The sequence below is a fragment of the Astatotilapia calliptera genome, chromosome 22, assembly GCF_900246225.1.
Source record: "Astatotilapia calliptera chromosome 22, fAstCal1.2, whole genome shotgun sequence".
Lineage (NCBI taxonomy): Eukaryota > Metazoa > Chordata > Actinopteri > Cichliformes > Cichlidae > Astatotilapia > Astatotilapia calliptera.
Genome location: NC_039322.1, coordinates 6015255 through 6075665, shown reverse-complemented (window position 1 = coordinate 6075665; position 60411 = coordinate 6015255). Strand labels below are relative to the sequence as shown.

Below are 60411 nucleotides of genomic sequence, written 5' to 3'. Positions count from 1 at the left end.
ATCAAAGATCTGCATATACATGAAAAAAAACTGAAAGATCTGGACAGGGCCATTTACCAAGAGCTACGTCAGAAAACATTCTGTAAAGAAAAACATTTACTGATGTTACTGAACGACGAGGACCCAGTGTTGAGAAAACTGACGGTCGATATCATTAAAAATCACCTGATCGACACTATGCAGAATCCAGCCCTGTGTGATGCTGAAGAGGCTGAAAATTACAGGTTATCTGTAGAAGCCTGCATCAAGAAGGTGGTGACACGTGTCAATAAAAATGCCAGTTCACCTTCCTCTACTGAAAAAGTTGATGCCATCACCCAACGGCTGTTCATAAAACTCTGGCCTAGACTTAAAAAAATCAAAGTTGATAATGTGATGTTCATCAGTGATATGGTTTACAGCTCTTTAATACACAAATGGAAAGAGCCAGATGTCATACTGACATTCATGGAATTAGACCATGAATATGCAGATGATATAATTGTAAAGCTTTTCAAGGAGCATGCCATCACTGTATTGGAAAGTGAACATTTCATGACAAGCTTCTTTCTCTGTGCGGGTCATGCTGTATGGATCGCAGGCAGAAAATACTTGGTTACTGTTATGTAAGACCCTAAAAGTAGATTCTGTTCATCTGGACGTAGCATTTTCAGTTTCAATTTATTTAACATCTAATCGAGTCATTTTAAAAACCCTTGACCGGTCGAGGCAGATGGCCGTTCCTCACTGAGCCTGGTTCTGCCGGAGTTTTCTCCCTGTTAAAAGGAAGTTTTTACTCCCCACCGTCGCCTAGTGCTTGCTCAGAGGGAATTGTCAAATTATTGGGGTTTTGTGCCATCTAATACACAACTTATCGTATTGGGCACTCTAAATGTATTTTTAATCAATAAAAAGATCCAAAAAAGATTATATTGTGAATTCTGCGTGTTTTCATTGTCACACAAATGTATACATTTTCAGCTTAGACTGAACACGTGTGCTTGTCATTCTTTTCAAGATCAAAGATTTTAGTAGCAACTATTGTATTAAAACATTGCACAGGCGTTTTACTCTGATTACACAAACCTTATGTAGGAGTAGGTCACAGATAAGAGGTATTAATTTGTAAATTTGACCTCTGACCTCTATTTGTACTCTAATTTTCAGACCATAAGGCGCACTCAAAATCCTTTAATTTTCTCAAAAACTGACAGTGCGCCTTATAATCCGGTGCGCCTTATGTATGAATTCTGGTTGTGCTTATTGACCTGGAACCGATTTTATGTGCTACACGGTGCTCAAAAATCTGTCAAAAATTGTGTTAATACGACTTTGGATCTCGTGATCATTGCGCTAGCCGTAGGTCAGCCGTACCTAGAGATGATCATTTCCATATTTGAAGATCACCTCTTCCCTAAAAAAAAGAAATCTACTGCCAAGGTTCTTCTCGTGGTGCGTTAGAGCCGAGGATGATGAAGACGCAGAAGCTAAAGCGGTTTCTGAAACACGTTTAGACGAATTTAAAAGTAATATATTTCCAATACTGGAGAAAAAAATCATCATCTGGCATTAGTGTCAGCACACTCATTGATGCTGTGCTCACACGGGCTGAAAAGAAATCGCACTACAAACCTTCTAAAAAAACTCCACAGGTATCTTTTAAAACACGTGTTGTCTGACGACACAATCAAAGATCTGCACATCCATGAAAAAACCCCTGAAAGATCTCGAAAGGGCCATTTACCAAGAGCTACGTCAGAAAACATTCTGTAAAGAAAAACATTTACTGATGTTACTGAACGACGAGGACCGAGTGTTGAGAAAACTGACGGTCGATATCATTAAAAATCACCTGATCGAGAATATGCAGAATCCAGCCCTGTGTGATGCTGAAAAAACAGGGTTTTTGTGGAAAGCAGTATCAAGAAGGTGGTGACCGAAAATGCCAGTCCACTTTCCTGTTTTGAAAAAGTTGATGCCATGATTTTTATAGATTTTCAAAATGTTTTTTAAAAAACTTCATTATTTGAAAAACAGTTGTTTGTTTTTTTTGAAGGGTCAGTGTGAGGCATGAAAATGTGGTTTGTTGCCTCAGGGACACGCTATTCCGTAGAGGATTATTAAACTAATTTTCAAAATGCTTTTTAAAAATTATTAGTTCAAGGATTAACATTTGGATTAGCAGCTGGATTAACAACTTCATTTTAAAAATCCTGCTTTCAAAATAACCAGTCATCACATTACTCTAGCAGTACAATGCATTTTGCTAACAATACTATATACGTTACTTTCTTCAACCAAACTTTAATGGCAAGAGTTTAAATACACACACGTGTGTGTATGTGTATATATATATATATATATATATATATATATATATATATATATATATATATATATATATATATACACACACACACACACACATATATAATTTCTGCTTGTTTAAAGAGCTAATAAATGCTGTTATTGCACGTGCCTCAAAAGAGGCAAAGGTGTCGCCATCTGACATGATTCAGCAGCGCCTCTTCACAGCTCTGTGGGCACAGGTTGAACAGAAAATTCTAAAAGTTACACAAACAGGGTTAATAAAACTTGAAAAGGTGATTTTTAAAGACATCACAAAGCGGCTGGACATCAACTCTGATCTTGTGATCATTGCGCTAGCCGTAGGTCAGCCATACGTAGAAGTGATCATTTCCATATTTGAAGATCACCTCTTCCGTAAAAAAAGCCTACTGGCAAGGTTCTTTTCATGGTGCGTTAGAGCCGAGGATGATGAAGACGCAGAAGCTAAAGCAATTTCTGAAACACGTTTAGAAGAATTTAAAAGTAATATATTTCCAATACTGGAGAAAAAATCATCATCTGGCATTAGTGTCAGCGCACTCATTCAGTGTGAAAAATCAAACTTGCTTACAGTCATTTCTTTCACAATTCAACAATAAAAGCTGAGTTGCCCCATAAACTCAAATACATTAAGGGTTTCAACTAATCCTTTAACGTTTTGGAGCAAAAGTTGGTCTCAGATGAACTTTATTGCTGGCAAAATGAATGAATTCAAGTTTTACATGAGTTGAAGCTGTTGGCGCCTTTCTGTGCCTGAGCACGCATGCGCATGTCATATTTTTGGATACTACGGGGTCTACAATGCACTTTTGCAAGGACTGAAAGCCACCTGGCCGTCTGCCTTAATGCGAACACGAGGCTTTTTACGCCAGGAGCTGGATGCAGCTAAGGTGTTCATCTCAACTTTCTGAAGGCAAGTACTGTTTCTTTTAATGTGGATTTATATGTGTTTACTACCTCATTTAAGATCCCCCCTAGACTGTTTTACTCAATCGTGCTGCTTGAATGCCCTCGTGAGCAACTTTAATGTTTTCCATCATGAAATAGTGCTTTAAAGTTTTCGTATAAAAATCGCCATGTCACAAAATAATGTAAATCCGACAAGCATCCCTTCCAAACAGGCGCGCTCATGTCTGACAAGCCTCCGCGACACCCCCTACGTGTATTTCATGTAGGGGGTGTTCGCCATACCACCGAACGAAAGAAACCCGACAAAATAAGCTAGCTCGCTCATGGCTGACGACCAACAGCGGCAACCCCCCCCCCCCCCTTTTATTTTTTATTCTTAAATAAATAAATGATTTCGGGGGCGCCCGCTGCCATGTTGTTTAATTTGTTCAAATCATATTTAGCCAAAAAAAATGTGGTTTAGTTTCTGTGTGAACGGGGTGGTGGAGTCCTCCACCGAGAACACTCACGTTAACTTTATCGAGTGGGAAAAAAAGTTAGCTTGTTTATATTATGTTAACATAGCTGTGTCGCTAGCGGTCACGTAGCACATCATTATATACCAGCTAGCCCAACTTCAGTAACCCTACAAACGTCACTGCTTTTTAGTTTCCTGTCTTCATTTATGCTGGAAGTGATAACAGAGCTGTACGTTTTAATTTGTTTCCAAAACCCCGCAGTCAGGACATGCTATATTGTATTTAGATAGAAGTTAGCAGGGAGTTAGCTCGCTAGCTTCTAACTCCGTTAAATGTCATAAATTCCGTTTTCATGGGTGCCTGGATGCTAAACTCAATTGTTACACCTGGTAGAACAGAACGCTGATCATTTTATTAAAGATGAAAGACTTTAGACAGTTTTTCAACTCTCAGTAATGCCATAGTGATCGTTTGATATGTGAACCTGCAGCGGAGTTTAGGTCCAGACACGGCTAGTGACGTCAGACTGAACAACCGGATTGGTGTTAGAATTTACCATGTCAGCCAATCAAAAAAATGATATGGCAACATGCGGCACTTGGTTGTTTAGGGAGAAGGTGCAGTTTTAGGAGTGACACCCGCGACGGAAAGCGGTGAGCAAAAGAAAGAGAGCGCAAGTTTTCATATGTGAGACATTAGTGATGTTTAGCGTTTTTGGAGGCTAGAGTTGGTGTGTAGTGTAGTTATTGTTTTGTATTGTGTCAGTTATACTGCTGAATGTCACATTTGCTCCAAAAAAGCCATCAAAAGCAGATTCTAGTGTAAACGCTGTTCCCACAGGGAAAACAGGACTGATACACCACCTGTTGTCAGACCTGCAGGGTTTAGGCCTGTGCTGTTCTCTTCTGTCTTATACTGAACACAAACTTTTTTTTCTTTTTCTTTTTTGGACCGGCACAAATAATTTGTGTGCCTTCTTGTTTGCTGCAGAACACCTGATTGTTCTGTAAATAGATTTAGATGGTTATATAAAAAATGCCTGAGGCCTTGGCTGCATTTTTAGGTAAATAGTACCATATAACTTTGTTTGCAAAACTTGTGCATGAACCTGAAGTTCCCAAATTGATATAAAAAATTTTTTTTAGCAACACTAAATGCGTTTTTAAAACAAAATGTTAGGTTTCAAGTTTAGGAGAAAAGTTGCTTCAACTAAGTTATCCATCAGAACCTAAAAATCTAAATGCAGTGGGTTGCCTTGAGTTTAAGTTTTCGCAACAATTTTTTATTTTTGTATTTATTAATTTTACAGTGTTGATGCTGTGCTCACACGGGCTACAAAGAAATCGCACTACAAACCTTCTAAAAAAAGCTCCACAGGTATCTTTGAAGAAACACCTGTTGTCTGACGACACAATCAAAGATCTGCACATCAATGAAAAAAAATCTCGAAAGGGCCACCTAAACATAATATATAATGTTCTGACTGAGAGACGTTTTGAAAAAATTTAAACGTACAGCTCTGCTATCACTTCCAACATAAATGAAGACAGAAAACTAAACAGCAGTGACTTTTTTTTTTCTTTTTTTTTTTCTTTTTTATTTTTTTAGGGTTACTGAGGTTGGACTAGCTGGTACATAATGATGTACTACGAGATCACTAGCGATACAGCTATGTTAGCATAACATAAACACAGTGAAGCTGGAGGATGAAAGCTAACCTTTTTCCATTCGATAAAATTTATGTGAGGGTTCCCAAAGGTTAGGGACGAATTCAATCGCATGGCAGGATGCTGTTGCAGATTAAACGGCGCCTCTTCACAGCTCTGTGGGCACACAATAGAAGTACTACAAGGACATAGGGAAAAGGGACAAAGAGGGGAGGGATATAAAATATTCCAAATGTTTCTTGAATTGTTAGCACAGTGTATATGTGTATGTATCTATCCATCGATTCACTTACGCCAGGGGTGGGCAAATCCAGTCCCAGAGGGCCGGTGTCCTGCAGGTTTTAGATCTCACCTTGGGTCAACACACCTGAATCGCATGATTAGTTCGTTACCAGGCCTCTGGAGAACTTCAGGACATTTTCAGGAGCTAATTTAGCCATTTATATCAGCTGTGTTGGTTCAAGGACACATCTAAAACCTGCAGGGACACCGGCCCTCGAGGCCTGGAGTTGCCCACCCCTAACTTCCGCTTTTCCTTTTCAGGGTCGCAGGGGGCGCTGGAGCCTATGGCAGCTATCTCAGGGCGAGAGGCAGGGTACGCCCTGGACAGGTCGCTAGTCTGTCACAGGGCTAAACATTCGTACTCACATTCACTCATACCTATGGGCAATTTAGATTTTTCCAAAAACAATGGGCAATTTAGATTTTTCACGTGCCTCCAAAGACGCAAAGGTGTCGCCATCGGAAATGATTCAGCAGCGCCTCTTCACAGCTCTGTGGGCACAAGTTGAGCAAAAACCTCTCAAAATCACACACAGGGGATTAAAAAAACTTGAAAAGGTGATTTTTTTTTTTTTTTTTTTTTTTTTTAAAGACATCAAAGTGGCTGGACATTAGCCCTGATCTCGTGATCATTGCGCTAGCCGTAGGTCAGCCGTACCTAGAGGTGATCATTTCCATATTTGAAGATCACCTCGTCCGTAAAAACCTGCCTGCAAGGTTCTTCTCGTGGTGCGTTAGAGCCGAGGATGACGAGGACGAACAAACTAAAGCCATTTCTCAAACACGTTTAGAAGAATTTAAAAGTAATATATTTCCAATAGTGGAGAAAAAATCATCATCTGGCATTACTGTCAGCAATTATGATGAAGAAGAACATGTGAGCGCACTCATTGATGCTGTGCTCACACGAGTTGAAAATAATTCGCACTACAGACCTTCTAAAAAACTCCACAGGTACCTGTTAAAACACGTGTTGTAATTATAATAAAGGTCAATCAAATGGACCAATATGGCAAGGCCATGATGATCCACTTGGTAAAATAAATCCGCTTGGCATCTTTCTTGGCCTTAAGACAACAATTCTTATGGCTAAAGATCCAAACGGGACACACAAAAAAACACATGTTGTCTGACAACAGGATCAAAGATCTGCATATACATGTATATAAACTGAAAGATCTCGACCGGGCCATTTACCAAGAGCTACGTCAGAAAACATTCTGTTAAGAAAAAACATTTACTGATGTTACTGAACGACGAGGACCCAGTGTTGAGAAAACTGACGGTAGATATCATTAAAAATCACCTGATCGACACTATGCAGAATCCAGCCCTGTGTGATGCTGAAGAGGCTGAAAATTACAGGTTATCTGTGGAAGCCTGCATCAAGAAGGTGGTGACACGTGTCAATAAAAATGCCAGTTCACCTTCCTCTACTGAAAAAGTTGATGCCATCACCCAACGGCTGTTCATAAAACTCTGGCCTAGACTTAAAAAAATCAAAGTTGATAATTCATCAGTGATTGTCAGGGTCCCTGAGCAGTTATGAATTTATATTATTATTATTATTATTGTATGTATATTTGGTGTTGCTGTCCTTCTCCCTGTGTGTGCGTGTGTGTGTGTGTGTGTGTGTGTGTTTCAGTGGGCGCCTTCAGGCCTGGTGGGTGTGGCCCTGCTGACGGTCTGGCCACACCCGAAGCCACACACCTGCTGCTGGTCAGGCCTCGTCGGGGGTGCTACTTAGGAGAGTCTTGGAGCTCCCACCGATGCGGGATCATTGCGTGAGTCTCCACGTTAGTCATCCATTTGAACTGAGTTAGTGTATGTATGCCCGCGGTTATGTGTCCTGACGGCTGCGTCTATTGTGTCCCCAGGAGAAGTGTGGAGCGCCAGACAGCAGCCAGCACGAGGAGTGCTGAGACACGGGAGCGGAGAGCACTGAGACACGGACTGGTCACGGAGAGACACGACACGGGAGTCAGGGGAAACCACGGGGATTTATTGTTGTTATTTCCACACACTGTAAATAAACGTACTGCTTGTACATAGAGCACCGCGCCTGGGTCCTCCTTCCCCACACCCCCCAAACTGTGACAGTGATATGGTTTACAGCTCTTTAATACAGAAATGGAACAGAAATTATTCACTGTCTACTTTAGCAGAAGGTTTTTAGCTGAAGATAGTTTAACCAGCTGTTTTGCCAACACCTTCATTTTTATCATTTAGCATCATTTTAGAATATAATACATTACTGTAGATCAGGGGTCCCCAATCCCAGTCCGCGAGGGCCGGTGTCCCTGCAGGTTTCAGATCTCACCCTGGGTCAACACACCTGAATCACATGATTAGTTTGTTACCAGGCCTCTGGAGAACTTCAAGACGTGTTGAGAAGGTAATTTATCCATTTAAATCAGCTGTGGTGGATCAAGGACACATCTAAAACCTGCAGGAAACCAGCCCTCGCGGACTGGGATTGGGGACCCCTGCTGTAGCTCAAACAGCATATGAAGCATTTAAATTCAGACCAACCTTATAACCGTATAACACCGATGGGGAACAATGTGTTCTGCAGAATACTCTTGATACTTTAAGAGCAATTTGCCAATAATACAGATTCATGTGTAGTAAGGTGGTTTCATTGCTACTTTTATTAAAGGAGTGCTTCTAAAAATTGAGGTTGGCTGGTCGCCTCTGTTTCTGTAAAAGTCACAGCATGCCACCTTGGGTAAGAATATGTATTCTTAACATAAACATATACAAGCATGAATCTAAATGAAGCTTATGCGCAAGTTCAATAAGGAAGAGCTGTAATCAGTCATCCGCCTGCTTTCCTGGGTGTTCGAGATGCTTGTTTTCATTGCTTCCACTTTCCCACGCTTGCAAACTCAATCATTATCTACTCCAGTCTTTTTCTTGCCCACCGTCTGTGAGCCAATCAGCCGCTATTCTGTCTACTGTAAATCTCACTGCTTTTCTATCATTCCCCCCTTCATCTTCATTACCACCATCTAGACTCTGGGGTTCCTAATTCCTATCATTGTTGGTCTCCAGCCTGCTATGATGGGTCAACTGAGTTTAATCATCAAACAGCATAATAATAGTCAAATTGTTTATCTCAATACATCATGTTCATTACTTCCAAATGGAACCCTGTGAAAAGCTGTTTTCTTATCTGCTGTTTCTGAGTTCAGATACTAAGTTTAACTCTCGTGGATACCTTGTGATAAATGTTTTCACCGAGCAGGCTTAGTTTGTTTCTGAATTTGCTGTCACAGTTTAGTTGTTTTCATTTCCACTGAAACATCGGCTCCTAAGATCATAATACTACTACCAAAGTACTACAAGGATCCGGAAAAAAGGACAGAGGGGGGATATAAAATATACCAAATGTTTCTTGAATTGTTAGCACAAGTGTATATGTTTATGTATCTAGTCGAGTTTATATGCAGTAGTGCTCACTTGTTTTCTTTCATTTTATTACTTAACTGTATTTCATGTAAGTCATTGATATTAAATATTGATTTTACAGAGGGGTGGTAAGAGTTTGGTTTGAGATTTTCCTGTTAATATTTGGATATTTTTCTTGCATTAACAACTTTTTTTGATGAGAAAAGCAGAATAAAATGTGCAAATTAGCTTCATTTATAGTTTGGTATACTCCTTTCCTCTAATACAAAGATTTAATTTCTAACTCTGAGTGTAAGTGCATAATTTAATAACAAGTGTTTCTGCTCACATGCGTCTCACCCTGTTTTAAATGCAGGAGGTCCAGAAGCTTCACTGTGGCCTGCTGGTGAAAGCGAATGCCGTCCCAGCAGGAGGCCAGCTACAATGCATGATAATTAGCCTTCTGTTGTGATCTGGTTTCTGTCTTGGACTCCCTGGACTGTGACCTCTGACCTCAGACTACAATCGCTCTCAGCTGGAGGCCAAACAGCCTGTCAGTCTGCCTCCTTCCAGTACTGCCCGTCCCCCCGACGGGAGCAGCAGCCGAAGAGCACTGCAGGGGAGACGGACTGAAACAAATGATGGAATGATTAACAGAAACAAGAAGAAAGAAAACTGATTCTGATATAAAGTAAGACGTGATGCGAGTGCCTGCTGACAGAGCTGTGGTGCTGCAGTAACTGATGGGTGACACAGCTGCTGCTTAAATTACAGAAAGTCAGTGAGAAATATAACTGAGGGTCCTTTTTATGGAAATAGTGGTGAAATTTCATAGTTAGCACAGAGGCTCAGACTCCTCTGTTCACAATACCCACAGCACTGTAGCAGAGGAGCATCACAACTGTGACTGTGGGGTTTTCTCTCAAAGCTGCAAACATGTTTGAGAAAAAAAACTTTATGTTCATATTGCCATTGTTTCCTTTAAATTTTAATATTTTACTGTCTAAAAAATAATTTTTAATATTATTCAGTGTTTACTTTAGTCAAAGCCAGTCTAGATGTTGTTTCCGGTCTTTATCTTAACTAAGCAAAGCCAACAGGCTGTTGTCCACCTAAAGGCAAATCTCACTGTGCTAACCCACCGACCAACATCTGGGAAGCAGATGATAAACAAAAGAAAAAAACCATCTGAATTGCTGTAAATTACACAGTTCAGGGAAACACAAAATTACAAAGCCTGTAAACTAAAGACATTTTTTTATTCCAGTTCCTTCCACAGTGGGACTTTCCCTGAGTGCCAGTTTCCAAAATGATCAGCCCAGCCTTAAATGCATGTTTATGTTTGTATGTAAACAATCTTCAGGGAAACATTTAATTATAAAGTCATTCAGGTTTCACCTTCATCCCGTCCAGTTCTGCTGGGAACTCAGCAAACCAGGAGGGTTTTCTGGAAAATCAAAGCTGCAGTTCTGACTTCAGACAGCAGGGGGAGCCAAAGTTTTACTAAAGAAACCAGGAGTGAAACACTGGGAGAGGCAGTTTTTAATGGTTGGAAAGTGGTAGCTACACAAACAGGTGAGAGAAAACAGCTCTTTAGGCTATATGTTTCTTTTAGTGACTGTATACTTAAACATAATGATGCTTTATTTGAGTCAAAATGTGAGTCATGGTGGAAAACCTTTGGGTTAAAGCCCAGAAAAGTGGAAACTAAACATTTCACGTCACTTTAATATACCTGGTTTTTAGATCTACTTCATATTTATATTTTGTCTTACAATCAATTAAAAAAAAAAAGCAATAAAACTACATTTTTTTTCTTACTGGATGCTTTTTCATACACCGTTCCTCTTTATCAAATTGGAAACTGTCAAACTAGGGTTGATCATCTTTTAGTAATTTAAGTCTCTTTTTTCAAAAGTCAGGAAGTACTAGTCTTTGACTCTTTAGTGTCAGGTCTGAGTTTTTTAGCCTCAATTACGGTAAATCCAATATTTATGGTTTTATAGGTAAAAAGTTTTTTTAAGGGACTCGAATAATATCATTTTCTAACTTTGCACTGGACAAAGAAATGTTCAGCCTTAGCTTTGGCATTGTATTCAAAAACTGCGCTGTTATCAACATCTTTCTGTTTGAATCTCAAGAACTAAAGCCTGAAAGTGATCTGAAAGTAAGAAAGTGAATTCTGACCTTTTACTTGAACCCACACTGCTGCTGCAGAGCAAAGTGCACCCAAAATTTGTGAGGTGGCACAAACGTTACTGATTCAAATCATGAGAAGGCACAGCAGAAAGATAAGCCCACACCGGGCTATGAGAGAGATTTGCCAGTCGGGTGAGTAATTAGAACTTCCATGTCGGCAGGAGTGAAAACATGAGGTGGGCGGATCACCGAGGTGTCATTTGGGACACGATTAGCATCATAATTATTAAAACTCTCAGGGCAGTCATGACTAATGCTGGCCATGTGCACTGCTGCTGCACTCATACTGAAATTTAATGGAAAAAAACATAAATGAAAAGCAATAAACAGGATGTTTGACTCATTCCTGTCATTGCACTAACGCCCTGGTTTCACCAGAATCCTAATTTAACATCTTGTCTTTGTTTTAAAGACCTTTCTGCACCTGAACTCACAAAAACACTGGTTTTAATCAGTGTTGCAGGCCTACAGCGAACAGAAGCGGGAATGTTTATCCATGGATGGCTTTCTTTCATAAAATGTGCAGAGACTTAGACGAGTACAAAGCACTTAACTTGCTGTTGACATCGGTTGAGTCACGAAGCATTCAGAGGCTGCAGGTTGCTGAAAACAAAACGATCTGACTCAGTAATAGTTTGGCACACGTCAGCGAGTGAGTAAAAGCTGGCAAGCAGCTTCAAATTCTCCTCTTTTAACAGCCAATCAGGATGTCGCTAATGATTATATTCGTTATCTGTTCATTAATTATCTAGAAAATGTTAAAAGACCTGACTGTGAAGACGAATCAGACATTTTCTGTTATTCCAGCCGCTACATGTTCAAGTTTAACATCTGTTCAGAACAGCAGAGAAACATTTGCAGACCAGCTTTGAGCCCAGCAGAAACCTCCAGGGATGAAAAACAAAGCCCACGTGAAGCGCCTGACTGCAGTTCCTTTAATGGCCACCTGAGGCTCGTTACAAAAGTGAGTCAATCCAGGTAAACAGCAGAAGTAAACATGCTTACAGCTGACACAAGGGGAGAACTTGTTCTCTTTGAATAGTTTCTACCTCTGTAACATTTGCGCAGTTAGATTTTTTTAACTAGACCATTAGCAGCGAAATAACTAAGTGAAGCCTCTACTAAATTGGGATGCTGAAGCCTTTCGGACCATTTTAAATGGATTATTAGGGCCGGTGTCCTGCAGGTTTTAGACGTGTTCTTGATCCAACAGAGCTATTTAAAAGGCTAAATTACTTCCTCAGCATGTCTTAAAATTCCTGGTAATGAACTAATCATTTGATTCAGGTGTGTTGACCCAGGGTGAGATCTAAAATCTGCAGGACTCCAGCCCTTGAGTTCCCCACCCCGGGCCTAAATGATTCCGATAACGCTTGGGAGAAAGTGCTGAGTATGACCCAAAGAACACCACCCCCACAGTCAAGCACAGAGGTGGAAGCATTACAGTTTGGCTTTATGTTTTTGTTAAGAGCACAAAACGACTTCACTGCATTTAGGGGCCATGTACTGTAAAATCTTCAACGAGAACCTCCTTCCCTCAGTACTGAAGATGGGCTGTGTTTGGATCTTCCAGCATGACTGTGACCCAAAGCATACCACCAAGGCAACAAAGGAGTGGCTGAAGAAGCACATTAAGGTCATGGAGTGTCCTAGCCAGTCTCCAGATCTCAATAGCATAGATGATCTTTATAAGGAACTGAATCATAGACATGTGCCCCTGAGAGGTGTTATAAGTTCTGTATCTGCACAATGTAAACTTTATCATCAGATAGTGAGCACGAGGCTTACCATCTAATGATGAAATTGTGGATGACTGGGTGCTAGCCATCTTCGTAGCGACTGTACGCTACAAAGCACAACACCAGACGAATTTATGTGCCACTGCAGCATGTCGGTTTTCTCAACCCTCCCTGAGCCTGGCTGTGCTGAAGGTTCCTTCCTGTTAAAAGGGCGTTCTTCCTTCCCACTGTTGCAAAGTGCTTGCGCAGTTTTTTGTTTTTTTTAACAATATAGTATAAAATGCCTTAGAATCACTGCTTTATCCCAACCTTAAAAAAAGGGGGCGGCAATCATAAAAATTTACACTCTACTACAGTAGCTTTGCATGATTCACAGTTTAAAATGATGCTTATTTGGACAACAGTGCAGCACCTCTGACAAAAGGAAGCACCGTCGGGCCACCTACTTCCTAAGCCTACTCCATGGATTGCCTGCCCCTTACCAAAATAGGGTTTTGGATATACTTTACATGAGCATCTACCACTCTAAATGTGTATTTTTACTGAAAATATTAGATAATGGTACAACAAACCAGGTATCTGGGTATATTTTACTCATCTACAGTCAAAATATCTACAAAAAATGTCAGTAAATTTAAAATTTTCCTGAATTCTAACTCCAGCTAACATCAAAGTCCGTAAACAAACTCCCCATTGTGTTTTCAAGTGGCAGAAACATGAAATAAAGACAGAAACTGACCTTTTTTTAATGAACCCTGATTATTATTTAATTACAAATGAAGATGAACAGATAGCAGTGAAACAGAAGTACATGTGGATCCTCCATGACATAAAAAAAAAAAAAACAAGTCTCCGTCTGTCCTCTGGAGTGAGCGCTCACCGCTGAGGTGGACATGAGAGGAGAGACAGAGACCCGAGTGAAAACACAGGGGGAAACGTTGCAAATAATAAAATGGTTAAACAGTACAATGCTCTTTTTCTTACAGAGTCCTCCAAAAAAAAAAAAAGGGAAAATATATATACATATCATCATAAAATGAAAATGACTGTGTCTGACCCCCTCGCTGTAGAGCACGTGGGGGGTTAATGTGACCCCGCTCCTGTCCACGGTAACACGGTTATAAAATCAGCGTAATTAAAAGAAAAATAATAAAAAATAAAGACTGCACTGAAGCCGACTAGTTACGGAAAGAGCGCAAACTCACAGAAAACCAGGAATTAATGGAGAAGAGGCTGGGTCGTGGCGAGAGGATACAATGCAATTTAAAAAAAATTATTAATGTTAATAAGATAATAATTACAAGAGTAACAGTAATACGTCTGAAATAATACAGAAGAAAAATGGTAAGAACAGCACTGATGAGGCTGAGGAGTGAAAATGTGAAGCTGGTGGGAAACTGTTATTCTGTTGTCAGGTAAGGCAGCACAGGTGTAACAGTTCGGGTGTTTTTATTTTCCTCTACCAGACTCGTGTTAACTGCTACATCTGTCCTTGAAGTTCCCTCAGAGTTTACGGTGTAGGTTTTTCCCCATCACTGTGACCTCTCTCTCTGACCAATCAAATTTAAGGAGGAGTGGGATTTAAGAGAGCAACACTGCTCGAGAGAAGAGCCCTGAAAATGAGGCCACAGGTGTTTCTGGTGCCAAAGGTGGTGTCATTTCCAAATGACACCAGGATGAGGCTGCTTTAAACAAATCAGGGGTGTCCTGGTGCACTGTGACACCTGTGAGAGCAAATCAAGCTCCAGGCAATCCCGCTAGGCTGTACGCAATGAATGGAGAAAGCCGGAGGTGCTCTGTCTTTAGGTAAATGTATGCATGTGAGCAGATATGCAGACTCTACACTGTCAGGGTCCTTCATCAGAGCTGGTGGGATTTTTGCTCATCAACTTCAAAAGTGTGTCCAAAACACCCCTGTGGACACGTACCACGTGCCTGATGGAGACAGCTGATGATTGGTTTAGGACATGGATTTGAGACTGGAGCTGGTTGGACAAACAGGACTAAAACCTGCACCAAGACTCTCTGCAGACTGGGCTAAAAAGCTGTGTGTGTGTGTGTGTGTGTGTGTGTGTGTGTGTGTGTGTAAACGGCTTAACCATAGAAACCACACACACACAGACAAGAATGAGCGAGTCAGATTATGGGAAGTCCCTCTCTCTCTCTCCACTCTGCCCTGAGGTTTACTGATGCAGTTTCCTCGCTGCGTGTGATTGGCTGCAGTTTCTATGGCAGTGCCAAAAGACTGCGGAGGCGTCTGATGTCAGGTGTGATGTCATGTTTCCCTTTATTGTAGCCACAGTAAAGCCTCGCTAACCATCGTACTGTGTGTGTGTGTAGGCTTCAGATCAGCACAGACACACAAAGCTTCGAATCCTCAGTCAAAGTCCAGTCCTATCACAGCTGTGGCCCTGCTGACCTCATGTGGCGACATGAAGCTGAATACCTGTGCCGTCCAATCAGAAAGCGCCCTGAACACACGAGTCCATTCCCCGCTCCCTGTTTTGCGACCTTCACCTCTTTTAAGCTGATTTTTAAGTTTGAGGCGGGTGGAGAGCGAGCAAACGGGAGGACAACCCCTCCTAAATTTGCCTTTCTTGCGACAGACTCCGTGTTGTGGTGGTTAAACTCCACCCAGCTGCCACTCCACGGGCATTAAAACAAACACACCAGATAACAGAGTCATAATGAGTTAACCCGGGTCAGGTTAAATCAGCAGGTCTCAAACTGTGGAACATGAAGTGGAACTAAAACGAACAAATTTGATGCCTGAAAGTTTGATAAGGGAAAAAACAACAACAAAAAAACGTGTGAGGTGTGAACTTTTAAGTTCGAGAACCACCGGGTTAAAAGTTCACTCCTTTCTCCAAGTCACACCCTCCGTCCCCTGAATACACAATAACTGCTTCCCCCCCGTTTTTTTGAACAATATAAATATAAAACTCTGATACCAGTGGCCTTTTGTCGCTGCAGCTCAACGGTCAAAGAGAAGGCAAGGGTGAGAAGGCAAAGGCTGAATTATACTGGTAATAATATGCCCATTAGAGTATATACACACACATCTTTACCATTAAAAATAGTAGGATTCTCCTGATTTGTATCAAATGACCATATTGAAATATAATATTTGAATTCAATATATATTTGAATAAAATATATATGTGTAGATTTACTTATTCTGTATCTTTTACAAAAGCAGAAGGCATGGTGGTACTCTGTGTGTGAGATAAAACATTAAGCCGGGGGTAGGTCAATAAAACTCGAGAAAAAAAAAAAAAGGCACAATCTACCTGTTGTTCTTTAAAACGGGCACATTTCTGTTTAAAACTCTGAATAAAACGACATAAAAATGAGCTGTTATAGCAACATCTCAGTGAAGGTTTGCCTGAGTTAACCTTGATGCTCGACATTCATTTCATGGTTCCCGTTCTTGTTCGCCCACCCACCCCGCCGTTAGACGAATCGCTGCTTCTCAAATACAAAAACAAAACATCACGTGAACAGATTATATCCAAAACACAGAAAGCCCTCAGATCACTGCAAAAATGCCCTAAAATACTGTCCACGTCCTCAAGAGGCACAAACGTCCTTTGACAGAAGTCCTAAAAACAAATCAGGGGAATGCAGACGAGAGTTTTTAAATCAGACGCCATCAAACCTCCAAAAACCCCTCGGTGATTGTGCGAAGTCACGCAGGGACATAAAAAGCAGAGAAACCCTCTGTATCCTCGAGGTTAGTGCACCAGCTTTGGGTCCACAAACACACACACACACTTGTTTCTGTGGGAGTGTGTGTAATTACAGCCTTGCTAGTGGATGCTTCCTCATTTCCGCAACAACCGAAGAGAAAATTGGAGAGAAATATCCGCCGCTCTCTTCCCAGACCCGGATGCTTTTTGCTGTACAACGTCGAATTCATTTGCAAACAATCTTGTGCGACGGGTCAGGAAAACAGTCCTCTCCTTTTCAGCTTCGTTCATCTCGTCTGTACAGCGAACGAGCCGAGGACGAGGAGGCCCCTCAGTCCCGTGGTGTCCCCGCTGATTGCTGAGCTCTTTCTAATCACCTCAAGTCCGTAAGATCCTTCGGAGCGAGGTCGGCTCTTTTTTAGCTCGCAGCTCTCCGTCCTGTAAGGAACTGCAAGGTGACGGGTGCAGACAGAGAGGCACTTCTATAATCTCCATCAGGGCGGTTAAAAGTCTCTTTTTTCTTCCTTTTTTAAAATCAGGAACTGTCTGTTATGGTGAGTACAAAGGAGAGAGGGGAATTCTACTTTCTTACAACCTGGATCTTTGCACCCTTGTATTTTGTCTCAGAGTTCCAGAAGAAGGACCCATTAATCCCATCAAAGACGTAATCTGGGCACAGATGCGATGTGGGGGGAACCATGGCAGACCTTACTGGCACTGTGAGGGTGTGGAGGGATGGATGAGGCAGTGTGCAAATGGATATTAAAGAGCAGACGCCCTCTCTGCAGAACTCTAATGTTAAAAGAAATAGAAGTGGGCAAAAATCCATGTACAATCTAAGTTTGGTTATCTCTTAGTGTTCGAGTCACAGGAGAGACGGCGTCCACCGCATCTGGTGAGATGCGAGGCGTCTCGCCTTACTGTACATTAGAGGCAACCCAAGCTTTTACATACATCATAATGCCGAGCAGCTACCTGCTGACAGTACTGATCGCCAAAAGACGTGACGATGCGAAAACGGAAACAAAGCCGCCAAATTTTTCTCTCTATTTGAACATGTTGGTGTTTCATATGAAGGAAAATATTTTGTTCTGCAATTTAAGAAGTGTACGAGGAAAAAGAGACCAACGACTCCTCGAATTATTGCACAAAAACACACATTCCTGCATATGATACACACGCATGTTCACATAGAAGCTGAAGAGCTAAATCAAAGCGCATTAAACCTTTAAGCGTTTGTCTCCATTTTAGCATCAAACGAACTCTTGCGTCAAATCAAATCCTGCTACGTTTACTACTGCTGGCGAGGACCGACGAGACTATCCGAGGTCTTGTCTCCAAGTCAGATCCTGTGCACGCGTGGAGCTCAGCAGCCGGAGTTCTCCAGAGACAGCTGCGCTGTGGCCCTCTGCAGCTCCGAGCTCGCTCTGCGCTGGGTGGGAGGCGGCGGCAGCATTAGCCCCAAAATAACCCCCTCTCCTCGTCCTCCTCCGTTCTCCACCTCGCTTCCTCTTCTCTCCGCCTCCTCCTCGCCTTCAGCCCGCACTTTCTTGTCCTCTGCCTCGTCCCTCTCTCCGTCCGCCTCCATCTTCTGGTCTTTGCTCCAGCGGCGCTTGAAGCGAAGTTTCAGCGGGATGCAGCGCGTGCCTCCGGGGCTGATGGGAGCTGCTTGGCTCCCCGGCTCGCTCTTCAGACTGATCAGAGGGAAGGCCAGGCCACCACCCCCACCGATAGGAGGCGTGGCGGGGGTCTTGAAGACCTCATCGTCGGGGTCATCGTCGGGGTTATTGTTCTGAGGAAGAGGAGCAGAGGGGCTGCTGCTGTTTCCGTTAGCCTGGTGATGGTTGTTTAGCTGATGGTGATTGTTGTGGCCAGCTGTCGGTGTGAAGATATCGCCTTCATTGTCCTCATCGTTATGATTCTTTTCATCTTCCTCACTGATGTCGGTCACCTCCACATCTTCTTCTGACTCTATGTCTGAAATGGGCTCCACCTGGAGAGAAAGAATTTCTTAAATATATTTCTGGTGACACATTAAACAGTTTGTTTGAACTAAATGACATAAAGCTGTAATGTGACCCAGCTGAAGAGGATATTTCAGAGATATTTGTAACTTTTGTGGATTTGCCGGGCTGAAATTTCTGGACACAAAGTTGCACCTTCAGTCTTACGAGATGTGATGCAAACTCAGTTTTGGCTCATGCACGTGTGCTTGGATACTCACCTTGATATTAGGCGGCCCTCTGCTCAGCAGAGAATTGGTCATCTGACTGGACCCTGTAAACGAGGAGGACTGGCTGGAAGAGGAGGAGGAAGAAGCGGCCATTGAGCTTCCCGCTTCCCTCTGCTTGCGTCCGAGCGGAGGTGGCTGCAGCTTGAACTTGAATGGCGATGGATGCTGGTGTCCTTCCTCTCCGCCTCCGGGCTGCTGACTGAGGGAATGAGAGAGCGGCATGGGTGGGCCGTGGAGGTGATGTGCAGCGGCCGGTTTCTCGGGGGTGGGGCGGTGGGGCTGTGGGATGACGATATTGGGGTAGTGGAGGAATGCTCGGGGGCTGAGGTGGTAGTTGTAGACGGACTGGGTATGAGCCTGTAGGTAGTGCTTCATGTCCTCCGGGTTGAAGGAGAAGTGGGAGCCCAACATGGGGGACGACATGGAGGGGGACGGGGTGTAAGAGAGGTGAGGGGTGGGGGTCATAGACAGGGCTGGGGAGAGAGTTGGGGCCAGCAGACCTCCAGAGCCGGGTAGGGGTGAGATGGGGAATGGGGACAGAGGCTCTGGGTGGACTCTGGGAGCAGGTCTGGGGAGCCCAGGATTTGGGGCTCCACCGTAGACCCTGAACAGAGACTCATGAGGCATGCGGGGGGGGAGGAGACTCCTGAAAGCTCTCTCAGGACCCCCAACCCTGTCCTCTGCACCCACAGCCTCCTCCAGCTCAGAGTTGGTGGAGGTGCCGTCGCTGCAGTCGCTCACGGAGCCGCGGGCCATGCGGCGGCCCACGCTGCTGAACATTCCCGGGCTGCGCAGCTCCTCTGTGGATGAGAGGACCTCGGATGGTGTGGAGGGGGGAAAACGGAAGTGGGTGCCTCCGGACGGCACGGGCGGAGCACTCTGGGGGACTCCTCGGCCTGTGAGGAAGCAAAAATCAAACAGATGTCACCAAGTTTTACATATACATCCTTTCGTCTGTGAACTGGATTAAAAATAAGAGCGAATGCCAGAATAAGATCTTAGCAGGTGTGCTACAGAAACAGGCCATGTTCGAGCTTTCATGTAAATAATGTGCTTTAAAAAACCTCTGAATTTCACTGGGAGCTGGTGAATGGATGCACAGGAGTAATATGAAAGCACTGTGGACTATCTGAAGACAGTTTTCCCAATCCTCCCTGGGCCTAAGTTACCTCAGTCTAGCTCGCAAAACACTGGCTGAAACATCGAGCTGACTTATTTTAGATTTTTACATTTCTAAAATTTCCACAAACTACCCTCTGAACCTGAAGAGAATGGGAAAAGTCACTAATGACAGGAGGTTTTATTTTAACCAGAGGGTCACAGGCGCACACACACAAAAAAACAGCGGGTTACACACTAAGCCACAAGTTCCCTTCTCCTTCGCTCCCCCTCCTCCTCTCCCTCTCCTCGCCAGGGAGACTGTGGCACGGCAATAAATTCTTGGCATCCGAGCACGTGCCAGAATTAAATATTGGAAAAGTTGCTCTTACTGCCATCACAAACATGGGTTGGGCTCTTCTGTTTTTTTTTCCCCTCCAGAGCTGCTGAGTGAGGTTTCTGAGCACATCTGCCATGTGTGTCAGCGATGACGAGCGCAGAGAGAAAAACTGCATGCGTGCATGTATGTTCGCCGCGTCTGTGCTCACCAATCGATCCAGATTGACGTGGGCGTGCGTGCAACCGTCGCATGAAACCATCATATCACAACATGTCAGTGTGTGGGCCACATCACACGGAGGCTATAATTAAAGTTTCGTGCTGCACTTATGTCACCCAGGATCTAACGCTCCATATGGGCTGTGTTTACACTGGGTGGCCGGGACCAGAACGAGAGTCTGCTTCGAGACCGGGGCGAAGCTGGGACGTGGCACACTCAGGCGTGCGCGCACAAATTTTACACGCTGTACGTTTCACTAGGATGGCATCCAGCTCAGACTAAAAGAAAAAAAAATTAAATTAAATTCAGTGAACGTCATCTGTAACCAAGGCAGGGTGGATTAGTACGTTCGAGTCTTTACCTACAATATTTGTCTTTGGCGAGTAAATTAGTGAGGCCCCCCACCGCACAGACTGGAAACTTTCTCAGACAATAATATTTGAATGTCTGTTATATACACTCTTTTGGGCTTTGTTGGCTTTAAAAGCATTCTTTCTCCGATTTCAAACCAAAGTCAGGGCAATGAAAAGAAAAAGATTTAGATTTGCAGTAGAATATAATCTTCTGTTCATGGCAAACGCGTTGCTGGTATCTTTACTGAGAAATAAGAGAAAAATCGACACCTAAAAACTGTTTTGTATAAAAAAACAACAAAAAACTATGAGAGTCATATTTCGCAGTAGCTGTCAGAAGGTGAGCCAACAAGCCACGTTTATTTAAATCACAGACACTTGAAAACTATTTTTAATAACACTCTTAAACATGCCCCATGTTCAGCTTGAGCCCTTTATCTTTATATGTCACTAAATAAATGGAAATTATCTCTGTTTTCAGTATTCTGAGCACCCAAAATCCTGCTTAAGGGCCCGGAGTATAAATTGAGATAAAATCCAGATAACTACGTGAGCTAACCAAGCTCAGACGAGATGAGCTGAGCATCCATGAGTCTACGAGAAGAGCAGATATTCACCGACATGATACCTGCTGAACCCTCAAGGTTGTCGCCAAATTAACCAACAGGTAAGGATAACATCCTACTACATAAACAAGGTGCAGAGACTGCAACACGAGGTGGTGTCAGTGAAGTGTTAGAAGGGGTGCTGGGGCAGCCTGTGAGCTCGAAAATGTGCCGGATGCAGGAATTGTAGCAGGTCTCAGCACCACATTCGCAAGCTCTACAACACAGTGATGAACTCAGCTAGTCGCTGATTGCTGTAAACCTGTCAGAGCGGAGGCTCGGTGGGAGCAAACACCGCCTCCCCGGGAGCTGCAGTTTCTTTTGCCACGTCAAAAACACGTTAATGCCCAACTGCTCCTGCAAAACTTAAGAATTTCGCCTCCTGCCATCAAGTAAAGTTCATTTATTGGAAATTCCTGCTGCAGCAGCTGAGAAAGCATGTGTACAAGAAAAGAGCACATGTAGGGATGCACAGCTAGGATAATAACATAGTAATAATTAATCTGATCGATTATGGTAATTTAATTATTTAACAGGATTATCAGCTTAAATTATCAAAACATGATGAGAATTTTTAACTTTAAGTAGAAATCCAAAAAAAAAAAAAAAAAAAAAAAAAAAGGAAAAGGAAAAGAAAAAGAAAACAAGGGGAAAAAAGGAGGTGGAGCTGGTGGGGAAAGAGGCCATCAGGTAGGGATTTATTCCCAGACTAGCGTGTGTTTTAAGACTAAAGTTCACCTCGTAAAGTGTCTCCAACCTCCCACAGCCCCCACCTTGACTGAAAATCACTTTTTTGTGGTGCTAATGAAAGACGTTTTGGCTTTCCACCAAAATAAAAAAGTTTTTCAAAGCTCGCTTTACTCAAAACGTAAAATGCTTTTTTTCTTATCAGATGGGAAAAATATAACATCACTTCAGTTAAGCCCGGTAACAGACTCCTTACATGTGGACCTGCTGAGCCAGGAACAACCCTGTGGTTGAATTAAAAGTGATGTGATGTGTACGTACCAGAGCCCATGTCGATGAAGGGGTAATTGACCAGCACTAGCTTGTTGAAGTTGAACTTGTAGGTGAATCTCTTCCCTTTGGTCTTGTGTAGGATCCTCTTGTTGTAGTAGTATCTGAAGAGAGAATGACAAAAAACAATGTTATGTCCCAGCACGCTAACATATCTTAAGTAACATGTAGTAAAACTTTGTGGCCGCTTTTGTTGTAGTCTCGCATTTAAAGGAGTGTGAAAGCACGGATAAGCACAGCGCTGAGCTGCCACAGAACGATAAGACACCAGTGATAACTCACTCGTTAGCCAACATGTTTGCCTGTATATCAGAAACACTAAGTCTGCAGCCCCTTTGTGGATATTAAAACCAAATCAAAGCTCAGCTGTCTTCTATAAGTTGTGCATAGTGGTGTAAAATGAGCGGAAAGATGTTTAGAGTCATTACAAGATTTTCAGCTCTTAAAATAAGGAGAGAAAAAAACTACAGGAACATAAAACACGAACAGCCGCTGCATTCAACCTCAGGGTCACAAACAGGCTTTCAACTTACCAAGACTTTCATGTTCAATGTTGATTTTCATGCTTAATGTTACAGAATTGGTGTTTTTGGCCATGTTAAATCAAACCGACAAACAATAAGCCCAATGTGTGGCTGTTCAGAGCCCTCCCTGCGTCGTAGCTTTACACTGCTCAGTGTACAGCAGACAATTAAACAAGCTGTTCGCAGTTAAATTCCAGCTCTCTCTGGGATTACTTAAGGAAGTGAGACAGCCGTTCAGACTCCGTCTTACCCAGGCGGCTCCATTAGTAAGGCTGTATTAGTCATCGTCAATACACACAGCGATGCAGAGGAGTGAATAGCGAGCTCTGAAAGACAATAAAATGGCTCCCTGTGACTCACCGATAGCCTCGGGAACAAACTACATTCATATTTCTTTACAAAAAACTTGGGCATCAGTGTCTCTCATTCAGCTGTGACCGGTCACTTCAATGTGAGAAATCTAAGAAGCTGTTCATCATTATCGGAGGCATCATGTGCAGATGAGCTCAGTGGTTACATATTAAGAGAGAAATATGGATTTCTGTGAATACAGAGCTAAAAATAAGCCTCTTAGTGTTAATAAATTGTATTGAGCTGCTCTCCGGCGTCGGAGGTGGCTGAATATAAAACGCTACGAGTATTTTGCTTGTGTGCCTGCCTCTAATGCGGCCATTGATCCATATATAACCGTTCACGTAGAAAGATCAATAGTTTATTTGTGGACAAATAACATGCATACATAACCCAAGAGCCAAACACGTGCAGTTGAAACAGCCGGAATACGTTTATATTAACTGTGCAGTGATGTAACTGCAAAGTGAAATATTCTTCCAATCAATGAGTCACGCTGCAAGTGACAGAAAGCCAATAATCATGGATGTAATATTAGTGGTAATAATGAAGCTGCTCCTGTGTGAGCATTAGTCAGAGGAGTCTGGAACAAGTGAGAACAACCGTGAGTGAAACAGGAGCTCACCCAGCCCCTCAGCGACTCAATGAGTGGAGGGCCTCTTCTGACAGCCGACTGCTACGCACGCCCACGCAGATGTAACGCAGACACACACACACAGCACTACAGGCAGATATACAACAGGCACAAAGGCTCAAACATACGACGCAGGCAGAAAACAGGCAAGCCAACAACAAAAACTACCGACATGCACAGCAAACTAGAGGGAAAACAGAAAAAGGTGAAAAACAAGGGACACCACCTTTCAACGCTCAGGTTTTATGTATCAGGACATCTTTAAAAAAATCTAAGATAAATGTGTGACACATCATTTTAGGTTTTCTAAATCCCGTTGGGTTTGTGTAAGGATAAAAATCTATAGAGAAATCATGTGAATTAGGGAGCAGCTGAAAGAAGCTTTTTCTGTCAGTTTACTTTGACGGAGCTGCCAAACGACGGCTCATTTCCACACAGCTTTACTGTCCTTTATGCATCACAGTAACTTAACAATAAAAGGTGTTAAGAAGAAATACTTTAGTTAGTGCTTTGGGTGCACACGCCTCTCAGGGTGCGACTAGGCAATGAATCAGTATTACCTTTCTTCTACTCGTTGGCCATTTAATAAATCAAATTACGTATTAAACCTCTGTAAATTAAACCTTGCGTTAAGAAAAACAAAGATTTTGGTGGACGCCTCAATCTTTTGTGCAAGCCTTCAGCCTCACAACAATAAAGTTTTTTTATTTCCTTCCTCCTTCTGTAAAGTAGCTGATTTGAAATATGAAGTCAAATCACAATCAAATGGCATCTACTGCTATTTGTTTCCACACTTGAGAACTATGTAGAGGTGAAAAATTAACAGGAGCGTGCAGGCAAAACCCAGTGCAAACAAAAAAGGTGGAAAAACTCATAACAAATCAGTATACACACACACACACACACACACACACACACACACACACACACACACACACACACACACACACACACAGCATTGAATGGCAGGATCTGTGTGTGGGTCTTAATAATATCAGGGCTGTGCATGCTGTGAAAGCTGGTGGACATAATGTTCGCTGACATGATAAATGGAAGGCACTTTGAACAAATCGGGGAAAAGGGCAGGCACATATGTGTGAAAGAAACACGCATACACAATCTCAAACAGCACCGAGTCAACATGGGGCAGCCAGACTCACATCGTGGGGCCCCGGTTCTCTCGAGGCCTCGTGGTCTTTGAACTTCCTTCAAACAAACTAGAAAGGACTTTGGACCGTACAGACGCGACTTCTGTGCAGCGAACGCACATGCAGATATGAAGGAGCCCAAAAACACATACGCTCGATAACACGCACCGAATGAAGAAACGTTCATGTGTGTACCGGCGCGTGTTTGCTTCAAAAGGCGGCGAGAAGCATCAATCAAAGATGAAGAGGACTTTCTTCTGACGACGTCAGAATTAATTAACAGCTCGTTGTTAAAAAGGTTTAGAAAACCACAGAAAAGGCATTCACAGCAGAGCCTGGCTCCAGCTGCTCCTTGATGTGAAACACTGAGAGCAGGGAGAAAGTAACTGCTGAGATATCAAACTGACTGTTAATATACTGTTAATTCTCTGTGGCTTAGTTCCTTCGTGGGGATAAGAGCCCTGTAATGCCCACACTCACATTTGGTCTGTTTTTGTGTATTAGCAACAAGTTTAATAAGTTTCAGTTCACAGAGGACATCAAAGGGGCTCCCAGTTTATCACCCAGTGGTTTCAGACTGAACTTAAAGGACAATGCTGCCAAATATTTCCTGATGTGTTGTCACTTCAGATGGTTTTTCCTCTATGCTCAAAATAGGTCTTTGCAGGGGGTAACAGCACACATGGGCACCATTGGCCTGCACAGAGTTAAGGCAATGAGTCTGCTGCTTTACTTAGCAGTTGTTAGTGCGTTCTGTTATTTTAGGCCATTTGGTAAACAGAATGGCTTCATTTACTCATAAAACCTAACTTTAAAAAAAGAATATACAGTTTGGTGACTTGACTTTGGTGCAACCACACTTTCACCAAAAACTGTTAGTACTGATTGTCTTTTAAACATGTTAAGCTTGAAATGCTCCTACAGTGGGGATTAAAATCCGAGCCTTTATGATGTACAATGACTTCTTAGTGATGGATTTGTTGTGTATTTGGCTGCAAGTGGTTGAATCTCTCTTAATTTCCAAGCTCAGTGGTAGCCAACTAGTTAGTCCCAGCCTCTCTCATTATGTCTTCCCTAATGCCTGGCTCAATGGCCTCATCATTGAATCTTTAGAGAGGATCTTGTCTTCGAGTTGGGGTTACAAACTCTTCAGGACAGTGCAATAACAAGAACTATCAGAAGGTGGAAATGTGGACATTTCAGAAGCGTAACATTTTGTCTGCTCCAAGTCTTTTATTTTGAAAACTGACCGGACTCTCTGCCGTTCCTGGGTGTGACTTCCTGTACTGATACGCTCTGCGCAGCTTTATGAAGCTTTTGTTTCGGACACTATTGAGCAACATGCAGACGATTGCTTCTTCTGAAATGCAAGCATTATCCGGCGTAGGTGCAATTAGCTGCGCTGGAGCTCGAAAGAATCGATGCGGTGCTTGTTGTTTGTCTCGCTTAATGCATTCGACAAAAAAGTAGTCAGCAAAAATAAAAATAAAAAAAGATTAGGGGATTGTGGCGGATGTGTGTACGCGCTAGCCACCCTACCCATACAACCTCAAACGGAAGTTAAAATGAGTCAGAAACACCAACTTGTGTTGCACTGGTTATCTTTATTGTTGGGTATACTAACAGCCAACCAATGCTGCAAAATAAATACTTGATTCTAATTTGAAAATCATCATCGTCCCTTTCTGATCAACAAACTGGTGTTGATATCTGAATTCAAGCTTGGAAAGCATCGCTTTAAATATGCAGGCATATGAAGTTATGTTGGAAAAAATAAAGTTGAAGCAACAAACAACACAGATGGGCTGGAGGAGGGCTGACATATAACAAGGTGTTAAGTGTTTGTGTGTGTTTGTAGGAGCGCGCGCGTGTGTGTATGTGTGGTGACGAGGCAGCATAACTAGTCATCACCATAGCAAACTATATCCCACACCAACCTACAACACAGGAGGCGACACCAGTGACTGGATGTGTGCGTGTTCACAAGAACAGACTGGAAGCTAAATAAAAATTTGCAGCATCCCACATGTGCTCTGCAGAGGGTGAAGGTGTATGTTTCTAAATCGGCTGACACCCTGGAGTTTCAGCATGCCGCGCAGATGCACAAATCACGACTACACACCAGTTGTTGTTTTTTTCCCTTTCTTCCACCTCGCAAACTGTTGAAAATCAAACAAAATCTACATCAAAGTTACGAAAAAGGCAGAAAAAAAAAGAAGAAAAAAAAAGAGCTCAAACTAAGTAAGAAATGTAGCTAAATGTCTTTATGATGAATTATTACTGAACAATAAACAGAAATCTGAAAAGAATTATGAAGAAAAAAAGCTTCCCCCCCATAGTTTAGAGTCTGTCTGCTGTCTCTCACTGTAAAATAGAGCACAGTTCATGGTAAACTATGATGAAAGCTATTCTTCAGCTCCAATTTTTCAAATATCATTCGAGTTTGTTTTCAACACCTGCAAGTTCAAATGAACAGAAAACAAAAAAGAGACTCGGTATAATTTAAAAATAAATCATAGTTCAATTCTGTTGTGTGTGAATGGACCGTTATCCTAACCCTGTGGTTTGATGTACTTTACTACCCTCAAAGAGGATCCATTTGAAAAATCAATCCAGCACACTTTACTGAGTTTGTTCACCCGAGGTTCAAAACAACACGATTCAAGCTGCTGTAACTTAACATTTATGAAACTGTCTACCCTCCTGCGTTGTGAATAGATTTTATAAAAACAAAATTTTCCAAAGTCGAAGCACCCATTTTGAGTGAACGATAAGTTATAGGCTAATAAAACAAAGCACAAGTTGTCACATGATTCGGAAGGCATTGTGGGCATTGTAGGGATTCTGGGCTCAGCCAATCAGAGCCAGCGGATTTCGTTACACGGGCATTTTGCCGTAACACGGGCAGAAATATTGCCGTCAAGTGCCTTCGTAACTTGAATTTTTTGTTAAATGGGGCATTCATAAGTCGGGGTTCCACTGTATATGGCTTAGCATTAGTATCAGCTAGCTGGGAAAAGCTGGCTGTTTTTCATTGGTGTTAATAGATCAACAAATACGAGCCATCCTAGCTCTCCAGTCCTGATGTGGAATGGATAAAACTCAGGTGTAACGAGGCTCGGCTTTGGTGATGAAGGCTTCTACAGCAGTACGGAAAAGTGAGTAGACCTAAGCTTACTTTAAGCTTAGCTACAGGTTGGTTACTTGGGATGTTAGTGGTGACCAACTGAATAATTTAGAGGGGGAAAAAAATAAATAAATTTAAAGTAAATAGAAACCATCATTAACCTAATGTGTTGCAGCTTACTCCGACACAGTCTAAAGCTCATTAAAGTAGTGCAGATCTGAACTGGACTGATAACATCTTAGAAACAACAGGTAACTGTGCTTATGATTTACTAAAATAATAAACCAACCTGGCGCCAACTAGCAAGCACAGCAAAGGTTAACTTTTTAATTTCACACTTTCAGACCTTTTAAGCAACACTTTTAATTAAATGAAGGACAAAACTAAACACTTTCCAAATGGGGGAAAAGGTCACTTCAGATAAAATAAAGTATCTTGTTCATCATTTCCAGGAACACTTTTAATCATCAGGAGTTACAATTATCCTCAAGCCATTTGCTGTTAAAATTGCATCTTTCATTTCCGTAAACTAATGAGCAGACTGGCTGCCGAACGTCTTCTTCATCATCAGGTTCAGGTGTCTCTGTTTGAGTGTTTGCCAGCCAAAGACTTCTGCACTTCTTTTAAAAAACAAACAAACAAACCATTTTAGGTCTATTGCCAACTATCCCTGTATATATTTACACAGGCAGCCATCACCAAAAAGGTTAAACTACAAAGACAAAAGCTGTTTTAATAACAAGTGTTTAAATATACTTTTATCTTTTCTGCTTATAAACAACTATGTTAAGTATTCACTGACTATATGTGAACAAGGTTAACCATGATTGGGTGCAGCCTGTTGGTGAGTGGGACTGTTTCTGATCCAAGTGTGAGAGTGTGAAATAAGTGACATTGTGTGGCAAAAATTCTCCATGTGCAATGAAAATAACACATTTCAAACTGAATTTAGAGCAAAGACACAAATTTTAAGGGATTTTTTTTTAAACCAACTATGTATCACATTTATTTTAAAAGACTTCAGGGACCTGCGATCATCCGGAGTCAAGTATTGGGTGACCAGATAATGAGTGAAAATTAGAAGCATCGAGGACAAAAGTTCCTGTCTGGAGTTGAACCTTAAACCCTTGAGGCACAAAAGGGGAGCCACTACAAACACGCAGTAATTCATGTTGGTAGTATCAGCAAGTTTCATCCCTGAGAATGACTGCAGGGTGTAATGCATAATGTATTTTCCTCTAAGAGAGTAAAGGAGTAAAAAATAAAAATAAAATAAACTGAGGGAACCATTAAAGCACAATCCAGACTCATCTCATGTGTGGAAAATATTGTTCATAAATGCGAGTTGCAGTCTTGTTTGAATGGTTAAAGTCTTGCTGAAGGTGTGTTTCAAAATATAAAGTGAACCGTGTTTGAGAAGCTGACGCCTGTTAGACCCGTGTTAAAACCATCCCTCCACTCTTTAGTCCCACCTGAGTGCTCTGCTGAGCTTGTCGTAGTTCATCTGCGGTTTACACTTCCTCGCCCCCCACAGGCGGGCCACCTCGTCTGGGTCCTTGATGACAAACTCTCCGTAGTCTCCCTGCCAGGCGATGACATCATGGTACTCCTCTTTCCGGAGCAGCTCCAGAATGAAGTGCCACAGCTGGATCTGCCTGGAGCCCGGGCTCGACTCTGGCTTGTAGGCCCACTCTGGGAAGGCAAACCCTGGGGTGAAAGAGAGAGGCGTTCAGATGGATGATCGTGACAAGGAAAAGTCTTGTGTTTGAGTCATGTTATTGGTGATCTGCATGTGATTAACTATGATCCCTCTGAAGCCTTTAATTGTCGACTGGACTGGACTGCGGCCATTTTGTTGCCAGGGTCGACATCACAACAGCTGTAAACTGCTTTTGTTTAAAGCTAATACCCCTCAGGATTTTAAACTATGAGCATAACAGGTGACAAAGGAACTGTGCTAAGCTAGGGGAGGGGAATATTTGAGAAAGGATATAAGACACAAGATTGATGGGAGCAAAAAAAAAAAAAACTTGAAGAAATCCCCAAACATCTCCTTGCAAGGCTTTGGTGCCTCAGCGAAAGCTGGTGATGAGCACTTTCGGTTAAATCTGTTCCCACAGATTGCAGTCATATCAAATCTTCCCCTGCTATCAGCATCAAAGCTGGAAAATCAGCAGTGTTACAACAGATTAACAGGCCTTGAAATATGCACAGACAAAATATAAGCTGTGGTTTTTTATAACTGCTATCAGAGCACAATCTCACCAGAGCACACGCACTATTACCCGAAAGTTTAAAGTATAGGCTTTGTGTTGTAAAGCAGTGGGTGGCAGTAAAAGACTCAACACCACTTCTACAGAAGGCCAGGCTGAAAGGCTGCATAGCAAAGGGGCACGCGCACACACGCACACAAACACACCTTATTAGGACCAGATGTGCCTTGGCAATCAGGCTGAGAAAGCTGAGGGTGGGAAACATATGGGCACAATATAACAATGTTAAATTTTGTGAGTGTGTGTGTGTGTGTTTATGTAACTGTAAAGAAACACACTATCCTAAATACCAAGGTTACAATCAGTTTCCCACACTCTACAAAGTCTGTCATATCTATACAGCAATGACGGCGAACTGTTAACAACGATATGCTCAAGGCTGCTGGACTGTAACGCTGTGTGACGTGGCCTGTTGAACCAAGTTTGATTAAACTGCAAGACACTCATGCTGAAAGGTAGGTGCCATTGCATAACCATGCTATGCAGAAAGCCATGCGATGTATAAGAGTATGCAACCAACAAATTGGCGCAGTAAACTGGGAAATACTTATTTCTTTTTATCCTTTATGGCCCTGTCAACATGTGAGAGGAAAGCGCTCTGGGGCAGCACCATAAAAGCAGCCAATAACACAAAAAACAACCACACAAAATAGGCGAAATACCAGATGAAAACCAGATAAGATGACATTAAAACAGAAAAGAGGGGCATAAGCTGTGAGAATCAAAAAGGTGCACACCTGGTAACTAAACTCCAGTATGTGGACCTGGGGTCCAGATGTTGATTCAAATCAATTAGGACTTTTTCATTGCGCTTCGCTTGTTGTCTTCACTGACTGTTTACTGGGATGGGGATCAGTTATGAATAGGTTTTCTTTAAGACTGTTGTTACACTATTAGAGGTTTAGTTATTGTTGCAAACTGTAGTATCATAGGGATTTTTGTAAGTTGTGGATGACGCCTTGCCATTGAATGAGCTCACTGGCCCTTCGGCTGCATGGGCCAAAATGAAGCCATGTTGAGAATAAATCAAAGAAACTCAGTGTCACAGCACTGTCTGAGGAAACTGGCTGTAAATCTGATGATGGCTCAGACCTGTGGCTCTTTATTAACGGTGCTTCATTCATAGCTGCAGGAAACTGCATTCATGAGTTACAACACAAGAGCTCACACTCCTAAAAGTCCAAACATTATGTCCTTCATGCTGTAGCTACATAATAACTGCAAACTCATCTGAAGCCCTACGCTGTAACCTTATGTGCACCTCACCTATCAGTGAGAAAATAACAATCATTGTCTTTATGTAATGAATGAGAACCATAGAATCAAAATCAAGACTAACAAATGTCAGCAAATTCCTGGAAGGCGATTGCGTAATGAACATGAGGGAATCTACAAAGAAGTAGATTGAAAAGAGTAGAGACCCATGAGGGAAAGAAGTCAGAGCATTTTATTAGTTTCTGTCAGCTGGCATTGCACATAAAACACCAGGACCACAAGGTAATTAATACATAATGCACCAGCACAAATGCCAGCAATGACATCGGCCACTTGCGTAGGTTACGTCGTAGGCCCTACAAAGTCTGCCTGCAGAAGTCTAAAACAGGCCCAAGGCTGTAGGTTTGGCCTTCTCTAGAAGAGAGAGATCAGAATGTTGCCTTTGTATGAATGTTTTACGAACCGAGCCAAACAGCATGCAGACATATTATGTTTTGGGTCTGGCACCCAAAATAATTAGCCTGGATCTGTGCATACTTGCTCTTTTCTTTGAAATAAACAAAACAGCAGACATCAGTTTATCAAAAAATGTACTTTTTTTAATCGGAGCAGAAAGGGGCTTTTTACAGTGTTTCTGTCAAAAGGTCATTTTTGCTACAGAGGTGTTTGTATCTATTTGAGTCCTTCACTGTGAACCAGTTAAAAGTGCAACAAATGACAGAAACAAATCATGTGTGAAGGTGTTTTGTGAAGCTTGAGTGGATGACAAACTCTACAGTGGGTCACATCATCCCTAACCACACACACACAAACAGGTAGCACATCCTCAACACACCGTGTGATTTGCTTTCACATACAACTGCCTGTGCTGATACTGTTCGCAGTGCTGCGATACATTCAAATTCAGACCACAGCGGTGCTTGTGTTTACAATCCACTTTGAAATTAACATGTGTTTTCTCTAACAGATCACATTTTATTAGCAGGTGTAAATGGAGTCAAAGTGAGTCATGGAAAAACTAACCCAGTTGGAAACCAAAGTCCACTATCAGGTGTGCAAAGTGGAGCTGGGCCTCACCATGAATACATAAGTCAGGGAAATGGCGGTGTAAGTATCAGCTGCAGAAGCAGACCGTATCAGTAATGCATAACCGACCAAAACTGGCAACATCTAACCACAACAAAAGACAGTGCGTAAACTAAGACCTATGGAGACATCAGTCATACAGAGAGAAAGAAAGCCACAAAAAGGCACTTGGCTGATGTTTACAATACACAGCGCAGCCACATAACAAGAAGTCATATACACATACCACTCAACCATGGAAGCAGATCCTTTAGAGCATGAAAAACTATTCATAATATCATCACAGGACTTCAAATTCTGCAAACACCGGCATGCTGCCACACTGGTGCAAGCTCCTTGTGCATCAACATCTGGCTAAGTAACGGAGACACACCAGTTGAGTAATGTTCAAATTTAAGAACATTTTGTTGTTCAGCACACTCCAAATCTTGCAAGAAAACTTCACAGCACTGCTTCGTCTACTAAACCAAAAGTAATACATGCTATCACTCATCACGCCCCCCCCATCTCTCTCCCATCAAATGAATGTGATATTTCATAAATGTTCCTGCATCAAGGGGTTCAATCCATAAGCCTGAGTCATCACATCACAGTGATGGAGACATTTTATGAATTCAAACTGACTGACCTAACCAAGTGCATTAGTCATCTAAATTTGTATTGCAACATTTTTTTTTTTTATTCATGGACGGTCAGAGTAGCTCTGCATGATTCACGGTTCAAAATAATCTTTAACTTGCAGTCGGGCCTCGCTGCAGCCTCTCAGTTCATTGACTGTGAGCCATACTAGCTATACCACCTTCGTTTTAGCAACCTTTCTTTTGATTGGCTGCCCCTCTTAACATAATGTTTCAGCAATAGGTAGGTGGTACAACAGTTATATAATTCAGCTATTTGCCTTCACTTATCTCACACAGATTTTGGAGTTACAAAAAGAAAAAAGGGGGCTTGAGAAAGTTTGGTCCTGTTGAATAGGAGTAACCAACACTGCAACTTTGTTTATACATGTGACAGAAACTAAAGGAGTGCAAGTTTTCTGACGTGACTTTCACTCTCCAAATCTGCAAATATACTGGCTACAACTATAAGTATTTTCTTTTTTTTAAAGTTGGCAGCTAAAAAACTCAAGCAATCGTAAGGAAGAGTAAAAAATATCCTGAAAAACAGGCGCGCTCCCGGTGACTAATAAACAACATGCTGCTATCTGATCTCCAATGGTGCTCGGAGAGAGAGCCAAAAGACAGACGAGCTGGCTGTGATAGTCGCTAACAGCCATTTGAAGGCAGATTACTAATGGGGTACAAGCATATGATTCATACAGCGGACAATAAGGCTCTTGTCACTGGGGACAGGTTAGGCGTTGTGACACAATCGCCGATGAAAAACACACATGTGCACATGTAGTACATGCACAGATGCCCGGTGACACATACAACGCACAGCGGGGAGGAGGGGATTGAATCAAAGTGGGCGAGCTAATATCTCGCAAAGTACACAGATACACAACACAGGTTAGTGGCGAGAGGTAAGTGGGTTCATGCGTGGGTGCACAGAGCACACAGACAAAGAACACAGAAATAGCAACCATGCCCACTGCATGTGTTGCAGATGTCCCTGCTGACTCATAGCTCGTTCGTTTTGTCGTTCGCCTTTCACAGATTCCGCCTTTCTCCCCCTCAACGCCGCAGCCATCGCTTCCTTTCTTCATTTCTTTTCTCTTTCATACTGTCCCTCCCTCCCTCCCTCACTCAGCCTCTAAGACACACAGTCTCCTAGCAACAAAAGCTTTTAGCTCTAAAAATAAATGGCCGAGTCACGACAAACAAGACAAAATATGATTCGATTACTGAAACTTGCCAAAAGAGTTTTGAGTTTGCAGCGCAGAGTCAGAGAGCTGCAGCGTGAGGGTGTGATCTGTCTAAAGCCGCTTGGCCAGAAGAGCCCTGCTTCACTGTCACGCCGTGTTTACAAAACACACGTTGGCCTGTCCTGAAAGCACTGTAGAGGCACGCTTTTACCATCACAACGATAAATCTGCATTAAAAGTACTGTACACAGTTTACATCTCAGTTCAAAAGAGACACAAGACCTGTTCATTCACGCCTCCTAAACTGATTCAGAAGCAACACAGACGGACCCAGAAAGCCAGACAGCAAGCACCGCTGATGGTGCAGCATTTCAACAGATGCACCAATGAGGGTCCAGTTGGAGGTGCATCTGTTACAGCTGGTGGTTACCGCAGTGCGAGTAAAAACACACACTGAGGCTAAAAGCCAGAGAGGTGGAGATCAAAAAGACTAGAGAAGCAATAAAACTTTGACTCATACAAACTATGACCACCCCTAGGAATCTAGCGCACCCTAAACTTTATGACACGCTTCTAATTAATCTTGTTTAAGAATATTAGGGTTTCAAAATAATAATGAAGGAGACCCCCTCACGTAACTAGTAATAAAAGCACAATTGCTTCTGATAGCGGTACAAAGAAAGTTTTTTGGCTCAAAAATTGCCATTTGAGGGCCGACTTCACATCCATAGCTGCTCAGCATTTTGTTATTTTTTCTCCTTTCAATTTAAGCCAATTAAAACTGTTTAAAATGACTTATTACAGTCCTGGTAAAGCCAAAACCAAAATGTCATTGTGCATGCAGGAAGAACCCTGTCAAACTGCAAGTATTAGAGAGCCGCCTACTGCAGACTCTTAGGCTGACTGTAGTTCTTCTAGTGGCCACTTGAAGCTGGCTCCAAAAGCAAGTAAATCTAATGCTAGGCCCAGTTTAACAGCATTAAAATGTATATTAACAAAAACGAACTAACAAAAACTAAACCTTTGTTTAGTTTCCCCCTTCATAAAAAACTGTGCAATGAATTAGTTTTTACAACTCATCCAATTGTTTCGTAGAATTTGGGGCGTGGCCACTGGGAATGACAAGTAATCAGTGTCTGCTCAGAGTGGTACAGTCCTTCCAAGAAGTTTGTGCTTCCGCTGCACCCATAGACTTTATTATCCGGCTGGCCACGCCTGATAGTATAACTTCAGAGACGTAATACCAAAATTAAAAAAACCTGAAGTCAACCGACCAGTCATGACCAAAGAGCAAAGCCTTGTACTTCAAGTAAAAGATCCTCCACTACTGATCTCTATTGTTAAGTGTGCATGTAAAAACATATGCAGAAAATGTGTCTTGTGTGTGCTTTTGCTGGCAGTTTTGCTGTTTTTATTCACACTAGAGCTGTGTACAAAGTGTTAGAGAAGTGTTATGGGACTGTAAACACGCCATATTCCAGAGAAACTCTTAAAAAGAAAAAAATTTGGAATCTTTTTTTAAACATAATGCCAACACGTGAAACTCGTCGAGCTTAGAGAAATACTCCTCAGCAGCAAGTAAAGTGTTAACATGTCTGAGCTATTATGCAGCTTGTTTTATGGCTGCTCTGGTTTAGTCCACGGCTGATGGCGCAGGAGGCCACAAGTCAGTGAAAACTTAAGTAGACAAAGGGAAAAAAAACCCTTGTACTATCTGGCAAACTTTGCTCCAGACAGGAAGAATTTCTGATTGTCGGGCAGAGGGGGGAAGCACACGATTTCAGGCCTTGCTGGAGTCTATATATAGCCAAGTCCAGGGCATTAAAACTCATTTACTATTAGCCTGCAGTCCCAAGCCACCTGCGTGCTCCCATCCAAGAGAAACACACAATCTGTGCAGCAATAATCACAGGGTGAGCGGGTTTAACACGCAGGTCTGCTTTTCTTATGGACTCTGACGTCACTCCAGTTGGAACGGTACTCATAATGACCGATAACCATCACTGGGGTATTGTCCAAAAAGGCCTGCAGCCGCTGAGCCCAAACACAGGCTGCCTCTTTCTCTCCAACAAGTTTCTTTAACATGCTGTTAATTCTATCCATCTATCCCCCCGTTTATTTTTCCCTCCCTTCCTCCTATTCTTTGGCGGACCTATATTTAGCTACTGGAAAGGTCGGTGTGTGTCTGTCTGCAGGGTAATGATCCAGGGCCATGGAGAGAGACCCACAGAGGTAGCTGACCAGGCTCAAATCTCTGAGGAGGCTGGCTCACTGCTGAAATCTGGATTTTTATTTATTTATTTTTAAATCAGTGCAGGGATCAGGATAACACATAAAGGCAGGAAACAAATGGGTACAGAGCAGGAAACGGGGAATCTCTGCTGGGCGTTAACGGCACTGGCATCTGCAGAAAGTCATATTTTGGAGGAAAACGCAAATAAACACATGCGAAAAGAATTAAGATAAAGTTTAAACTTCACTTAACACTTAACTGCCACTCTATAGGATCTCCAAATTAAAGGATTTAAATGATGCAGAGAATCTATATTAAAAAGGATAGTGAATTTAAATCACTTGAGTTTAAGGTGATTGACTATTAACGATACACACCAAGTTAACTATCCCTCTTCAACACAACAGACAGTCTAACTCTGCTCTAATGAGGAGTCCTGAGCCTTAAACTACTGTTTAAAAACTCCGCTCCTCACTGAGCTGATCTCATAATTACCCATAAAGGATGGAGTTCAGAATCGAGGAGCCAGCGGCTTAAAGGCAGGGAGGAGTCGTGGAAAACGGATGGGACGAGGAAGGAAGAAATCAGGTGGAAACGCAGACAAGAGAGTGAGGAAGAGGAAGAAAGGTGAAAGAAAAGAAAGAAATCCAGCAGAGATCAAAGGGAAAAGGAGGACGAGTATTCGCAGGTGCACAGTGTGAACCTTCACCCTACGCTCTCACATGATCCTCCATTACATAACGTTAATAAAGAGACAGACGACTGAACACACTGATAAGGAAGGAGGAGATTGTAAGAGAAGAGGTCAGTGTTGGGGAGATGCAGACAGGATGAGCATTTACCAAAGAAGTAGAAGGAAAAAAACCCTTAATCTAATCTTATAATGGGGTACGGATATGAGCCTGAAATGTGTCCTTACATGTTCATTTCCCCACCAAGGAACAAAGAGACTAAAAAGAGTAGTATGACGCCAAAGGAAACCAAAAAGCTTTCCAGAGAGAGAGAGAATCAGAGAGAATAAAGGAAATGAGATATAAAAGGTCGGGTGAATACGTTTTGTATGGAGGAACTGAGAAAAAAAAAAAAAAAAAAAAAGCAAAGAGGAAGCAAAGCTGCTTACACAAACAAACAAAAAAAATCTAAACAAATCTGCTTTATGACATGTCATTCCTAAACTTAGGAATATCACAACTTGATTTAAAAGCAAAAACTTTGCAGCCTTCCCACAAAAAAATAGCATTTATCTCATTTTGATCTCCTGTTAATAAACTAGTTGACATTTCCTCTGCGATTTCTGTTTCATTCTTCTAACCAGCAGCCACTCTTCCCTTTTCCCATCGAAGAGAAGATGTAAAATAAATGCCAGATCAGACAAAGGTCAAATAAATGAAGCATGTAACTGAAATCCCAAGGCTTTATTTTTATTTAGTTCAGGTTTCTATTTAAAATGTAAATATTTAATCACAAATATTTGATGGTCATTTTGCATGTTTTTATTTAATGACCTCTCCTGGTTTGTGTTTTTTGTTTATTATTCCCAAACATCATAAATGGGTGCTGACCCAAAGACTCAAAAAGTTTGAAATCATGTTCTACAAGCTGAGCTGGAAGGAGATAATAGGCTAAGTTGTGTTTGTTGACTGATTTTGGCTGTACAAACGGCCTTCACCTGACAGTATACTATTAAAAGAAGACGAAAAGGTTGACTAGTAATGCTCATCTCAATAGAAAGTATGGAGTTTGAAGGTTTGTCACATTAGTAAAGCTAATAAAACCCTTTTGAATGTTTAGACCATCTTCACTAGAGCAGAGACAGCTAAAGCACATTAATTTGGGAATCAGCCAGACAGAAAACTGTCCCGTCTTGAAGGTCCAAACTATCTCGAAGTCAGCCAAAACTGTGATTAAGCTGGCCCTGGGTCGGTTTAAACGTGTGCAGTCAAGAGACAGTTATTACACTCTAATGTGAGGGGGAGCTCCTTTAAAGCTGCAGCCGATTTAAATATGTCACTACTGTCTTCCTGAGGTACCTCAGTTGCATCTTTGGCACCTTTCAATCTCATTAAGACAAATAATTAACTACTAGGATTGCCAGTGGGAAATAAAAAAAGGCTGAACAGATTAAAAGCAGCAAAGTAGGCAATCTTCACAGGAAATGATTATTACTGCAGTGATAATGAGAAACAAAATCCTGAACAGGCACATCAGTGATGATCTCAGAGCTCAAACTTCTATCTCCTAATCTGCAGCCCCTGAGCCAAGGTTGCAGACTTATCACTCTTAGGCCTATTTTCCCAGAGAGGAAAAACACATAAATGCATGCACGCATGCTCCCAAACTCGTCTGAGCATGCCTTCCTTCCAGAAAATGACAACACTGTAAAACATTTGGCTGTGATGAGCACCTGGCTACCTGACTGCTTCACTGAAGATCTCTTCCTGTAGTTATTGTGGAATTTGGAAGGAAATCTTGAATATCTGCGAATAGCAGTGAGTTACAAATGGATAATGAAACATTGTGCTGTCAGAAGGAAAGTCAGCTGATCTTAAGCCCAACAAACTGGCAAGCATCACATTCAGGAAGTTGCTTTGCTGATTAATAACATCAAACTGAGCGGTCAGCTGGCAAAATGCACAAATAACCTGCCCTTTAGCATGAACGCTTTGCTGGTAAACCACAGAAAAGAAGAAGTAACGTGCCTCAACGAGTGTCATCAAGTCAGATCACAAGGGTCTGCTTTCATTTCAGGGAGAGGGGAAAGAGGGATCGATCAAAAGAAGCGGAAATTGAACATGCAACAAAAGTGAATCCCTATTAAGTAATCAAAACAGATTAAATTAATCTCATTGAAATGTCCGCTACAAGTAAATGTACGTATTTACATTCGGACAAATCCATGTAAATTAGGTGAGTTATTTAAATAAATAAATAAATAAATAGCCCATTTTGCTAATTTTAGATAATTATATTATTTTACTAAAGCTAAAATTCACAATTAAACCAGTCTTATTTCCCAGCTGTTCCACATATACTTACAACACTGAGTCATCTTACTTACTTAACAGAAGTCTGAATTTTCCTGTTATTTTAGGTCATCTGATTAACAAAAATGTGACTGATGATAAGCTGATGCTTAAAACAATTAAAAAAAATAATAACAGTTTTATTACAATTACGGTAGTTTTTCTTTGGGGGAAGGCCAACATTTATTGAATGCAGGAAAAACCCTTGACCTTTACTTCATTTGAAATCCAGTGTGATGGTGGTGTACTGAAAGTACAAAGTTACATTACTTTTGAAATGCTTATGAACCTGACTGCTCAACCACTTATAAAACGTATATGTGAAGCGATCGATGGAGGCCACAGTGGAGCTGGAGTCACTTGCAGACTGGTGGTGGTGTTACTGAAGGGAATTTAGTGCAGTGGAGGGAGAGAGAAGATAAATATCTGTTTAAAATTTGGCTTCTGTGTTGTGGTTTGGTCACCAGACTACTTTCATTTTCCTCCAACACACAAACGCGCACGCACACAGAGCGCGGCAAGGCTAACAGCACAAATCTGGTGACTTTAGCTATTGGACTCGACCATGTGTGTACATTAGTGTGCATGCATCTATGCACACAACCGCACACATACACGTGTCACCGCAGCCCAGAATAGGTCTGCAGCTCCAAATTCAGGGAGCCGGATGAGTGACTCATTCTCGTAGTCCCTGCCAGTCAAACTCCATCTCCTCCTTCCACAGCCCCAACCACCCCCTTTCCCTTTCAGCATCTTTCCATACAGACAAGGAGGCTCCACTGCTGATTACAACAATGCTAAAGGTTTATTTTATGGATGCGACAAAAAGAAAATAAAGCAATGAAGAATCAACAAACTGCTCCTCTCTGATTTTCCATCTGAAATAAACATATTAATATCCCTAAAGTCATAAAACTTTGCGGAGTAGATAATGATGCCAAGAGCTAATCAGATACGTGTGTGCATGTCTGGAAAATTATTAACACCTGTAGTTCAAAGCTATACATGTGTCGGCTTCTATAGCGACTCCTTGGGATACATTTTTACTACACTCTTACCGATAAGAGATTTAACATGATCTAAGCCACACTTGGTTAAGCTCCTTATGTGGATAAGGAAAAACTTCCATGCCCAAATGAAAAGCTTGTCCTGGACTTACTATACAACAGGTGTCATGCACACCGAGAGAGAGCCGGGAGCAGAAGAAACAGTACTGGACAAATAAATTTAAAACTGAGATTTAAACCAAACTGCACATCAAACCAACCTTCTATTACTCTATTACGGTCATTCGCATGCTTCTCAGTTATTTGTGACCGCATGGACTTGTTCGTGGAGAATTTACATTACCTCACCAACTAAGCATATGCTCCATGCAGCAGACTTCAAAGCAGTATAACACAAATGACTGCTTGGCTGTCCAGCTGCCCATGTCTGCAACAGTTTTACACCTCAAGTCCGGATATCTACAGGCATCTCCCACATAAAGGGTACTTACGTGGGCTACCCAGGTATATTAATCACTGTTCAAGACTGGAGTTGGCATGTTGGTTAGAATCCAATTCAATAGGAAACACTGTCTGATATCAACCCAGCACGGACACCAATTCAGTGTCACTACTTTTTTGTCCGCAAGTGTAAAATCTGCCTAGAGAGCTACCGCCAGATCTCTGTAACATTTATCCAAGCACAAAGAGATATCTGTGCTCAAATATCATTAAAATTGTGATAAAGTAAAACACCAACAGGACTCAGAAGTGCGTGCCACAGCACCTCCATGTAGTTACAGAAATTGAGAGGTAGATGATCGTCCTGCTTGTTGGACTGTCTTGATTGCAGCAGCTTTATCTCAACGCCATGATACGATTGTTGCTGTGATCTGGTGCTATATAAATCAAATTCAGCTGGACTTGCGTTATGATCCACTACAGTCAGTGAAGATTAAAAAGTTTTAAATGCAAATAAGACTTTGAGCTACTCTGATAATATTATCACAGGCACTGACAGTCTGGAGAAAATCTACCCAATTCACCTCAAACTGCTCCTGAACCTCAGCCACACAAATACAGAAGTTTGCTGAACAGAAAAAGTTCTTCTCCATTTTCTTCTTAACCCGAATATGAACATTTGACATCGATGCCAGACCCAGACTTCAGCATTGGCTCACATCCTTTATCTACCACTTGTGGCTCATAGTACAGTCAGAGTGACAGTAATTCACTCTGGACGAGTGTGTCCGTGAAATTCTTAAAAAACTCAAAAAAAACAGCCAGCATGGGACTTTCTACATGTGTGACGTCTGGGAGGGTTAGTCAGCCTTTCCTCATTGGCAGAGTCACCGCAGTCTTAATTCCTCTTTTGCATTAAAGTTGGATCTTCCAGTCTCTAGACAGAGTGGCTCGCTCCCTGTGTAAAAACATTAAAAGACAGAGGCACGACGGCGTCACCGCAGGGAGATGGCAGCCCAAATGAGCACGCCATGCTCACGAGCTTTAGTGAGAAAATTAGAAGAGTGTGTCTGTGTGTGCGTATGTTAATGCAAGCCAGATATCACCCATTTTCATGGCATGTGGGGGGTCCAGGCCCCCTAATAAAGTGTGCATGCTGTGAGTGGGCGGGATGACTGAGTGTCTGTCTGAGGGACTAACTGACTTTTACGTCTCAATAAAACAGAAACCGTCTCATTCATCACTGCCTGTGGCCCCGGGGGTTTCGAGCAACCTTCAGGGACACTGAATGGGTCACATGAGTTACCAGAAGAACAAGGACAGCACTTTCAACCTAATAAATTTTACATGCAAAAATGATACTGTTATTTGATAGTTAATGAGTCAGCATTCTTTCTCACTTAGATCATTCTTTTCATTATGGCTCATTGGTTATATTGTCTGAGGAAACATACACAAACCTTTTAGACTGCCAAGATCTTTAAATAACTGCGCTTTAGGTTACCGAGTTTGTGTGCTGCTGGTGATAAAGCTCAAAAAGAACAAACTTTATAAAAGTTTATGACCTTAACGATGGCACTGGCCCGATCAAATGGAGCCTTTCTTATCACCAATAAAATTTAACGTCTACCTTTGAAACAGAGAACGGGACAAGTCCAACCCTGTGTTCACCTTTAAAGTTTTGGCAGCTCAAAATGCACAAACCTGTTAACTGAACAGAGGCCAAGACGATGTCTGAAATCACTCATGCTTTTATATACTTAACATTAATAACCACAATGGCTCTGAAGATAATCTACTGATAGGAAAAAGTTAAATAAAATCTGTTATCAGGGTGTCTACAGATAAGTTCAATTTAAGACTTCTTAAATACCTCTTGCAAGAAATTTCAGTTTCTACTGGCTTACAATGGGCCTTTGAGGGTGATCACACATGTAAGCTCGACTGGGCTGGTCTGTGTCATCTTACATAACAGAAGTTTGTTCATTTTCCTGTTATTTATGGCCATTTGATAAATGATAGTGTATATGATGTTCAAGTAAATTAAACCACCTTTGGTGGATTTTTGTGGAGTCCTGGTGATTTTCCTCTGATGGGAGGCCAAAACCTCTGTGGTGGAAGCCAACAATTATAAATGCAGGTAAAACCCTAAATTTAAAACCAAACTTGAAATGAAAATATAAATCAAAAGGGACAAAAGAAAATAAACCAAACAAAAACAAGTTTTCCAAGTAAACAAATGTTTCAGTTCAAAATGAACCGTGTGGTAAAAAAGTCAAAATATTTGGTTAAGTTTAGGAAAATTATTCCAAAAAATATGAATTTTGTCCCAAATCATAGCACTTTGTCCTAAATTTGAAACACTTCCCCCACACAGGGCACTCTGCTACATTATCATTGCCAGATAATGGGTTAGACTGCCAAGAGTAACAGTCATTCTCAAGCCAATAATCACATCCAATAAGAAGGCCCTATTTCCATAAGGCCTTCTTCTTGTGGGTTTCCACCAGTCTATTGGTAGCTCACTAGTGTACAGAATAAACAGAACCCAATCTAAACCAAAACCTTGGTGGCGGAGGATATTTAAGATTTTTTGATGTGTAGTGGCTGGGATGAGAATTAGGACCAATTCCAGGGCCATTTTTCCCATCTGGAAAATGTTAACATTGCCCTTTTCAGGTTGGAAAGAAATTGCTGCCCAAAGTGAACGTCTTCAAATATCTCAGGGTCTTGTTGATTGGGGGGGGGGGGTGCAGAATGGACAGACATGAATAAAATTTTAAATATCCATTAATGTGCATAAATGCAGATGTTGCACTGATCCGTTGTGGTGAAGCTGAAGAACTTGATTTTCTTGATTTGCAGTTCTGCCCTCATTTATGACCAAGAACAGTGGAAAGTGACAAAGAATGAGATGGTGGATACAAGGGGCGGAAATGAGTCCAGACACCCTTATCTTCAGAGACAGGGTGAGGAACTCAGACATTCGGGAGGGGCTCAGAGTAGAGCCGCTACTCCTTAACATCAAACTGAGCCGGTCGAGGTGGTTCATGCAGCTCGCTATGATGCCTTCTGGGTGCCTCCTCAGTGAGGTGTTTCAGGCATGTACAACTCAGGAGATCCAGATGCACGAGGACACGATGAAGAGATTACGTGTCTTGCGTGACTTTTGAACACCTCAGTGTCCCCTGAGGAGAAGCTGAAGAAGATGGCTGGAGATTGGGAGATAAGGGCAGATAACTGGTGTCCCCATGACCTCTTTCTCTAAAGGCCGTTTAATCAGCTCACTGATACCACAATACACGCCCCTTCTCCCTAAAAATTAAAAAGGCTGAACAGGCTTATTCAAACTTTAATGCTTGGCTTTGTGTGATCTACATGTATGAAGGGAAAACAGCAACACTGTGTGCTGGAAATTCTCAGAGACATAATTAAACCTTTTAAAATGTATTCAACCTCAACGTGAGGCTGTTTTCACACCTCTGTTTAGTCTGTTTAAATCAAACTCATTTCCCCCCTGCTCCATTTCGCTTGTGCAGATGTGAACATGGTAATCGCACAAGTGCAGACTAATACAACTGCACCGAGCCCGTTTGAGGAGTTGGTCTCGGTCCAGTTCCAAGCAAAGTCCAGAGCGATCCAGCCTCAGTCTGACACTCAGCATGTTCTTCCTTTATTTAGTTTTGTTGCTCCTGTCCCACACAAATCTGACCAATAAGGAGGCTGAATGTGCCACTTGGTTTGTAGTGACGTATTTTGGTTTACTTGGGAGTTTGCTTGGAATTGGTTCTGTGTAAAAAGAAGCAAAATCACAGAAAAAGCTACAAGTTCACAAACTCAGTGACTGCTTTGGACCAGAATAAATGAACTTAATTAACAAACTAGGTGTGAAAACAACCAAAGACAAGTTAATGCTTGAAAGCCTTTTAACAGTAATAAGGTTTTAGAGGCATAGAGAAACTATTGGGAGTTTAGCCAGAGGAAAAGGAAAAAACATTTGCGCACATGCACGTTGTTCTGATCCTGCTGTTGTGCACAGTCAGCCCCAAAGACTCATTGTTAGCAAGGAAAACCGTGATTAAATGCGGCTTTAAAGGGTGATTAAAAGAAGGTGCCCTCTGTTGTGCTTGATCCCAGCAGATTCCGGATAAAAATACAAACAAGCTTCAAGCATGAATGCTAGTGTTACATCAGGCTGCTCAGCCAAACTTTCTGTTACATGTATAATGCAGCCAGTAAACTCGCCCCTCCTTCTTCAGATCATTCATCCTACATCTTCTCCTCTTCATCGACCTCTCCGTGGTTTGATCTGGCCAGGGGTGAGATGTGTGCACAATGCCTTTTAGCCCGACATTGTGCACATTTGAGGCAGGGATGGAGAAAACTGTAGGTATGTTTGTTATAGAGGTTCGGTGAACTTTTGTTATCGTCTTAATGTAGGTGAGGGGGAGAGACAGAGCGTGCGTGTATATCTCCACTGTGTGGGCGTGTGTGATGTGCAGTACGAACAAAGTTTTCAGGCTATTAGCCTTTAGGCAACACAAACATCATATGTTTTAGCTCACACAGTGTCACATCAAACATCAATGCTCCACATACAGACTCCCAGGACAAGTAGCGACAGCCAGGCGAGAGAGAGAAAGCCACAGGATTCCCAACAGACCGATAACTAAAGCAAACACATCGGAAAAGTAAGACTGTGCTCTGCTCGCGCTCCCTTTTGTTTTCGGGCTCACTTTTTTCTCCACTCACCAAAAGATTTCTAGAGTCTGAAGGAGTCAGACACAACCTTAACTTTATGCTGCCAAAATGTTACACCACTCTCCTTTCCGTTGTTTCATCACACAGCGACACTGCAACGACTGCAATAAACTGGTAAAATCAAAAGCCACTGTCTTTAAACCATAACTTACCATGCTGCTTTTATACTAGTTTATACTATTGGTTTTATACTAGACTGTCACCACAAAAGACAAATACTATAAATAGAAATTGCACATAAAGGGGTAAACAACATCTTAGAAATAAAGCAACTAAAAGCCACTGAAATCTAAAATAACTGCTTGTTTCTGAATAAATCCAAGGTTCGTGACAGCAGATAATTGCTGCATAAACCTGTGTTTACTTTAAATGTGGATAAGCCCGGACTAACTGTTGGGCACCTCATTGCACATTTAATGATAATAATTAAAAAGAAAAACCTGCAAAATGCACAGTAGGGGATAAGGATAAGGATGGCTGCCTGTCTTTGCATGTATTTATCACAAACACACTGAATGTGATGAGAAGTATTCGTATACCTACTAAGCCAACATACAGCTAACGCGCTGCTGCCTTTGTCGTGAGTAAAGACGATCCTTTTCATTACGTGCTGCTAAGAAATCATTAAAGACCAGCTGGAGGAAACAGTTCCATTCATGCGTAAGAAATATGTCCTTCAGACACAGCCAAGAGCCAGCTCAGATGCTTCTTAGCTTGGGCTTTAATTAATCTGAACACAGTGACTCTTTTACAAGTAATGATTTCTGTGTTTACTATAAAGACTACAGCCACACTGTCTTTTTGCCATGCACATGCACTCTTGTAGAAGGTGCACGTGCATCTCAAATCAACAATTTTGTGATGCTGACTCTGTTACTTTTATGTATTTTTCTTTACACTTGTTGTAAAAAGCTGGAAAAGACAACATATTTTTAAGATCATCAGACAAAGCATCCCTAATAATCCTTCAGCATGATCAGGGTACTTCTTGGCTTAAAATGGGGCTTCGGGGGTGTCTACACACAAAAGTTTAATGGTCTGAACACAGCTATGACAAAGAGTCTCAGCTCTTAACACAAGACTGTGCAATGTGCTGCTAATACTATAAAATGCACTTTAAAACAGAGAAACAGAGCTGCATGTAGAAGGCTGTCTTTCTTGCAAATTCTACCATTTTTGCTCAGTTTTCTAAATTTCTTCAAATGTCTGCAAAAAAACCTGTGAATGCAAACATACTAGTGATGCATTCAGGGGTGGTCAGAAACTTAAAGAGACCACATTTGCTGAGCGGTGTGAGTAAGAAGTGTCCCTTTCTTGAGGTCTTGAATAGTTGATTTGTGGGTGTGCCAAACCTCTGAGGTTAGAGCCATGCACAGCTGTTTGAATCAATGTCTGGCTCCTCTGTAATGACCTCAGCAAAGCACCACACAAGAACTCGGGAGTTTTGGAGGTGTTTTTAATAAACATATCCAACAAGCCCGGTTTGTAGGATTAGCACTGGGAAAAGTACCAGGGTTTATATTTGTGAGAATATGAATAAGATTAGTACTGAAGCTGTATAGGTCACACTGTAAATCAGGCAGTGTGGGATAAGGAGAAAAAAAAAATCAGGTGCTATACCAGCAGGGGCAGGGGGCAGGAAAAGTCTGGCCTGCATCAACCCAAAGTCCAAACACCACAAAACCAGATGGAGCTCTTTCCTCACTGCAACCTGTTGCAGAGTTTTTCCCTCGGTGGCTCTTAAGGTGGTCTGAAAAAGTGTCTCATTTGCTTTACATCATTTGACAACTGCTTTATAAATTAGCACTGATTCTTTTCTCTTTTTTTCCTTACTCTAGACTTTCCGCTGGCACCACAGCTCCTTTCCAGTGAATGCCACTGCTGGATTTAATACATGTCAATGCTCCCACTTTATTGTAAAATAATAGATGTTGCCACCCACTGTAGGTCACTCTAATTGCTTGAACATAACCTGCCAAGCTACCTCTAACCATGCTTCTTTGTTAAAACAGACTCCCTAAAAAACAGATGGCATCTGGTGGACATTTTTGCTCCAACACCAACTTGGTTGTAACTATTTTACTGGCACCGGTAATGCTGGCAGTATTATACAGAGCTATACAGGACCACACCTAGTCTGTCCCCTTTGTGCAGTGTGCAGAAAGCAGACCTACCTCTATCCCTCTGGCCATAAATGACACCAAACCAGCCAGGGAAGCCTCCCATTCCTCTCATTCTCCACGAACCACAGATGATAGCCATAACACACGGCATGACTCTCCACACCTCTTTAAGTCGAAATGACTCCAGCCAAAACAGCCACTGACAAAACACATCCCTACCTCCTCACCTTCTGTCTTTCTCAGTCTCCAAAAAAGCTTCAAGGGAAAATGATTTGTCTGCACTTATATAGATAAATAGTCATATCACTGCTATAAATATATAAAAGATATCAGCTTTTCATTTGGTAACTAGTTGCAAATACTGATTAGCTTCTAAAATGACCTATTTTAGCAATGGCACAGCTGATTCACATTGGTTTAAAATAGTTGGCGTAGAAACATTAAAAAAAATTAAATTACTGAACTGTGGAAATTTAAACGTTAAATATGAGAAGCCTAATTATGGAATAATGACCCACACACCGAAACAAAATCAAACTATATAAAATGCCAAAAGAATTATATGCATGTTTTCAAGTTTATGCAAAAGAGATTCACGGGCGTGTGTGAGAACATGAGTGAAGCCGGAAAGCTTGTATCCTGTCAGGTGCTCCAGCGATAGCTGTCCTGCTACAAAACTCTTTCTTATCTGCTCGGTGAAGTGAATCGTTGGTTCCACTTGACCTGCTTCGTCTTTTCATCTGCCCCACTGGGGGTCAGCTGTCAAGGAGGCAACACAAACTCACTCGATCATAAATGCTTACGGTTACTGAGGCTGACTGAGAGATGAGCGCATTCTTTTGAGCAACATGTGATACTATCTGTACAAATGTGCACTGATAAATCAGGAGACTCATGCACCATGTCTAAATCAGGTTAGTGATGAAAGCTCCATAACTCACTGAATGAGACTGTTTTTGGTGGAAGCAGGAGACACATGAAAGCAAAAGGTGTAGCCATGCTTTTTTTTTTTCTCCTCAGTCAGTTCCTCACTTTGTGGATGGTCTCAACTCCACTATATTGAACAGCAGGCATCTGCTCTGAAGCCTTGATGAGCTTTGTGTAGTAACAGATGAGCCAGGTTCTGGTTAGATAGACTTTCTAGGTTGCAGCGGATCTCCAGAGAAGACCTAGCACTGCCGCCACATGATGGTCTGTTAGGTGGAGTTAGAGTCCCTCTGACCGACGGCAGGACTACAATATCTTGAGAATAGTTAAACGATATCAAAGATTTCCACAACAGTGACATCATCTCTTTCCCAGTGAAGGGGGGGGAAAAAAAAAAAAAAAAAAAAAAAAAGTCAAAAAACATCAGTTCATCCAGTGGCTACTGGAGGTCGACTCCCAACGTGAATCAATCCCCACAGATCCACATTTTGAAATGTTGAACTTTTCACTATTCAAGCATGTTTACAACCTTCTACAAAAGAGTTTTGGTCTGGATGGATAGTTGATAGCTCATAACTCAACCCTTTCTTCAACATATTATTCTTTCTGACTTAAAAATATATATCTGGAGCCAAAATTCGAACACTGAGGATTTATAATGTAGAGTTCAAAACCAGCGGGTGATGTGGTGGGTGTTAAGTTAATATACCAATTAAAGCTAGTCTGTGGCAATCACTGACTGAAATTCTGATATTAATATTAATTGGACAACACTTCAGTGTTTTTCTAAGGTTACAATTTCACATGAAGCTTAAAACTGTCAAGAAAAATAATTGGTGGAGGGCTCCATTTTACAATTCCCTGCAACCACTGAACATGCTGTGGCGTCACCTCAAGATATTTTTAATATAACAACAGCATCTGACAAGCTAAAAACAAGTCAGCCAAATAAAATTTCAACATATATGTCAGATAGTAGCATCAGCCTCTCCATCACAGAACAGAAGGGTCTTTCAAATCACACCAGTTTAAAAAGGTTAAAAAACAAAACAAAAAAACAAACAAACAAAAAACCGCACACATTGAGGAAGAAATGTATCACTGAAGAGAAGAGAACAATTTCTTCTCCGTCAGTAGCCTCAATAAAACATAATACAGAACAGCCCCGGAGGTGCAACAATAATTTATTCATCTCCACAGGAAATGTGTTTGGTTGATTGTTATAGCTTTCCTGCCAGCATGTACAGCCCACAGCTGCACTTTACAAGTTCAAGCACTGAACTACAGGTGCTGTTAGAAATCGCATGGGAACTGTGGGAGATCATTACCTGCAGGAGGAGGAATCAAAGGAGGTCCACATGAAGTTTAAAAAAGAATGAAAATTATCAGTGTTTATTTTAAAAAAAGTCACCTTTATAGCGCAACATTACAAATTGTTGATTCCTAAATGGCTTCACAGTACAAGAGAATAGATAAGGCTTTTAGACGATAAAGCTGTTCCACAACAACCATCACCGAGCCCTTAGGCAAAGCAATTAAAAACCTCCTAAAACTTTAAGCCTGGTTGCTGAGATACAAAAAAAAAAAAAATCTATAAGAATATGCAGACCAATATATTGATTGATGTTGTTTTGTCTGTTTTCTCTCATGTATACATCCGTAATCAAAAAAATGATCGATACAGCCACAATTTATTCACCACTCAGGGCTGGAATTTCGTTTTGGGATTGCAGCTACTGCACAAAATTTAATCGAACCCTGCATTTACGATGAAGTAAATTCTCACAATTACAGAGATCTCATAACGTTCTGACCAAAGTTTGCACCAGCAGTGCTGCAGGGGTGGACTGACACCTGACCTGGATGACACCTGGCATGCTTTTTCTGTGAGGCTCTCTGCTGTATCAGAAATTCTCGCTCTCATACAGAGACAAGCTTCAAAGATGTGCACTTGGAGGGATACTAGCTAAAAATGTAACTCTACTTTAACTATCAAGGAAAAAGAGCAGGTCCACAGATAAGTGACAGGTAACATTACCATCATTAAGGCAAGATAAGTCCAAAGACAAGTTTAAGGCTCGAATGCATTTGCAGTTTAAACTTAAAATGCTTAAATGAGCTGCTTGATTTGTAAAATATAGGACAGGAAAACAAACAGTGCAACCATGGAGACAAGAGGAAAAAAATCCACTAAAGCAAAGACAGAAACAGCAGAAAGTACAGCAATGGCATAGTTAAACACAACCTGAGGTAATAGGACAATAAAAATTTATTTCAGGCATGGATGTCTGTCAACGCTCATCTCTCAGACTGTCAGGTTTTCCTGTGTTTGAGCGTTCTGTGTTTGTTTGGCCAGCATGTCCCAGCTCGAGCAACCTGTTGTCTATTATCTACGCTTTGTATGGGTCACTAAAGCCACTGTACATACACACCTCCAGGAAAAGAGGCCCGCCGTAACATCGAGAGATGATCACAGCAAAGCTGACCTGAGCTGCCTCTTGACAGCACACCAGAGAAATGTTGACGTCACTCTGCTGTGGTTTTTCCAGGGTCTGCTTGCCCAGGCTTGGCTCAGCAGTAATCAGGAATGTGATCAGGTCGACTCAAGGGGCGACCCGATCACTCACAGCAACCACATAATGGGAGGAAAATGAGAGAAAGGTACATCCTGTCACACCAGTATTTATGTTTTGGGGTTTTTTTTTGTAATGCCATTTCTCTCCAAACACTGCTTTTATTTAGTATCCACAGGAGAGACTGGCATCCAGTTTATTGCCCGATATCAGTCACACAAGAGCAAGTCAGGCAGAAATCACTTGCAATTATTTAACAGTGAAATTAATTGAACTCTAATATTAAAATGATTGTAAAGCCCATGTCACTGTGTGTTTATTCTAAGAGGGGCAAAAAAACAAAAAGGCCCCAGTTTGCTGTGGCCTTGTGATCCTTGGGAAGCTTGCACAGGAAACATAGGGGAGATGGACAGAGAGCTGAAGCAAAGAGCCAGCTGACACTTCCTTCACACGCTGCCATAAGTGAGAGACGCTTGGTGATCCAAGGACTAATGCAACTGTAGGCAACTGTTAAAAATCCTTCCACAGGTTCACCCACGTAAAACCATGTGCCTTACTTCTTTCAGCTGAAGCACACTGCAGTGGACGAGGAGTAAGTGACAGAAATCTCATTCACTGAGATTTTTTTTCCTTTCTTAAAAACGGTGACAAAGACGTCTGAAAGTTGGCTGTAATTTAGTTAATTAAAGCACCAATGGTGCCTCTACCACAACATTAAATCATTCAAATGCTAAGAACACATCATAGATGGTCTGATTTCTTACAGTTAAGCAGTAACATGAGTCTTTGACAGGTCAACAGAGTGAATCTCAGAGCTACAGACTCAGTTGTTTTTTAAAAGGTAAAAAAGTATTTGGATTTTTTACTATATGCTCTTGCAAACGTTTCACCATAGAAGCATTCAAGTTTATGACCCTGTCTGTCAAAATGACATACAATGTCTAGCGCGGCCTCTGACAAATCCCGCAGAGACAGGGCGTCTTAAGACTCAAAGTGCACCACGGCGTCGCTATACATCAGCAGCCAGCTCCTCTTTTCAAACTTTCCCCGAGACAAACAACTGAGCCTCAACTTGTAGTGCAATTGTGCTGCCAGTAATTGTGCTGGTGCCAACAGTATAATTCAGTATAATGGTGAGACAGTAACACGACAGAGTCCTTCCCAAAGGAAACTAACGGCATCATTTTTTTTAAAGCAAAATGAGCCTGTGGTTCATTAGCTCCGGTCTAACCAGTGTTATTAGAGCTATTTCAATCTGCATAAAAAATGTCTAAGTCGTTCTTCCTGTAATTACAACGAGCTGAGTCAACTGCCCACAACCAAATGGTCTTCCTCAAGGGCAATTTGGACACGCTGGTAAAAGTCAAACACTCACTTTGTTGTGACCACATTAATGTCAGGTACGGCCGCAGAGTGACAGACATGTGGGCACATATACACACACATTAACACACACACACAAACACAAATACACTCAGTCATAAACAGAAGCCCTGCCCTTACCAGACTTAACACCAGCTAATTGCTCATGTATGGCTCCTTTCACTACACATATACACATAAGAGTGTGCAACAAAGCGTGCTGGCCTGCTGGTCCTCGCTGTCTACAGCTGTGACGTCTCAAATGTGGCGTGTTGTTGATATAACGAGTAACACAAGCGGAAAATTGGAGCTGGTGCTGGTGGGGCCAGACTTCAGACTTCCTGATAGGAAGAGAGTGGAGGTTGGCCCATGTATACATTTATATATAGATCATGGCTCCCATCTGGGGCCTTTAATATTGGCATGGGGCTCCTTCATTGGTACAGAAGTGTGCTAGAATGATGCTGTACCGCTTACTCCCCACTCAAGATGAAGAAATAATAGTGATCTGGTTAAAATTCAATCATCAGTGAATCATATTTCATGCAAGAAAACCAATAAAGCAAAATTCAAAAGGCAAAGCTGTCATACTGACATTTAAAGCGCTTTGACTTATTAAGCACACCAGCTAACTAACACATCAAGAAAACGTTCTACCCTGAAAGTTACCAGCACCTTTAAATGACTCAGTGAATTTGAGACAATTTCTCAAGAACTTGGAGATTTATTAGATAATATTAAAACATCCTTTTCCACTAGTTCTTACTCGCATCTGAGGTGATCCGAAAACGTGACGTCAACAGACTAGTCATGAGAGAATCTCCACCACAAAATTCAAAACCGCCATTTCTGAAACCCAGCAATGAGCGAAAAGGATTACAAACAAGCAACACTGTCGTCGCCGAGTCTGACAAAATGCCTTAGACCAAGCAAAAGGTATACCATTGCCTCAATGTCCTCCATTGTTGTTTTGTTCATGTCACATACAAATGGCGCTATGGGACTTCTGGACGCATGCTATAATGACCCCACGTATGTTGGGTGGTACTCGATCGTACTGGAAAATTAGTAGAGTTGGACCAAGCCGATCAAAGTAGGCACTAATGGAAAAGGGCTGTACGCGTAAATACAAGGGAGGAAGAATGTAGGTAGAGCACTGAGAAGTGAACGATTAAAAAAATCAAAATCACTTTTCCATGACTTCAATGGAAAACATCATGACAGACATGAAACAAGAGTTTCTAGACTTGAGGGAAAAAAGGATGGGCTAAAAAATGCTCTGCTGTTTTTAAAGTCCTGTAAAGTCCTGAAGATTGGTTTTTATATATAACAAGTGCTTTGTAGACAAAGTGTTCTTATTGTTTTGTTTCATGCAGGTAAAAACTATTTCCAATACCAAGAATGTAATTTTTAAGTAAAAAAAAAAAATAGACAACAAAGTTCAGGCTTTCTGTGATAAAAGTCATGATAACCCTAAAGGCTGACACACAGCAACGGGGAGAACGCATACAAACTGAAGCTCATAGACTTTATTTACAGGTATGTCTAGGTTCTTCAGACAGGAAACAACTGTATAGGTGTGCTCTGGTACTTAAACCCATTGTACTACACCCTCTTCCCTCACAAAAAAGAGGCCTTTAGACTAAAATGACCTACATCATATAACAATGCAAACGCTACAGACAGTGTCATTTAAACCCATGATTCCCCAGCTTTACTCCAATCCCTAGAAACTAAAGGAAGTCAGCATGAATCAGACCATAAATGCCGAAGAGCAGGAACAACTTAAAAACAAGTCCAACAACCAGTGTGAACTCCTTTAAGCTGTTTGCAATCTTATCAGCAGAGCCAAATTAATAAATCATTCAGAAAACAGACAAAGGTAGCTATCTTTTTGCTGAATGGTTCAAACAGTCGTTGGTCCACTTCTTTTGAAATAAAAGGAAATGCAATGTAGCTTCGGCAATCTGATCCTCTGGATAATTAAAGTCTTTAGAGAGGGCTACAATGTTCAGACATCTGAAATAGGCCACATATGCTGCTCTAAAAATAAAGTGGTCACTGTTTAAGACTTTTAATTTCAGCACCAAAAAATACATTTCTTGCACCTGTTGAGCATTTTGTGCAGTGGACTGGCTGCTCATTGTGATTACATAAACTTATTTCAGCACGATGTTCAGATCCATATAGCTAAAGAGCACCCACTGGGAAAAAATGTTCACGTTATTCATAACTCTGTGATCCAAGAGTTATCTGGGGGAACAAAGAGATCTGAAAGTCGTATTTCTAATTATGATGTTGTGTTGTGGTGAGGCATTCCCCACTCAAACATCTATTATGGGAGCTGGATCCACGCCTGCCCTCGATTACCACAAAGCACTTTTGACTAAACTGAGTTTAAGAGCACCTAAATGCACAATGGAAGAAAATCATAACCTGTGAATGGAAAATCATAATAATCTCGCTGAAACTAAACATGTCGAAGAAAAATGAAAGGAATTTCAAATAGCAGGGCCTGAGATTTCTGGGTTAAACTCCATTTAAAGTCCCAGCAAAGGTGTTAACCGCACCGGATCAAATTCTCACGTGTCAGAGGGTCAGACAGGTTTACTTTCAAAGTGCCCTGCAGGAAACACAGAGCACATTAAACTAAACAATGACACAAAAATATGCAGCACTAACCAGGACAGTTAAAATATCTCAGCTAACAATCACCTCATTCCTATGTAGGGTGACCAGGTGTCCCACTTTAAAAATAAGTAAAAAAATAATGTCCTCTCAATCCCACACATTAAAACAATGTCCCACACAGCATTGATATTTTAGTTTACGTAATATCATGTGCACCTGGGGAATTCGCTGGTATAAGCGATCTTATCTCTTATGAGATTGACGTTTTGTGAAGGATCCCTAACAAATAAAGACTAAAACTAGACTGAAATGTGTGGCTGAAAGAGTTGCGTGGTCTAGATATGCAACAATCCAATATATCGGCCCAATCCTAACTGACGACGCTAGATTGGTCACTGGAAGCAACTTCCTGATCTGCAGGCTGACCTATTCATTTCAGTTTTGTTTTGTGATGAGAAATTTGAAGAGACATTTCTTAATGCCAAACCTGTTACCAGCAATGTTTTTTGTGTTGTTTCTTTACTTAGACTTATCAGATCACCCTCACACACATTCTCTCTGCCCCACATTTACGGTGTCTGGATCTGGTCACCCTTATCATTTGCACCCTTAGTTAAGTTCCCAATCCAATTATGTAGTCACTCTTCACATTCCTCTTCAAGCTTTGATGTAGTGATAAGTAGAAATGTGGGCTGGCTTCGGCTTAAAACAATCAAAACACCTGGTTAGTAGTTTGCATTTCATCACTTCCTTGACGTTAAAGTTTGGTCAAAGCTCGGTAAGCTTTGGATTTTAAATGGCTCTACACAGAAATTCCCCATCTCAATTTCAGTGGCGTCAAACACATTTCAATTCAAAGTTGCTTTATTTTCTCAGCACTGCTCTGTCGGAGCAAGATGGGTCATAACATGTGGCCCAGCAAAAGGGCTCAATTTGGCCCACTGTAGAGTGTGAAAATTCACTGTTATTCTTTGTGTGGTCATGCCCACACTAACCACACAGGAGTGAAAGTGTGTAGAAAGTATTTCTAAATGTAGACCAACTGTTTGAATCATATATATCTCGACATTGTTACTTAATTCGAACTACGTGCGATTTGTTTTCTGTTTCCATTGTGATGTGATGTTTTTCCTTTGTTATAGATAACCCAGAAAATTGATCAGAAATATGTTCTGTTAATTTTAGTTGTGTAGCAAGGGGTCTCTCTTTTTTCCCTCTGAAACCTCGACTGTGGTGAAGGTCAAGATGTCCATTTCTTACACATAAAAAGAGAAAAATCTGAAGGGGTGTTTCTTTAAAATATAGGTTACTATGCGGTATTACTGGTCTGGACCCGGAGATCAAACTGGGCTGCATGTGGCCCACCAACCACAACGAGGTGGTGTCTTTCCTCCACAACAATGCAGATAAACAAACTTATAATTACCGTTGGGAACCTCTTCCAGACTAGGTGCTGCATGAAAACTGTGGCTGCATCGCTATCAGTGCCAATGCATGCAGTGTTAATGACCCGTGTAGTCAAACTAACTCATTAAATTTGAAACTGGGTGCATTAACAAATTTCCCACGTGTGGGACTAATAAAGGTTATCTTATTGTGGCATCAACAATAAACCAAATGCAGAGCTCTTGTTACGGTGAACCTCGGCGCTGACCCCGACTCCTCACCACTGATCCGGAAAATTAGGCTAACTCTTACTGTAAATCTCTCATCTTCATTTTACCTTAAATGTTTTAAGTTTTCAAATAGCTCATTTGGGGATGGTTCGATCCTCTTAGACGTGTAAACATAACGGTCATGAGTGAGAGTCTTTCTGGGGTTATTAAAAACAATAACAAGAGGCTCGGATGGATTCTCTCTAGCGCCATAATTTTGTCACACTTTCCCTGGAGCGGAGAGTTTGTTAGCGTGCTAACCAGCCTTAGCCGCCGAGGCTAAGCCCTGTTGTTTTCATTTGAAGAACAGTAGCGGGTGATAAAAGTTTTTTATTACTATTATTAAGTGTGTTTGGGTGCTCACTCACCCGTGTCCGCCGGGGTTTTCATCTTTGTGGTCGTCTTCGGTGAGCCGCAGCCGCTTCGCTCACTTTCCCCGTCAACTTTTGAGTGTTTGTTGGCTAGCCCTTAGCAAAGTTAGCTAGCGAAGTTAGCAGCGACACCCCCACTCCTTCCTCCGGTGTTGTTCTCACAGGCGGCTTGTTAGAAGGAGCCTGCGCCGATTACGGGCTCCGCTTTCAACTTGAAAACCAGCCGCAAACTTCGCATGGAGTTTAGCGGTATAACGCGACACATCTACGCCTGCCCAGAAACTTTTGCGCCGGAGTATTTTCGTTCACTTGCGGGGGTTTTGGTGCGGAAAAGTTGCCCCGAGTCTCAGGAGGGGGGGAAATCCAGCCGCCAGGGTCTGAATGGCGCAGGTCAAAGTTTGGAGGAGCCGTGCTGCTCAGAGCTGGAGCAACGGAATGTGACGAGTCTAAATGTTCATCCCGTTTGTTGCAGCCATGTCGCATGGTCGATTCCTCCTCCTCACCATCATCATCACCCTCCTCATCCTCAGCAACAGTCCAACAGCGGTGCTTCAGAGGCGAACAAAAGTACCGACTCCTGTTCTTTCTCCTTCCCTCAGACTTTTTCCACTCACTCAGACACTTCGTGCTCTCTCTCTGCCCCCCTTCCTTTGGCGGGGTGTCGTGTTTCGCTCTGCTCCTGCCACACGGGGCCGCCCACGCTGACCCACGGAGGGAGGGAGAAACTGAACGCCTACTTTGTGCCGAAGATCGTCTATGTCTATGGAAGATTACCTTTTCCAGGAAAAGCTGCAAGGTGGGACGAGGCAAAAAAAAAAAAAGTCTGCCTGCCAGGGGCGTTTCCATCGTTTTTTTTGTTTAAATGTGGTGGCACAAACTGGATCACGTTACTCACGTGCCATATAGCAACTGATGGACCATCAAAGTAGCACGGAAATAAACTTACGAGAATGATTTTTTCTTAAAAATTATATCCTGACACGAACATGACCCTCTGCAGTTGGTAGAATACAGCAATTTGTTTAATGAAAGGAGAAAAGAAGGAGGTCAACAGCAGAGAGCGAGGGCAGAAGGAGACAGCAATAGATGGGTGTGTGAGGACACTTAGATAAAACATAAAACTGTTCTTATATAAACCATCATGCTATCACTTTGGCTGCTTCGTGTTCAAACTAACATCAGGTATTTTAACACCTACTGCTTTAACAACCGCTCATTGTAGTGAATTAGAACAGAAATATTCTGCTCTGAAGCACTTTTTACTATAAGCCTCATTCTAACCACAGCTTTTTCATTCAATGTTCACCTCGTCTAACTGTCTCACACACACCGATACACAGTTCAGGTTCAGAGGAACCAAGGGTCAACCCACTAACCTTCTCTACATCCTGAGGCACAGCCACTCTATATACAGGGGGGAATAAAATCATTTGATAGTATTTGATAGAAGTCTATTTGCATGTCATTGAGTGACTACCCAGCCAGAGGAGCTTGTTAAAGATCTGATGGCAGCTGGGAGCACAGTTGCAAAGAACACTATTGGTAATGAATGGGACCATGTACCAAAAAATCTTGGATGAGGATCTTCTCCCCTCATGGAGAACACTGAAGATGAGCTGTGGATGAGTCTTTCATCATGACAATGAGATATGTGTAAAGCTGGTAACAAACTACAAGAAACATCTTACTGCTGTGCTTGCCTACAAGGGTTTCCCCACTCATTCAAATCAAATCAAATATTCAAATCAGGATAAGTTTTTCAAAAAAATCCAATGTAGTGAGCTTTAATGTAATGTGAATAAAGCATTCCATAATATCTGTGATGTATGTATATACGTCAAGAGTTTAATCATCAGTCACATTTCAGAAGTGGTTGGTGCCACCCCACGACCCCCCTCTGTATACACCCCTGTGAATTATATGTAGCAAACACTTTAAAAGCATCTTAAAGGTGTGTACTGAATATTAGCATCACCAAAGTTGATAAAAAGTAAAACATGCTCTCAATTTAACCTTTGGCTCCTGAATAATGGTGACTTTCGACCTTTTGGTGAACAGTCTGTGTTGAGGGTGTGTGGGATCTTTGAGGATGGAGGCAGCTCTCCTCTGGACTCTGCGATGGTAGATGCTCTGCAGAGAGGGCAGCAGAGTCCTAACGATCTTCTCCGCAGCTGTTATCACTCACTGCAGGCGTTTGCGATCCATAGCACCAGTGCTGCTGTACCGTGCAGTGATGCAGCTAGTCAGTGTGCTCTCCACAGTGCAGCTGTAGAAGCTGCCGATGATCTTGGCTACTCAGTGCACAGAGTATTAATATAGCTCATATAGTGCAAAACATCCCACAATGCCCTGCAAAAAGTGACGTGCGCCCACTACACCACCCAGGCTTGATGCGCTGCTCTTAAGAAAAAGTGATGGACAGACGAGAGGAATGAGAGCGGTACATCATAACATAAACTGGCACAGCGTACGTTTTATGTATCAACAGAAAATATACGACACAGTGGATACAACATGCTGATTTTGATTCATCATTTTCACTTCAGTTTAGTTTCAGTCGGCTTCCAGTGTGGGTTTGCACCTTTCAGTTTACATTTATCATTTGAAAAAGTC

At 41.9% G+C, this 60411-nt stretch overlaps 2 protein-coding genes across 2 annotated transcripts in view; one reads left to right on the top strand and one right to left on the bottom strand.

Moving 5' to 3' along the window:
* The window catches only part of LOC113014388 (uncharacterized), an 8804-nt gene extending 2144 nt beyond the window's left edge, over nucleotides 1–6660 (top strand). Inside the window, exon 2 of the mRNA XM_026155885.1 lies at nucleotides 6599–6660. Within this exon, the coding sequence (XP_026011670.1) occupies nucleotides 6599–6623 (25 nt within the window). The 3' untranslated portion in view covers nucleotides 6624–6660. The remainder of the gene's footprint in view (nucleotides 1–6598) is intronic.
* Nucleotides 6661–13695: 7035 nt separating this feature from the next.
* erf (Ets2 repressor factor) lies at nucleotides 13696–59345 on the bottom strand. Its single transcript, XM_026155570.1, has 5 exons — nucleotides 57796–59345; nucleotides 29783–30017; nucleotides 22518–22630; nucleotides 18886–19790; nucleotides 13696–18654 (listed from the first exon to the last, which is right to left on the bottom strand). Exons 1-5 carry the CDS (start codon nucleotides 57815–57817, stop codon nucleotides 18028–18030), a joined length of 1902 nt encoding a protein of 633 aa, XP_026011355.1. The 5' UTR covers nucleotides 57818–59345; the 3' UTR covers nucleotides 13696–18027.
* Between the last annotated feature and the right edge of the window lie 1066 nt (nucleotides 59346–60411).

Coding starts and splice junctions, on each gene's coding strand:
- erf (XM_026155570.1), bottom strand. CDS start 57,817: ATGAAAACCCCGGCGGACACGG. Junction 19,791..22,517: donor CTTCATCGACATGGGCTCTG/GTACGTACACAT, acceptor GCTTCCTCACAG/GCCGAGGAGTCCCCCAGAGT. Junction 18,655..18,885: donor GAGGGCCGCCTAATATCAAG/GTGAGTATCCAA, acceptor CTTTCTCTCCAG/GTGGAGCCCATTTCAGACAT.